The sequence below is a fragment of the Choloepus didactylus genome, chromosome 23, assembly GCF_015220235.1.
Source record: "Choloepus didactylus isolate mChoDid1 chromosome 23, mChoDid1.pri, whole genome shotgun sequence".
In the NCBI taxonomy this organism is placed as follows: Eukaryota; Metazoa; Chordata; class Mammalia; order Pilosa; family Megalonychidae; genus Choloepus; species Choloepus didactylus.
The window spans coordinates 13634569-13706657 of record NC_051329.1 but is presented as its reverse complement, the minus strand read 5'-3'; the positions used below and the strand labels follow the sequence as shown (position 1 = coordinate 13706657).

The following is a 72089-nucleotide window of genomic DNA, read 5'->3' as shown; positions in this document are numbered from 1 at the left end:
GCCTGGGTTTCCCATTCTGTGCAGCCACCCCAACAGCTCTGGGTCACTTACGCTTGGATTAGGGAAGAGAAATAAATTTATGCCTTGGTTAAGCCCCACTTGTTTTGGATTTTGCTGTAGCCACTGAACCTTTATCCCAACTAATAAGCTAACCCTACCACCGTCACTCCCGTTGCTTTTTATGGCTTTATTATCTGAGTTGGATGTAACAAGAAGCTGGTGGAATGGTATTGTGGGCTGATAAGTCTTTGGAAGTTACCCACAAAGCAAGGAAATAAACACCCCAGATTCTCCCCAAGCCATCGGCTTTCACGGAGTAGCCATAGTCACATTCACAAACCCCGGAAGTGAGCAGCTACCTTTGGAACACACCGTTTTGTCCAAACACACCATTTTGTCCAGGGCTCATTCCTCTGGCCAGGTCTACGTTATAGGCAAAATAAACAGTGTTGATGGTTTCCATTGCAACTTCATGCTTTGCAGGAAGGAAATTGGAACTTGAACAAGGGACAGGCTTTCCCTGAAGGGAAAAGAGTGGGCTGTTTTGGACCCTTCTTGGAGTGGATTAGGTTGGCTCCTTCTCAACCGGGATTAATGAGTGTCACGCTTCAGAAAGAACAGGCTGGGGATTTGCTTCGCTAACTCTCTGGCTGCTTTTGCTTGGCTGTTCCGGGGATCTCCTTCTCCATGGACACTGGTGAAGCAGGGCAGTAAGTGGGGTTAGGGGGGAAGGCTGTAGTAACACATACGCTTCTCCATCTCAGGGGTTGCTCTGCCTAACATTCCACCAGCAAAAGGAGAACAACTCTGGCGTAAGCATTACTGCTTCCTCCCAGTCCTCATTTATGGGGAGAGAACAGCTGGCGCTATAAAAATAATTGCAGCTACAATTTACATTGACTGAGTTTCAACGTCTAAATTCTGCCCAGTGCTTGTTGCAGAAAGCCAAGAATAGGTCACCCCTGTTTCCCTAGCAGAGTTTGGGAATGGAAATTCCCTTGAAAGAAGGAGATTGTGGGTAGCTCATTAGCATCTTACTGTGAATTGCACTATCAAGTCACGCCTTCCTAGGTAGGTGAACTCACTCTTCTTGCTCCAGTCCCAGGGATTTGGGGACCTCTTGGTTATCACATTGAAAGACCAAGCTGATTTGGACTCGTGAAGGTGCCTAGCCCTCCTGTGTGGCCCACAAAAGGGGTTCAGTAAAGTTTGTTGAGTGAAAAATAGCTCAGTCGGGGTCCCAGAAGGAAAAGATGGTGTCACAAAATTTGAGGGGAATTTAGTAAGAAGACTATTAATAAAGATGTGAGTAAGATGTAGGGAAACTACAAGGATTAGGGAGTGTCTTGTGAATAGTGATAGCAAAGGTGGGGTTCCTGAGTATAGGGGGGTGAGGGGAGGTAGCAGTTATTGGGAACCTTGGAGTGGAAGCTTATGTGGGAAGAGCTGCCTTCAGGAGAGCTGTGACCTTTGACTGAGGGACTCACCCAGTCCAAGCCAAAGGCTCTGGAATAAATACCCCAACCTAATTCTACTTCTACCTTTCCACCTCCTGCTGGCGCTTCCCATTGGCAGAACCCAAACAGAAGCCAAAGAGCAGGGAACCCATAGGTGCCGTCTACACGGGCCAGCCATCTGGGCACAGAATTGACTGGAGAAGGGCAGGAGTAGACCGAGAGGGGGCAAATGGTAGAGAACTCATCCAAGTCAATTTTACTAGAACTTCCAGAAATAGCTGTCATTCAGCAGAACCCCTCCTACCACCATGTTGTCTTCAGGGATGAAAACTAACCAGAGCAATAACAGGTAATGATTATTGTGCTGGATGCTTTACACATTTTATCTCAGTTAAGGTTCAGAACAAGCCTATCAGGTGAGTACTCTTTTTACTCCCATTTTACCAAAAAGGAAGCAAGGCAGAGAGAGATGAAATAAGTTGTCCCAGGTCACACAGTTGGCGAGTGTTGTAGGTTGCACTCCCTAGGACGCAGACTTGGAAATGGTGTTTGGCATGCAGGAAGTTTATGAGGCTGTGCTCTTGGGATCAACCCCTGTAGACAGGAGAAGGATGAAAGAGTGGACAGAGGGAGAGTCTGTGTTGGGATGGAGGCCCAGATGCCTCAGTCCACTGCATGGAAGGTTCTGCAGCTAGAATGATCCTTCAACATTGACTCATGTTGGGTCAAAATGGCAGGGCCTTTATACCCTTGCCCCCATTGGCCGCCCACAGAAGGGTGTTGGACCAGGCAGCAATCTGCAGCTGCTGTGATGCCTGATGGGGCTGACAGCTGAGGGTGCTCTGCAGACAGCACTCCCAGCCACTGTGTACATCCTAGCAGGGGACAGAGCCAAGGGCTCGACCACACAGTGACAGTGCACCTGGACCGCTTTCCTTAAGAGAGGATGTAGCACAGTTACACTAAGCATAACGCATCAACTGCAGGCAGACCCTGACTCTTCCTGTAAAACCCATTCCTCAACTCTGCAAACATGGATAGTTTATTCCCATTTATGGGCTGGCAGTAAGACTGTGGTGTGCATTTGCTCCTTTTTTCATCCTCTCAACTTTCTTGGAAAGCTACTGAAAGTGTTGAGTCTTGGAATATTCCAGAAAAACCTTTCCTGATCCATCTCTAGTTGTGGTGGCTGAAGTTCTATGTACCCCAGGAAAACATGTTCTTTAATTTAATCCATTCCTGTGGCTGTAGAACCCATTGTAAGCAGGACCCTTTGATGAGGTTAAGGTGTGGCCCAACTCAGGATGGGTCTTAATCCCATTACTGGAGTCCTTTATAAGAGAATGAAATTCAGACAGAGAGAAAGCTCCAGAAGCAAGAGGCTAAGATCATGAAACCCAGAAGAGCAGGGAGAGACCAGCAGATGCTGCTGTATGGCCGGGGAGCCAAGGATAACTGGCAGCCAGCACCAGAACACCAGTCTTCAGGAAGAAAGCATGGCTTTGATGATGTGTTGATTTGGACTTTTTCCCAGCCTCATTGCTTAACCTGACCCATTTTGTGGTTTTTGTTTGAGCAACCCAGGAAACTAAAACATGAGTTATCCGCCATCTCTCTCCATCTGTTAGACCTGTATAGCAGTGTCTCTTCTAAAGCAGTGGCACCTTCTGAAGTCAGGTGAAAATCAGTATAGACAAAATGACTTGTGAAAGTTCCCTGGAAGTGCCATTGACAAGAATGTGCAGCCACAGGAATGTGCATCCATTATCAGTGGGGGAGGGGGCTGTAAATTGATATAACCCACTTTGGGAAACAGTGGGGCCTTACCTAGGCAGGCTGATGAAGCAGTGCCCTATCACCCCGTGATTCCATGCAGAGGACCTTCCTGCATGTGTGTTACGGGAGACCCTGTCAGCAGTTCTCATAGTAGCATTTTCCTAATAGCAACATCCTGGAATCAGCCCAAAGACCCATCAGCAGCAGAATGGATAGATAAAGTGTGGTACATCCACACACAGAAACACCAATCAGCAGTGAAAAATGAATGAGTTATAGCCACATGCTTCCCAATGGAGGACTCTCAAAGATATAATGTCAAGCCGAAATGAAAGTCACAGAGTAATGCATGCAGTACATTTCCACATATACAAAGAGCAAAGAGGCAAAATAAAACAACACATTGTTTAGACACATAGAGGTATGTGGTAAAAAAATAAAGAAAAGCAAGAGAATGATTGCCACAGAGGTCAGGGTGGGGGTTACTTCTTGGTGGAGGTGAGTGGGAGGAGGGGTGCCGTGTCAGAGGGGCCAAGGGGACCCTGAGACACTGCCGATGCTGTTTTGCGAGTGTTCATTTTATCAGTGCTCTTTAGATTGCTCAGGCATATGTGGTATGCTCTTTAGAATGGATGGCATATTTCAAAATAAGATGAAAACAAAAATCTGAAGCTCAGAGAGGTAAAGTCATTTACCTTAAGTCACACAGCAGGCTCCTGATTGCAGAGGTTCAACATCGAACTGCTATACTGAGCCTCATCCATCTCTGGAGTAGTGGAAATGCAAGTGGGCAAAATCGTTGCTAAACAAAGGGGCCTGGAAGCAGCTGATTTAGTATTTTTCATGTAACAAATATTTATTGAGTGTCTATGTGACAGGTACTGTCCAAGGTGCTGGGGACACAGAGATGAACATGATGACAAGGACTCTGCCCCCGTGAACTCGGCATTCTAGGTGGGACGGGCACTGTTTTAGATTTCTAGGCTGTTCAAGTAAAAACCATGGAATGGGTCGACTTAAATAATAAGGTTTTATTAGCTTATGGTTTTGAGGCTAAAAGAAAGTCCAAATCAAGATGTCATAGGGTGATGCTTTGTCCCTGAAGATTGTGGCATTCTGGGGCTGGCTGCTGGTGATCCTTGGTCCTTAGTTTGTCGTGTGGAAAGCTTGGCACATGGTGGTGTCTCCTGGTCTCTTCCTTTTCTTCTGAGTTCCACTTATGTTCAGCTTCTGGCTGCTCTAAATGTGGCTTTCTCTCTGTGTCTGAATTTCATTCTCTTATAAAGGACTTGAGTAATAAGATTAAGACCCATCTTGATTGGGTTGGGCCACACCTTAACTGAAGTAACCTCATCAAAAGGTCCTACTAACAATGGGTTCTACACCCACAGGAATAGATTAACTTTAAGAACATGTTTTTTTTTGGGATATATACAGTTCCAAACTACCATAGGGACTAAACAAATTTGATAAGTATGATGAGTAAGATTTTTTTTTTAAGATGAATAATAACACGATCACTAGGTTGCCTAGCTTTTAAGTATCTGAGACTCTGACTTTGTGGTTTAAATTCCAGAGGGTTCCAATCCTTTTGTGAGTTCAGTATTCCATTTGTTAATCTCATTTGGTATAAGTGATGTACCTAGCTGCTCTGGATGCTGTTCATCTGTTTATGAGCCTTCTAGAAATTTTTAAATGTCAACATAGTACCCACTTCAAAGTCATTTTGAATTAATTTTGTAATAAAAAAGTATTGCAATGTCCTCCACAAAATGTCTTCCTAAACACACACACAGACACACACAATTCTAGTGTTTTCTGAGTGCATTTCATCAGATCTCAGGTACTGACAAAATGGCACTTGTGCTTTTTCTTGCACAATTTTTCCCTCTCTTGCCCATGCTATTTTATTGCTTATGGCTTTATCAGTCTCAGTAGAGGCAGGTGACTTGAAGGAAGGAATCCCACAGGAACCTGGCAACAGTCTTCACTGCTGACTGGGTCAGGCCAAGGTGACCTACTGATATGCCTCCCAGACATCAAATCGAGGAGCCACAGGACACGACTGGTGAATTCTTAGCATGGCTTAGTTGGGCCCCAAAGGCTGCAGAAAGGGCCTCAGTTCCCAAGAAGGCATCTCTCCCAACATCCCTCCCTAAAAGACAAAGAGGCAGATGACAAAAAATCTACTAGACATGACACTAACCACACATCACTTATAGGAAACTGAGTCTCAGAGAGGTGATGTGACTTGTACAGTGCCACATAGAGGCACCTAACATTTGCACCCAGGTCCACTGGCCTGTGGAACCAGAGCTCATGGATAGGTGACTCCAGCAAGATGGACAAGGGTCCAGAAAAGACTACAAGAGCTTCAGGGAGATATAGAAAGAAACCATGCACTTTCCTGCTCCTTCCTCCCAGCTCTGAACCTGTCCCTGTGGGGCCCGAAAATTGGGTCAGACAAATCAAACATATCAAGCCTGACCTTTGTTTGACTGTCTTATCTAATGTGCCTTCTCCTCCCCTGGACAGCTGGGCCCTATCAGATAGGTGGGAAAGGGGCCAGTTAGTACATGCCACACTGTGAGCTTTTCCCTCCTGGCTCTTGAATCTATAGGAGCTCAGGGGAGATCAGGACATGGACGGACTTAAATAGAAAGAGAAGGGGGGCTGTGTTGCTGGCAGCCTGCTTCAGACACCCTTACCACCATGAAAGCCAAATGGATGGGCATTGGTCTTGGATCTTTGCTTTAGACCCTCTGCTGGGCTATGGTTGATGTTTCCTCTCCATCCTTAGCATTGATTCTGCAAATCAGAAAGAAGGATACAAAATATTTACTCCCATTTACTCTACTCTAAGATTGCTCAGAGGCCCTTCAACCCCACCCCACTGACAAGTCTAAAGTTTTTTTTTTTTTCTACAAACAGTCATAGAAACAAGCTGTTGTGGCTACCTTGGCTGTCCAAGATACCCCACACTGGAAGGATTCTGAGAGTTTTGCTTTCTTTAGAGTGAAAAGGACTTGTTGTGTTCACTCTCCAATATAGCATTCTCCAAGCTGAAGGTGCAAAATTTACACCTTTAAGGCCTGAGAATCCCTGCTTGAGCCAAAGTATAGCAACCCTAGGGGTAATATTTCAGAAGCTGTCAGCAGATGGGCAAAGACATTTTGCATGTAATGTTGTGAGTGCTTGGAAGAGGGGCTTGATCCTATGTGGGGGGATATTCTCCCCCTCTCTCCTCATACTTTTTGCTTAGGCAAGCACTAAGGCATTGTACTGTGTTCATTAGTGTATTTTTCTGCCATTATTTCTTTGAATATTCCTTCTGCTACTTTTCCTTTTTCTTCTCCTCTGGAACTCCCTTAATTCATATGTTGGTACACTTGATGGTGACCCACAGATCTCTTAGATTCTGTTCACTTTTTAAAATTCATTTTTCTTTCTGCTCCTCAGCCTGAATCATTTCAAGTGTCTTGTCTTTCTTCTGCCAGCTGTCATCTGCTGTTGAAATCCTCTGACGTATTTTTAATTATTAAAATTTTATGGTTATTATAGTCTCAAATCCAGGATTTTGGTTTGGTTTCTTTTAAAAATTCTGTCTCCTTATTGCTTCTTCATTATTTTCCTGATATCTTTTAGGTTTTTTTTTTTCTTTCATGTTTTCCTTTATCTCTTTGAGCATATTGAAGATCACTTCTGTCTTTTTAAAGTCTTTGTCTGGTATGTCCAACATCTGGTGTTCTTTGCTGATGATTTCTGAAGTTTTATCTTGTTCCTTTGGATGGGCATCATTCCCTATTTTTTTTGTTTGTTTGTTTGTTTGACTTGTAGTCATTTGCTACACACAATACATTTTAATGTTTTAACTCTGGGATTTAGTCCCTGAGCTGTCTGTTCCTTAAGTTTGTATCCAGTTAGTGATATGACAGAGATTTCCTTGAGTGTCAGGAGCTAACAAACCAATGCAAGAAACCTTTTACAGTTTTTTAAAATTGGCTCTGTGGTGAGTGGTGCTCTCCTTCAGAGTTTAGCCCTCCTATCAAGAAGATCAGCCTGAGGCAAAATTGTAGGGTTTTCTCTGTCTTTTCTGAGTCTATGTCTTGCCCTGAGCTTGAGCTCCTGGCCTTAGGAATTTATAGGAATTCAGATGCCCCCTCTTCTTCCTATGAAATAGACTTCTCCTCCCAGGTGCTCTACTATTGCAACCCTTTAACTGTTGGGGAAATGATCTCTATTTTGATTTTTATTCTGCTTTTTGCATTTAATGATGCCACACATACACTTTCCTATATTAACACATGCTTTTCTGCAATGCCATTTTTATTAGCTGCATCACTAATAAAAAGAATATGTATCTTTAATCAGTTCTTTCTTGTTTGTAATTTAGATTTTGTCCAACTTCCATAAATAATGTTGTAATAACTTCTGTTCACATCTCCACTATTCTCCAGTTTTCCATTTTTGTATCCTATTCCCAACTTGATTGGGATCCCCTATAGATCATAACAGTCCTAGCTCAGTGCTTGATGCAGAGTAGAAGCTCAATAAATGTTAGCTGATGCTTATTCATTCTCTTCTGAAAAGCCTTAAATCTTTTTGAGAAAGTACACTTCTACCTCCATCTCCCAGCTTACTCTTCTTCTCACCTCTCTCTCTTTCTTGGCTTCTTTTACCTTCTGTGCTTCTTCTCTTCCCACCTTCTGCTTACTCCTCTTCTGACTTAAGTCTGATTGAGAAAGCAAGTGCCATTCCTAGGCTGGAGGTCAGAGGGAGGAGAACAGGGTGTGAGGAGTGCCCAAGGCTCCCCTGGAGAAAACTGGAACCACAGCAGGCCTGTCTGGTGGGAGTGGGAGCCACAGAGAAGATGCACTTTTGCCTCGAGCCACTGGTTGAGGCAAGGAGTGGGGCAAAGAGACACTTGGGCTTCTCCCTTCCTACTGCCCACCAATGACTACCAGTGACTAAGCCCTATGTGGAAGACTGGTTGTATTCACGGCCTCAGTTCTTCACCCCTCCCCATGTGCAGCCCTTGGACATGTTTCTTTGCAGTGCCCTCTGGCTCTGACCTTGGACTTGGCCATGTGACTTGCCTTGGCCAACGCATGTGAGCAAACATGATGTAACAGAGGTTTGAAAAGTGCATTGGGGTCTGCTTCTCTTGCACCCTTGACGCTATCAGAAACACCGTGAAATCTGAATATCTTCTTGGGTTGGAACATTCAGGTTGGCCACATTCTGTTGAATGGCTCCCTGTAAGTCCAGAGGATGGATGTAGCAGCGTTTAGTTTTGCAATTCTCCATTGAAGATCATATATATTTTTCTAATTTTTCACCAATTCAAAAATGTTGAAATAAGTATACTTGTACCTTTGTACCCACACGTGAGAGTTTCTCCAGAATAAGGTTCTTAGCAGTGTAGTTTCTGGGACAAAAGGCTCACATGGCTCAAATATCCATGGGGAAAATTACTTTCTACAAGGATGGTGCAGACTTCCATTTTTAGGGAGGCATTAGCCTTCATCCAGAAACCCTAGGATTTTCAGAGATTGGACAAGGGCAGTGCAGGAGGACTGACTCCAAAGATGTCGGGAAAGGGGGTTCAGGGGCCCAGAGGCTAGGGCAGTGGCCCCAGTCTGGCTGGCTCTCATCCCTGGGGCTGTTTCTCCTTCCTCAATGCAGAAAGCGGCACAGAGCCTGGGGAGAGAGGTTGAAAGTATAGAGATAAATGCTAATCTCTAGTGTAAACATTTCTCAGGGCCGGACACTCTCTGAATGTACCACAGTCCCCCACTAGGGAGGGGATGAGATAGCTCGGGAGCCTCAGGCTGGTGCGGGGCAGAGGAGAGGGAGATTGGCTAGAGACTGGAAGAGACGGGGACAGGAAACCCATCATTCATGTGCTTGACAACCCTGGGAGCAACCCGACTGGAGACAGAGGGAGCCTCAGATGGGACAACGGGTAGGAGAAGAGCTGGACTGGTTATGTTGAGGAAACAGGGGCAGCACGAACCCTTCTTCAGACGGCACTGGGAGGCCCAGTCTAGGTTCTGTTCAAGGGTGACCTGCAACCTGTGAACTGATTGGTAGCTTGAGCCAGGAAAGTTGAGTGTGACCTTGGCAAGTCTCTTTCCCTCTCTGGGTCTTGGTTTTCCCCATCTGTTAAATGGGGGTAGTAGTCACCGCTTTACCTATGAAAATGCAAATGATGCTCTTAAATTCTATGCATCTCAATGGAATCAGACAAAACAATAAAGAACAAGACACCCCCCCCCCCCCCGTTGAAAGGCAGAAGAATTTATCAAGGACAGATAGAGAGGGTAGAAGAGGACAAAGGAAGTATAGGCAAAATAGCATAGTATCCAGATTATGGCTGGAGTCATGCAGGTCTGGGTTCAAATCTCAGCTCCTTTGCTTGCTAGCTCGGTGACCTTGGGCAAGACACTTAACCTCTCTGAACCTCAATTTCCTCCACTGTTATTGGGCATAAAGATAGTAGCTACCTTATAGAGTTGTGAGAATAAAATGAGATCATGCATAAACAGTGCTGAGCACAGTGCCTGACCTGTAGTAAATGCTCAGTAAATAGTAGGTATGATGTCTGGGTATGGTGGGAGTGCCTGTGATCCATGGAGGATAGCATTTTCCAAAGATGGCTGCAAGACTGTCTCCTGTCCCTCACACTCTTCTCTGATGTTACCTTGCAATCTCCCCATCGAGAGGTGGAGACTGATTCCCTTCCCCCTAAATCTGGGCTGGAGTTAGTGACTCATTTGTCACCAATGAAATGCAGCAGATGTGATGCCACATGATTTCTGAGACTGAGTTGGGTAAGGCCATGCAGCTTCCATGTGATTTTCTTGGAATGCTTCTCTGGATGCTGTCTCTTGAGACACTCCCTTTTGGAACACTTGAGAAGCTTGGAGAAGCCCAAGCTACCTGGGGAAGCTGCCTGTAGATGCTCTGGTTGGCAGTCCCAGCTGAGCATGGCGTTCAGGTATCCCACGTCTCTAGACATGTGACAGGGAGCCTCTAGATGATTCCAACCCCAGCAGGTCAGGCCACCCCTAGTCATTCATATCTGCCAAACTGAGACACCCCCATTGTGCCTTGTCTCAGTTCCTGATCCATAGAGTCTGTGAGCCTCATAAAGTGATTGTTGTTTTACACCACTAATTTTGGGATGGTCTGTTATGCAGCAGTGGATGATTAGAACATGGGCTGATGAGGTTCAGTTTCTTTGTAGCACAAACTAGTCCAAGCTTTTTTTTTTTTTTAACCCCTTTTGTTGACTTTTTGAATTTCAGAAGCATAAATAGCCTCCATGACTACCCTAATGTGTGTGTGTGTGTGGGGGGGGGGGTGTCAGGGCCCATAGCCCACAGGTTATTTTCTAAGAGTCCTGCTAAGAGTCTGAGAACTTGAGAATAACCCTGGCAGGAAAATGTTGCTTCCTCCTACCATCCCAGCCATTTTAGACCAGGGTCTTTATCTATATTCATGGTATAGCGAGGATAATGAAGATAAGAAACATTGCAGATAATACACATTAAAAAGCAGAGTGGATAAGACCATCCTAGAATAATAGATCCCAAAGGGCAAGAGGGTACTGTCTCAGAAGGAAGTGGTATTTAATAGTTATAAAATCAGGCTTCTGTAACTGACAAGTGATAATGATAATGCCAATAGTTACTGTATCCATTAAACTTTTCTATTGCAAGAGACAGAAAACCTAAGACTGGCTTAAGCCACAAAGGCAATGAATGGGTAATATAGCTGAGAAATCCAGTAGTAACTGGCTTCAGGTATGGCTTGATCCAGGGACTGGGTCTCTTTCTTGCTTTCCCTCAGGACAGGTTCTCTTTTTCTCTCACCCTGTGTTCAATCTCCCTTGGCCTTGGCTTTCTCAAAGTAGTGGTTTCTGGAAGCTCTAGGCTCCCATCATCTCCTCCAGCAGAGTAAGAGAGCCTGATTCTCCATCAGAGACCCAGTGAAAGTTACAATGCTTCTATCTCATTGGCTCTGATAGGGTCACATGGCATTTCTGAATCAATCCCTATGGCAGGAAGGGGCTGTGATTGGTCAATCTGAGTCACGTGCCTATTTCGGTAGCTGGGGTTAGAGTCAGCATCACTAAACCACATGGACCACAAGCTGGGCTGGTTCCCCAGAAGCAAATCACAGCGCAGTGTTGTTAGGAAAAGGGAGTACTGGCAAAAACCCACCCAGGTAGACAATGGTGACCATTTACTGAGTGCCTCGATTGTGCCATGCATTTTATCTATGTTGTTACCATGTACTCCTGTAGGTAGTTATTCTCTCCTTTTTGCAGATAAAGAAACTGAGGCTCCAAGAGGTCAAGGCACTTGCCCAAGGTCCCACAGTTGGTACATGAAGGAACTGGGATCTCGATATTGGTCACTGGCCTGCACAACTGATGCCTTGCTCCTCTATATCAGGAGGGCCTCCACCCCTTTTTTACCAGAAAAAAGAAAGCACAAAAATACTAATGCTTGCAGTGAATGGCATCCTCACACATTCTCACACATTGCAATGAGTGACTTCTCCCCGAGGGGCCTGCAGGGGTTACACTCAAGTCCTGCTGTGCAGTGTCCTTACTGCCCTTTGCAGCAAACATTCTAGAACACAGGAAAGTGGAAATGAGGTCATCATAAGGCCAGCCTGAATTTTTTCCAATTTTGTCTTTAATTTTTATAATGAAAAATTTCAGACTTACGCAAAATAAACAGGATAATTCACTAACTCCCCTATTCTCATCTACAACTACCCCCATCATATTACCCACGTGGAATCATCTCTTCCTTCCCACTCTCCCCACCCCTGCTTCATGATGATGTTAATGATGGTTTTTACAGGGTTTTCTTTATTTAAAAAAAAAATCTACTAGAATTCAGTTTCCAAAAGCACAGGAGTTGCCTTTTATGGCAATGTTAAGTTCTAAAATCAGTGAGAAAGGGAAAACCCCACACCTACTCCAAATATTCCTCCGAGCACCAGTGACCCTGGAATATTGCAGCCGTTTGGTGTACCTTCCTTTGAAACCAGATGAAGCGGCTGGCTGGCATTTGGGGGCATGTGGCATGAAACACTATCATCTTAAACCCTTGCGTCACACAGTAGCCACGGATGCCTGGCTGGGGAGGGTGGGCGATCTCACTCGGCCTCCTTTGTGCACTTGGATGAGGTGCTCATTAAGTTAGAATGGTGGGCCGATCCCCCAGCCACCCTGTTCAAACACTTCCTCTCTCTTGCTCTTTTCCTAGTACTAATCATTGTGTGATACCATTTCACCGTCTCGCAAATTACAGTCTTTGAATCCCTCCCCATGCCAATGGCCTTGGACCAAACCTGCATCAGGCAGTGGGCTCCCTGCGTGTGTTTCAGCTGAGAACACTGCAGAGACGAGGCCAGAAGGAACAGGTGGCAGCCACCCCCACACCCCGTCCTGCAGCACCCCGGGCTCTCGCTGGCCAGTGCCAGCCCTTGGTGCCCACGTGGATGGTGAGCCTGGGAGGACAGGGGCGGGCTCACCTCCCACAGCTCGCCTCCTGGGGCCATCCGACTTGCTGGGCCCTTAACCAGCAAAACCACAGCAGCAATAAAATTAATTTCCTTCCTAATATATACAAGACTTTCTCCAGGAGAATTATGGGCCGATTTGATCAAAGTGTGTAAGTGGTGTGCTTATGCTATCAGTTTCAACCCCTTAATGCCCTCCTGTCAAAACAAAATCCTCAAGAAAGGCTTTGAGGAGAATCACATGAGCATAATGGCTTTCCAAAAAGAGCTCTAAGTACTTGGTAACATATACAGAGCCAACTATTAGATCGGCTGGTGTAATTGTCCTTATATTTTAATGTAAACACGCTTATATTAGCCGGGCCCTTCATCCCCCCGGCAGACGCGAAGGTGCGGGGCGAGGGGAGGGAGGAAAGATGGCTTTAGTGGGAACATCGACCAGGGCAGGAGGCTGTCAAGGCAGAGGCGGGGAGCACGAGAGAGGAGGTCAGGGGGCGTGGGAGGGGAGGGGGATTCCGAGGAGGCAGAGGCCGACTGAGGAGGCCTATCTGGCTTTTATTAATAATGCTAATGCCTGGCTCCTGGGTGGCACTTTGAACTTTTGTTTTCCCCAGAGAGTTTTTCCCTTCTGGGTTTTGCTTTGCCCTCAAGGCAACCTCTGTGAGGTGGGGTGGGAAGGGGAGGACCCATTTCAAGTATGGGGAAACTGAGGTTCAGAGAAGGGATGTAAAACACTCAAGAGGGCTAAAAGAGTGTTTAATGAAGGGAGCATTTACAAAGATGTGTGTATGTATTAAACTTTTCTATTGCAAGAGTCAGAAAACCTAAGACTGGTTTAAGCCCCAAAGGCAATGAATGAATAATATAGCTGAGAAATCCAGTGCTAAGTGGCTTCAGGAATGGCTTGATCCAGGGACTGTGTCTCTTTCTTGATTGCCCCCAGGATGGGTTCTCTTTTTCTCTCACCCTATGTTCAATCTCCTTTGGCCTTGGCTTTCTCAAAGTCGTGGTTGAAGGGAACCAACAGAGGATGGGAAAGAGCCCGAGACTAGCTAGGAGGGAAAAATCATGGCCGCCTTTTGACCTAAAAGGGGGCAGGGTGACATGGAGGTTTCTGAAACCTGGAGAGAGCTAGAGCTTAAGAAAGGGCTGCCTGGAAAAAGCTGCAGCCTTTGATGGTTGCACATCTACCAGATGTAGTGGTGGTTAAACATCTACCAGCAAGGAGGAGCCCAGGGGAATAAACCCCAGCCTATCTCCAACCTCTCTCCCCTCTGAACTTTTATGGGCCTCCCATTGGCCAACCCTAACTGGAAGCCAGAGTTCAAAGAGTCCAGAAGTCAACGTCCCCAGGCACTGATAGGGTAAAGGGAAGTAGAGGGCCCCCCCCAGGAGAATTCCAGCTCAAGGATCAAAGTGACAGTCTCCCGCAAAGCACCCCCAGGCCTTCTGCAAGCCAGCCTCATTCTTCCCTAATCCAAGGGACAGCAACCCAGTGTAGGAAGTCACACGTGCTTCTCTAAGGCAAAACTCAGAAGGCTGGGGGAAAGGCTCGCTTTCGGTTGCATGACACCCAGTGGCCTGGATGGCGGAATTTGGACACTTCTGGAAGTTTCGAACTTTGGCTTTATTTTGTGAATCAGCGGGTGTTGAGCACTGCGGTTCTGCTGTGGGGAGAGGGCATACTTCTGCAGCGTGGATAGAGATAAGAGGTTGGGAGCCTAAGGCCTGGGTAATAATAGAATGGCAGCCGTTGATTCACTGGGGCTCTTCACCGTCAGCTGATAGCATGGTGTCCGGCCTCTCCCCTGGGCTCTGACAGAACCACAGCGCTCACCCACGGGGATTCCTGCTGGGAAGGGAAGGAATCTCCGTAGCCCTTCCCCAAGCTAGTTCCCAGTGGCTACCATTTCTGTGGGTTTCCCACGTGCCGGGCAGGCCACGTGGTCTCCTTCACCAGCTCATTGAATCCTTAGAGCTGTGCAACCGCCCCAGGGGATACATAAAAGCATCTACGTTTCACGGCAGAGAGGCGGGGCGGGGCTCAGCAGAATGGGGAGGCAGCGTGGGACGGTGGTTAGGGTACCGAGTGGATCCAGACTGCGTGGGTTCGAATCCCAGCCCTGCGAGCTCAGACAAGTCACATCATCACTCTGTGCCTTGGTTGCCCCATCCGTAAACAGGGAGTAATAATAGTGTCTACCTCATAGGGTTGTTGCAAAGAACAAGGTAAAGGGCTTCGAGTAAATTCTCTCCTTAAAGGAATCATATTGCTCAAGGTCATGTAGCCAGAAATTGGCAAGGCTAGTCTTCAAACCCACACCGCAAAGGGAAGTGTTGGAGCCAGTTTGCACCAGCTGGCAAGAGCCAATTGTTAAATTTTCAGCAGTTTGGCAAGTTCTTAGATTATATAAATTGGCAAATTATATTAAAATCAAAGGTAATAAATACTCAAAACTTACCACTTCCTAATTGTTTTGTACATTTGACTGTTATCTAGGCTCTTGAAGTCATTTATACCTACTGTACCTGCCTGGCAGAATCACCATACATCTCCCAGCTCTGCATTCACGGACCTCAGCCACAGAGGGGATATTTACACCACGGAAATTGGCAAATACTCTAAATCAGGTGTGTTTTTGTTATTGTTGTTTTCTAAGAGAGGTGGTGGTTAAACATCTACCAGAACATCACTGCTTGAGACCCAAGCCTTCCGTTGGGTCTGTCTTATCCTCGCTTGCACATGGGAAGATTGGTGAGCAGCAAATACTTATTTTTTGTTCTTTCCCCAGCACGGGGCCAGTCTGGTTTGGAGGGCAGGGGGCATCTGGCTGTGATGTCATCTCATGCCAGGCAAACGGATGTGGGAATTGGTGAGGGAAGCTTGCAAAGGGTGGGATCCCTGCTTCCTGTGACTCCTGGCAATTAAGACCAGATTTTAAAAAACGTTTCCCCGGAGGGCAAGAGTCACGGGTGGGGCTGGGAGGCCGCCCGTTGCTGGGCACCGCCACTGGCCTTCACTCAGCATCCTGCCCCACATTTCGGGCAAATTCCTCGCCTGATGATAAGCATGGCTCCATCTCAGAATTTTCCCATCGCGCTGACAGTTTTAAACCAATAGATTTATGAACTTTTAAGTAATAGAAATATTTAAGGCAGACCTATTTGTCTTATCTGCAGAGACTGGAAAACTCCTCTTCAGAGGGGGGGAAAAGTAAACTCATAAAAGGGAATGATGCTGAACGCCGCCTGCAACGGGGGAGGGGGCGGGGGCAGGGGCAGGGGCAGAGTCCTGGGCTTTCAGATGCTCTTTGTTCACGACCTCCCTATCCATGCTAGGTGTTACCAGAAATTCTCCCAGTAATTCCTTTTCTTCTCAAGTTACCTGGAGTCAGTTTCTCTTGTGTGCCTCTGATTACCCGGATGATGGAGGTAACGATTATAAGGATGGGCGCCATAAATGAGCATCCACTATGGGCCAAGCAATGTGCTAAGGGCTTTACATGCAGGGATGACACCAGGAGAGAGGCCTGTGGGGTGGAGTGGGGGTAGATCCAGGTTTGTGGGCATCCTCCCCTTTAAGAAAATAAAAAGACAGACCCCCCATTTTTGCAAAACCATGTGACCCTGTGAAAGCATTGCTAGGGCCTCTCCCAGAGAGAGGGTGAGCCAAGTGACTTGTTCAAGGTCACATGGCAACTAAATGACAGAGGCAGGATTTGAAGTCAGGTCTGACTCCAGGTGCTGTTCCCACACAACCTTGCTTGTGACCACGGCTCCTTTGGGCTTCTTAGAGCCACCAAAATCTGGTGTTTCCCCACTGCTGTCCGTGCTGTTCCTCTTGCCTGCCTCGACGTGCCGTCCAGTCCCAACTCCTTCCCCTCCTGAATCCTGCCTTTCTTCTCCCCCACCATTCCAGCCCTCCCCAACGCCGCCCCTTCCCTGAATTCCCTTGGCCCACACAGCTTAGCTTAAAGCATCCTGTGGATTTGTGAGTGTGGCCTTCATCTCCCCAGAAGTACTTTGTAAGTTCATGCCAGGTAAGGACAGAGCCCTGTATCTTTCCTGCATCCCTCAGAGCACATCACTCTCTTTGTTTCACCGCTTTATTTTTTCAATATTTTTTTTAGCATCTACTAGGTGTCAGACCACTGTGCTGGGTGCTGGGGTTTCAGACATTACTGAGACAGTTGCTGTCTTCATAGAGATGACAGATATTCCATATGGCCAAAACAGGTTTTGATGGGGGCAATAATGAGGGTTAAGGATCATAGAAGTGGATCATGGATGGCTTCCTGGAGGAGGTGACATCCATGTTGGGGCCTGGAGGAAGCATAGGGATTAGCCAGTGGAAGGGGAAGTCACTGCAGATAAAGAGAACAGCTGGGCAAAGGCCTAGAGGTGAGAGAGTGTGATGAGGGAGGGCAATTAGAGGAAGCTCTCCATGGCTGGAGAGAAGCAGTCGGGAGCCTCTCCTGGCCTCAATTGAGGCCAGGAGGATAAACCAGGGGGCTGGGACAAGACCACCTTTGTAAGTTTCTCTGCAGAGTTTGCCCTTGGTCCTCAGGGCCCTGCAGGGCAGTACTGTGATCAGACCAGTTACTCTCCGGTTGCCTTGAGGAGGGTGGGCTGGAGTTGGGGAGGAAGAGAAGCCAATTAGGAGGCTGCTGCAGCAACTCATGAGAGAGACGACAAGGACTTGGACTAAGGAGAGAAAAAGTGGATGGACTGTGCCTCCATTGGCCCCTCATTCACTCCCCTCTGCCACACAGGCCTTCTCACCCTTATTCCAGCACAGAAAGCTCATTTGTACCTCAGGGCCTTTGCATCTGCTGTTTCCACTGCCTGGAACAGTTCTTCCCCCAGATATAACCATGGCTCACTCCTTCACTTCCTCCAGGACTCTCCTCAAAGAGGCTTCCCTGGCCACCCCTCCCCTTCTAATGTAGCGCACCCCCCACCCCTCATACCTGGCCCTGCTTTATTCTTTGACTTATAGTTACCACCACCTGACACACTGGCTTGTTTATTACCCCTTTCCCCACCAGAATGTGAGGGACATTTGCTGTCTCACCCATCGCTGGATGCTGGCCCCTGGCACACAGTAGGCATGCAGTAAGTACATAGGAGATGAACGATTTGGTAGGCAGGGAGCGTGGCGGGGGCTGGTGGATATGGGGCGAGGGGATGGTGGAGGGGTGTTCTGATTCCTGGCTGTGCCCTTGGGGGAGGGTGGTGCACATCTCAGAGTAAAGACAAGGTGGGAGAATGACAGGCTCTGTGTGGGATGTTTCCAGTTTAAGGTATTTGCAGCGTGTTCCGGTGGAGATGTTGACCAGGTTTAAGGCTGAAGGTTTGAGGTCGGAGCTGAAGGTATAGGTGTGAGATTTGTCCAGAAATTGGCAGGGTCTCAGCCAGAGCCCTGGAAAGAAGCAGATGCACAGTCAAAGTGGGCAACCCCGAGACTGGTTTACAAAGCATGGCTGGGCCAAGGGAAACTCCCAAAGGGCTGGAGAAGCAGCCTGGGGCTGGGAATGGTGAGGAGGCCTTCCCACCCTCTGGCCTGAAGGAGCAGGAGGAAGGGGGTAGTTACCTGGGTTTGGCCAGAGCTTTAGGAAGAGGCGCTGCCCCACAGGGAGGGAGCTGGGGACTAGCAGCCGACCTCCCTCTCCTCCCGCCCTTCCTGCCCTGCTGGGCCCTCCCATACCTCCCAGCCAATGCCACGGGGGATGGGGAGGAGACCCAGCGTGTCCCATGAGAAGGAAAGCAGGGTCGGGAAAGAAGCCCGAGGAGTGTCAGCAGCTGAGGAATGGCAGAGAAAGGAACCCACACAGAATGGAGAATAGAATGGCCAGAAGTTCCCAGGAAATCCAGAAGATTCCAGAGGAGGAGGAGGGAACCCACAGAAGCCCTGGAAGCCCCCAACGAAAACCTGGAAACAGAGCTGGGCTCTGGAGTCTGTGACCTGGCTGGTTCTTAAGAGTGGCCAGAATAAGGACAAGGAAGGTAGAATAGTGTCCACCATGTCCTGAGGGCTGCAGGGACCTATGCCCAAAAAGTTGTCCTCAAGCTCATGGGATCAAGAGGTCAGGAGGTCAGGACCCATAGGCTCAGCAACAGAGATGGACTGTGACCAATGAATGGGCAGGGTGAAGGAGAAAAGAGAGAAAAGGAGAGAGAGACAGAGAAAAGGAAGGGAGAGAGGGAGGAAGGAAGGAAGGACAGATGGACGGAGGGACAGATGGATGGTAGGTCGGATGGCAGGAGCCATGTTCTACAGGAACTGCTCTCTGATCCTAAGAATCCTGTGAGGGTGAATTTATTCATTCCCATGTTACAGATGAGGAAACTGAGGCACAGAGAGGATAAAAGTTGACTCTCAGAGGTCACAACCTCTGGTTGATGGTGGAGCTGGGACGTGAGCCCAGCCTTGGTGATTCTGCAGCTTGTTTCTGCAGTGAGTTATTGTTCTGGTTTGCTAATGCTACTGTTACACAAAATACCAGAAACGGATTGGCTTTTATAAAGGGGATTTATTTGGTCACAAATTTACAGTTCTGAGGCCTTGAAAGTGTCCAAACTAAGTCATCAACAAGAGGATACCTTCACTGACAAAAGGCCGATAGTGTCCAGAACACCTCTGTCAGCTGGGAAGGCACGTGGCTGGCGTCTGCTGATCCTTTGCTCCCGCCTTCCTCCAAAATGGCTCTGGGCTTTTGTCTTAGCTCCTCTCTCTCAGCTCCTGTGCATCCTTGCTTCTTTCTCCCAGGGTGTATCTTCCTAAGCATCTGGGGGCCCTCTGTTAGCTTCTCCAGGGCAAACCCTGGGCTTCATCTCTTAACTTAGCACCTTCAAACATCCTTCTGTCTGCATCTCCAAACATCTCCAAGCATCAGCAGCTGTGTCGGCTTTTGAACTCTCTTAAGTACTCCAGTGAACTAATCAAGACCCACCCAGAATGGGTGGGTCCACATCTCCAAGGAAATAATTTAATCAAAGGTCTCACCCACAGTTGGGTGAGTCACATCTCCATGGAAACACTCTATCAAAAAGTTACACCCAACAATATTGGGTTAAAAGATCATGGCTCTTCTGGGGCCCATAACAGTTTCAAACCAGCACAGTTGTCCTGAGTTAAAGATAGACTGTCCAGGAGAGTGGCCAGCCCCCAGTCTGGAGGGCAGTGACAAGGTTCAAGAAGCAGGTTCCAGGCAGCCTGGGTTGGGAGCTCAGCTCCCTCACTTAGGAAGTGTATGGCCGCTGGTCAGTTATTCACCTTTTCTGTGCCTCTGTTTCTTCACAGGGACAATGGGAACAATAACTACCTCTGTTGGGGTTGGTGAGAGGTTTATATGATCCTATATGTGTCAAGTGCTTAGAAAACTGGCTGTCACGGTAAGTGCTGGGTGAGTGTCAGTAATTAATATTTACCAGATCTGTGCAGATCAGCACATTTAACTCCATGTGCTTCACTTTGAGCCAACATTCCTCTCCCTCCCCACCAAAAATACAAAAAAATCTTTTACCTTCTCATTGAAAGAACTGACCGCACCACGGCTTGTGATGGTTTTCTAAAACATAACTTACAGTTCCTAGGAGACGCGGCTTCAGGTCAGTAATCAATACCTACTGTGAGAGTGTGAGGAAGCAGCTACTACCAGACACCCCAATGCTGCTTATATTTATTTAAAATGTGTTCTCTATTACCACAATTCTACAAACATTAAAAACGCTGTCGGCACTTCAACAAGGCTTCCAACACCAAGGCTGCTGAGTGATATACTGGCTTCCTGCCTCTTTGTGGCTGCTCTGTTTGGTTCTTTGTTCCCTGCCTTGGAGACACCTAGCGACTTAGGGATGAGGCATTAGAGACTGGGTCACAGAGTTGGCGATCTCAAAGTTAGAAGGCACCTCTGGGGATGAGGCGAGTGGCATGATGTAACAAAAGGAGACGGAAAATAGAGCCAGATGACGGTCTTGTTCACATTTGTGTCTTTAGCATTCATTCATTCTTCTAGTCATTCATTTATGTATTCATTCATTCAGTTATTTATTTGTTAACACTGTGACAGAGAGATCCTAGGGTGGCCCTATGATTCCTGAGCCCTGGTGTTCATACTCTGTATAATCTCCTCCCCTTGATGAAGGTGGAAACTGTGTCTTGCTTCTAGCCAATAGAATATGGAAAAAGTGAAGAGTTTTTAGTAATCAAAAGGGATATTGTTGTGGGCGGGCCTGAGTTAATCAGGTGAACATGTATTGGGTCCTGCCTGAGGTCAGAGACTGTCTCTCTCCCACTGGCCTTGAAAAAAGAGGCTGCCTGGAGTTATACAGCCACAAGGAAGTGAATTCTTCCAACAGATGACCTGAATAAACATGGGAGTGGATTCTTCCCCATTCAGGTCACCAGATGAGAATGCAGCCCAGCTGTCACCTTGATGCAGCCTTGTGAGACCACAAGCAGAGGATGCAGCTGGGAAGGGCCCAGATTTCTGATCCAAGGAAACTGTGAAATAATAAGATGTTAATAATATAATAATAATAAGAAGAAGATGCCCAGTTGTGGTAATTTGTTACTCAGCAATAGAAAATGAATACAGACACCTACTATGTGCCAGATGCTCCCCTGTTCTCAGTAGATTAGCAGGCTAGTACCATGGCAGGCGCATAGTAGGTGTTCAATAAATGTTGTATTGACTGTAGGCCTGGGTTGTTGGCTAATCTCCAATGTGACCTTGTGCAAGTCAGGGGACTTCTCTGATCCCCAGTTTTTTTTTTCAGATGAAAAGCAGGGACAACAAAATCTGCCTTATGTGATCATTATGGGCATACTCTGAAAATCTTAATTACTGGGCAGATATAATTTTTATAGTATTTTAATTGCTTGATTATTTTTCTCTGTCCTTGTACACTGCACTCACTAAATTTATTATTATGTTTATTATATTTGTTATATATTTTGATTATATCTATTACTATAAATTATAGTAAATACAGCACATTAAATAGTATCACCTCTTATTTACAAATGAAGCCTAGCAGAGACTACATGTTGCCTACCCCTAATCTCTCTTCCCTTCTTCTTCCTTTGTAATAAAGACTCTAATTTTCAGTAGGGCACATGGCCACCCAGAATAAAGACTACATCTCCCAGTCTCCCTTGCAGAGAGTTTGGCCTTATGACTAGATAAAATACAGAACAGCAAATTAAATGTGAATGTTAAATAAATAATAAAATTTAAAAAATATGTATTTCCCAAATACTTCTGCTAAAAAGTTTTTCATTATTTATCTGAGATTCAAATTTAACTGGACACCCTATATTTTTATTTGCTAAATCGGGCAACCCTATTAAGGGAGAAGAGCCTTCTTCCCCACTTCTGTTGTCTCTGCATGCAGCATGATGGCTGGAGCTCCAGCAGCCATACTGGGCTGTGAGGATGAGACTACACTGTAGGTACAGTGGAACACTGAGTTGGGAAAGCCAGGGTTTTTTAGGAAGCTGTGAGGTAGAGCATGCGGGCCACCCCTGCACCACCTATCTCTGGACTTATTTTACATAAGGCAGAAATAAACCTATATTGTTTAGGCCACTGTTATTTGTCTCATGTAGCAGAACTTCATTATTACATGGATTCTCTGACAGTTATTAGGGCCTAACTGGGCATTGTTCCCATTTATTGGGTAATAATAATGGTTTCCATCTGCTGAATGTCTATATGTACCAAACACTGTCCTAGACCCTTTAAAAATATTGTCTCTAAACATTATAATAATTCCAGGAGGATGTTGTTATTATCCTTGTTTTGCTGCTGAATAAACAGAGGCACAGAGAGGTTAAGTAACTTGTCCAAAGTTACACAGCCAGCAAGAAGCAGAGATGAGATTTGAATCCCTGGTTGGACTGACTTCAAAAGTCCTTTCTCCCAAAAGCTTTAAAAATTAGATAACTTTTTTCCAAACTATTTTTGCTACCCTCATCTGAATCTTCATTCTCTTTAATCCAGGATACCATTGAGACAGAAGATGTATTTCCTCAGCCTGAGTCCTCTAACCATTGAGTTTAATTACAAACTTTTAAAAGTCAAAAAACAAGCTCTAAAAACTGGCATCATGTCCATTTCCAAATAGGGCTATGATGACAGTAAGCTTTGCAGTCAGAAAAGACGAATAGTCCATCAACCTTATTATGCCTTGTTTTACAGATGGGGAACCTGAGGTGGAAGGAGAGCAAGGAATCTGCCTAAGGTAAGATAATAAAGAAGGGGCAGAGAGGGACCCAAACCCAGACCCCCCACCCCACCCAGGGCCTCTTACCTCACAGAGCAGCCGCTGAGGGGGAGAACTAAGACAAGTGGCATCTGTCACTGGAGAGGGGCCTAGAGCCAAAAAGAAAAGAGGATGATACTCACACTCAAGTGTTACCTGTGGCATCAGCCCCTCCAGCCTAGTAGCACTGAAGCTGACACACATGCCAAGCAGGAAAGGGACCCCCCAAGAGGACACGGGGCCCTATAGATGTTGGGTGATTTTTCCAAGCCCTTGTGCTTGGAAATGAGACAAACACCCCTACTTCAGAGTCCCTGAAGGTGAGGCACTTTGTCTTCTTTTCAGGTGTATCCCCAGCATCTAGATAGTCCCAGCACATAGTAGGTGCTCAGAAAAATAATTTGTTGAATGACTAAATAATGAAATATCCAAAATCTATTCTAGGATCCTTAATCAAGCATCTTAAACTTCCTGTAACACATCATAAAACTGCAGTAGAGAGAGAAAACTATCAATAACAATAATTACAAAAAAAATAGTAGTAATAATAATAATAGCAACCACTTATCTTACACCCACTATACGTAAGGCACAACACTCAGCACTTTACACGTCTTATTTAAACTCATGACATGTCTCTGACGTAGCTTCTATGCCAGCCCTGTTCTACTGGTGAGGAAAGGGAGGCCTAGAGAGGGGTAACCCTTGTCCAAATTCCCATAGTAGGAGGTGCCAGGTTTTGAACTCAGGCTGCCTCCAGTGCCACACTTAATGTTGCCATGCTCAGCTGCCTCTCACATCTCACTTGGAATGGCTCCTTTTTGGTAACTAATGTCTGTGTCTTTGTCTCGGAGACATCTCTGAGCACCGAGCCTCTGCTGGGTGCCAGGGATATGTCCTGCCCGAGAAGGGCTCCATGCCCCAAAGAACTGAAGATGATGAAAACGGCGATGGAGGGGTGGGTACGCAGCGTGTTGAGGTTTGAATTGCCCGCTACCAGGATCTTCATCCCTTTCCTTCCAAGAGGGGGTCGATCTGTTTGGGATGATGCGGCATCTCAGGCAGCTTGGCATCCCTATCATGAGATCAGGGGTCATGCCTTTGTGCCCTTGTGCCCCCCACATCGCCCGGCCATACACGGTAGGTACACTGTATGCATTTGTTGACGGACCCCTGATTGATCTGATTCTGTAAAGTGCCTTGCTCAGCCACACGAGCCCAGCGATGCTTAATAAAGGCTTTTTGAAGATGATAAGAAACAGAGCTGTCTTGTTAAGATTCCGGGGGCCTCAGATTCTTCTGTAGTGGCAATATCTTTCTTTCTTTTTCTTTTTTCTTTTTTAAGTGCTGGCAGATAAAGCCTGCTGACTGTCTGGTGGATGACACTCGAGAAAGAGCTTTTGGGGCCTTTTGATTTTTAAAGGAATACATTAAAGCAGCTCGCCTCATGAAAATCTTCTAGCCGGGAATCAATGGAGGAATGACAGATTTGCTTCCATTCTTGAAGAGAATTCACCATTTTTGGTGAGTCTGGGTGAGACGGACTTTATAAGAGTGGCAACAGCTCCGGGTATGGTACTTTGGAGGCTGGGGTCTGAGCCAGGTCTGCCACTACCAACTCTAGGTGTTGAATATACCCTTTCCCAGGCCTCAGTTTCCACAGCTGCAGAGCCAAGGGGTGAAAATGAATGAGCTCCAGAGACCTTTGCACCCCTGACTTTCCATGTTTTGGGGGTGCCCTTACACTGAGCTCAGGATTCTCATGGCCCAAGCATGAGATGGGAGGAGGGAAAAGAGGGAGAGAGGGAGGGGGTGCTGTTCCCACGGAGATGGGGGTGTGCCTGTGTGCCGAGGGGACCGCAGGCAGAGAAGGTCAGAAAGAGGCGCATTCCCTGTCCTTAACACTTATCCCGGCAGCTGCAGCTCCTAACTGAGGATGCTTTCCAGAGAGAACCTCTGCCTGGCTGGCCCTCCTCCCAGGGCCCCACATGGCATCTGGTGAACCTGCCCCTTCCAGATGAGGGAGGGAGAGAGAAGGGAGAGGAGGTGCATGGCAGAGGTTTTTAATCTTTTCTATTGATGAGTTTCTTGAGAATCTGAAAAAGGGTATGACCCCATTCCTCAGGAAACACACAGATATGTACAAAAGTTAGTATCCAATTTTAGTGGGGTTGGGGGCCCCGTTGGTCCCAGATTAGGAACTACTAAAGTACTGGATATACAATTGCCCACTTTATATTAAAAGAGGGAAAAGGGGAGGAAAAAAGGGGGGGGGGAGAGGAGGAGGAGGAGGAAAAGCAGCATTAATTAAAAAAAAAAAAGTGCTAATCCTGGCAGGAACAAGCAGCCTTAGGGTTTTGGGTTCCAGAATCTTAGAGACAGAATTTGCATCCCAGCTCTGCTCCTGTTCAGCAGGGTAACCTTAGTCAAGGGATTTGAACTTTCTCAGTTTCAGTTTCCTCATTTTCAAAATGGGGGTAATTACATAGTTTGGGGTCCCACACTGAAATATGGCGCTCTTTCCATGGAAGCTACTCTGTCCAGTGCCCCTTTCCCTGGAGCTAGCTTAGGGTTAGACCAGGTTCTGAACTGTGATTAGTATCTTGCTACTCAAGTGTGGCTTCCTGACCAAGCGGCATCCGCATCTCCTTAGAAATCCATGGAAATGAAAAATTTCAGCCCCACCCCGACCTAGGGAACCTGTATCTGCATTTGAACCTGATCCCCAGGTGGCACGTGCACGCATTTAAATTTGAGTTCCAAGAGCGCTAGAGAAGTATTTGATGTTATTGCCCAAACCCACAGATTAGCATAACCAAAACAAAACTAAAGTTAGGGCAGGAACGGAGCCGGGATGCCCCCTTTCTCCTCCTGCGTGTGCCCTCTCAGGACTGAGGTTTCAGCACTCCACTCTTCCCAGACGGCCTCCTTCAAGATGCCTCTGCTGCACCCCACCCCCAACCCCCAGCAGCCAGGTTAAAGTTGTCACCAGGTACCTCTAAAGCCAGCAATCACTCGGCACGCCTGTAATAGGAAGAGGCTGCCGGTGAGATCCCAGGACAGCACGCTGAGAAAAGACCAGACCTCAGCATGGGGTGCGGTGGGCCATTTGCCATGAAATCCCTCAGCCTGGGCCATAAAATGTGACTTGAATGCAGGAAAAGTCAATAGCGGCAGCAGCAATTATCACTTGCTAAATCTTACCATGTGTGGGATACCAAGAAGGTACACTGGCTAATTTAATCCATGCAACAACCCTGGGGGTCAAGAATTAGCATCTCCATTTAGTGACTAAGGAAAACCGGGCACAGAGAGGTTAAGTAACTTGCCCGAGGTCACACAGCTGCTAGGTGGAAGAATCAGGAGGGCCCAAGTCTTAACCACAGACCAGATAGCCCTCCGATCAGAAGTCATCAGTGGGGGCTATGGGCAGACCTGGCCCACAGATGTGTTTTATTTGGCCTGCAATATTTCAGCTGGTATCTAAAATTTTCACCTAAAAATCTGGGTTTTCTGGCTTCTCTAGGGAAGTCAGACATTGTGGCCTTCCAGGACATAACTGGTAGGAGTGAACAACAGGATAAGGCCAGTTTAAGAAAGCTCCAGCACTCACTGTTTATGATATTTACTGAGTGCTCACTATGCAACAAGCATAATACTCCAAGAGAAAAAGAACAGGTGGATCATGCCATCAGGTGCTTACTGAATTCAGGACTCTATTAGTTGGTATCCCCTGGTGGGTGCTCACCCAGTCTCAGCTGGAATTCCTCCATGGCACCCCTAGGAGTCTTTGAAATTCTTCTTTCTTTAGAATCCACCTCCCTTTCCATTTCCACCTGTGAACTGGGCCACCCAGGACCACAGTGTCTTCTGAGTGGCAGCCACTGGCCTTCTCCCTGAGCTGCCCATGCCAGGGCCAGGAAGCAGTGGAGAAGTTTCCTCCCAGGGCCTGCAGGCCTAGTGTCCAGGGCCCCTGAGCAGGGGCAGGATGGAGGGGCTCTGTGTGGGTCTGCAGTCACTCCCCGTCTAGCCCTCACCTAGCTGGCCCAAGGTGTCCTGTCACCCCAGTCAATGAACCGGGACTGGGCTGTGTCCCCACTCAGCACCATAGCTGGCAGGAGAGACTCCCGAGGGGAGCTGGGAGCACAGCTACTCCTGGTCTCCCCCTTTCTTCAAGCCTCTGCCTTTTGCCTTTCTTTTTCTTGCTTCTCTCTTCTTAAGATCCTTTTTCCCCCTCTCTCTTTTCTTCTCTTACCTCTCTGGGTGTCCCTCTCTGCACAATCGCCCAGTACTGCTTCTTCTCTCATCCATGGATCCTGCCCCATCTACATCCAGATATCCATGTTTTAACCTTTCAATCATGTTTTAACCGAAATCCTTCTTTTTCTCATCTTTGCCTTACTTTTCTCCCCACTACATGGTCTGCTTAGCTCTTCCCCCCACACCTCTCTCCCCAGCCCCTCCTAGCTAGCTGACTGGTAGCATCTGCTCAGCAATTTCTCTTGAAGAGCTACACACACACACACACACTTTTAATGCACATACAGACATTTTATAATGTAGTTTTGATTTAAAAAAACAAAAGCAAAACTTCTCTGAGGGGTCCTCCTTGGCCCTCTGTCCTTCTCACTCACACCCCTCCGTGGGTGATCTCATTCCCCCCCACCCGTCTTGGAATCCTGCCAAGATGCTGGTGACCCTCATCTCAGTATCTGCAGCCCCTTCCTGTCCCCAGGGTTGCAGACTTCGATAGACAATTGCCAGTTGGGTGTCCCCACCTTGGCCCACCCTGCCCCCAAATGGACTCACTGTCTTTCTCCCAAACCTGGTCCCACCCTCCTCTTACCTCCATCTTAGTGAAGGACACCAGTATCCACCCAGATGTTTGCACCAGAAATCCAGGGTCATTCCACAACTCCTCCTGGCTCCCCCACGTCCAGTCAGGTTCTGCCGTTGCTCCTTCTGGACATATCTCGAGTAAATCTCACCTCCTTCGATAACCCAATGAATCGCTGTTGACGGAGTGAACTCTAACCCGACCAGTGAAGGCTTTCAGCATCTTTTTTGGGTACCACTTAAATGGGCTCCTACCATGTCTCCCAGCCTCCCCTCTTGCTTTTCCAATCCATCCTCCAAGCTGTGGCCACAGCCATCTTTTAAAAGCGCAAATCTGACAGTGCCCCTTCTGCTTAGCCACCTCCAACGCAACCCATGGCCTCCAGGCTAAAGCCCAAGCTGTAGCACTTGACGGTCATGGCCTCGGCTCTCTGGCCTCTGCTACTTCCCTAGCTCCATGTTCCCTCCTCCCAACCCTGGAACTCTGAGCTCCAGCAGCTCTGAATCACATGCAGTTTTCTAAATAATACATGAGGCGGGCTCGGGCCGCCTGGCGCGCTGTCTGCGCACCTTCGACCTGGTGGCCCTGGGCGTGGGCAGCACCCTGGGCGCGGGCGTGTACGTCCTGGCCGGCGAGGTGGCCAGCGGCAGAGCCGGGCCGGCCGCCGTCGTCTGCTTCCTCATCGCCAGCCTGTGCGCCGTGCTGGCCGGGCTCTGCTTCGCTGAGTTCGGGGCGTGCGTGCCCTGCTCGCGCTCCGCCTACCTCTACAGCTATGTCACGGTGGGCGAGGTGTGGGCCTTCATCACTGGCTGGACCCTCATTCTCTCCTACAACATAGGTTCTGCTGCTGTCGCCAGGGCCTGGAGCTCTGTCATTGACAACCTGATTGGAAACCACGTCTGTCGGGTGCTGGAGGGCAGTTTCCCAGTGTACCGGCCAGACCAGGATGTAAGCAAGAACGAAACACTTGAGATGAAGTCTGCATCGGAGGCCAACCTGTTGGAATCTGTACCTGAAGCCCAAGCCTCTAAGATTCTAAAATGTCTGTTTAACCCCACCACCACCACCCCTGCTCTGAAATCTGGCAGAATCGTCAATGTTTGTGCCGTACTGCTTGCCGTGCTGCTGACTGTCCTATGCCTGATACTGGCCCAGTGGCCCGAGTGTCTGTTCTCTGGGGACCCAGTTTATACAACAGTGACGGCTCTGCTGCTGGTGCTTATTGCCCTGATCACGTCCATCATCTGGAGGCAGCCCCAGAACCCCACCCCTCTTCACTTCAAGGTCCCTGCTGTGCCTGTCCTCCCACTGGTGAGCATCTTCATAAATGTTTACTTGACGATGGAAATGACCGTTAAGACCTGGATCCAGTTTGGAGTCTGGATGGTGATAGGGTTTGCTATCTGTTTTGGATATGGGATCTGACACAGCCTGGAGAAGAAGAGTGATCAACAGCCACCAGCTTCAAGCTCCCAGACTCTTGAAAACGTCCAGAGTGCTCAAGTGTCCTAAACACAGAGCGGCTGCTGTGGGAAATCCCTCCACTACACCGGAGGGTTTTTCTGGCGCAAGGGGAAGTTTGGTGGAAGGCAGATGCATATGAGCCCTGTATGGACTGCCAGTGAGCAACATGGAATTGAAGTTGTATAGTTGTTAACATAAACTTTTAAAAGTATAACAAACATACAGAACAGTGCATACTTTATAAGTGTATATAGTAAGGTGGATTTTCACAAGTAAATACAGCAATGTAACAGCACTTGGAGTAACCGCACACACGAAGAACCCCTCGGGGCTTGCTTCCAGTTACTGTCTTCGGAGGTAACTGCTACCCTGACTTCTAAACTGTTGAGAGTTGGATGGTGTGTTTTGAGTTCCATGTAAATGGGATTATAACATTGTATACTCTTTTTCAGTGTAATGGGATTCATCAGTGTTTCAAGTAATTGAAGTTCTAGGTCTGTTTTTTGGCTACTAAGAGTAATGCTTCCCCTTAGTATAGAACTGCCATATGATCTGACAATCCTGCTACCATATACCCAGAACTGAAAGCAGGGCCACGAACAGACAGTTTCATACTGATGGTCATTGTGGCATTATTCACAGTTGCCAAAAGAGAGAAGTAACCCAAGTATCAATCAACTTATGAATGGATAAACAAAATGTGGTGTATATATACGGTGGAATATTCAGCTGTAAGAGCATGTGACAACATGGATGAACCTGAAGGACTTTATGTTGAGTGGAATAAGCAAGACACAAAAGGACAAATATGGACAAATATAATAGGAACTAAATATAATGAACAAACTCATGGAGTTAATATCTAGAATGTAGAATATCTGGTATAGTTAATACTAAAATATAGAATGAGGATAGAGAATAGGGAACTGATGCTTAATTTGTGCAGAAGTTTTTTAAAAGGTTGATTATAAATGTCTGGAAATGGGCAGAGGTGATGGTAGCACATTATCATGTGTGTAAATAGCAGCTCTGACTTGTGGTGACTGTGGTTGAAAAGGGAAGTTTAGGGTTGTGCATGTCACCAGAAGGAAAGCCAGAGGATGAAACATGGGCTGTATAACACAATGAACCCTGTTATGGATGATGAAGGTGGTATAATAGTACAAATATGAGAATGTTCTTCCACAGATCAGAGCACATCTATGTCACAGCTACAAGGTGTTAATAACAGGGTGATATATGGGGGAAAATGCACCTAATGCAAACTATGGGCTATAGTTAAAAGTAATATCTTAGTGTTTTTCCATCATTTGTAACAAAGGTACCGGCTGAAGCTAAGTGTCAGTAATTGTGAGGTGTAAGGGGCACGGGTGTGTCAATTACATGGTGTAAGGGGCATGGGGTTTTCTTTTTGGAGCTATGAAAATGTGCTAAAATTGATTGAGGTGATGAAAAAACAGCTCTGACTACTGAGAGCCATTGTACACTTTTGATGGGTGATACAGTGTGTGAAAAAAACTTAAAAAACTTAAAATTGAAGAAAAAAAATAGTGCTTCCAGCAAGGAAGTTGAGTAAATGAACAGGATGCTGAAGAACAGTAGGGGGGAAAGCTGGAAAGGCAGCTGGGGCTAGAGGGTTGTTTACCAACGATACCAACGTGACCGAGCAAATGAGGAAACTAAGGCTCAGGAAGTTTAAGTGATTTGCCTCTTAAGTAACTCTGAAGTACAGAAAATACTAATTATTCTACTTACACATATAACAGTTATAAGGAGATAATAAAACCTGCAAAACCACTTCATATTGTACAATGATAAGTGAAGGTAAGGTATTGTTACTAGCATTAGTTTGGCTTTCCCTGGCTGGTTCGAGGTTGGAACCAGGGGCAAAACTTAGGAAATCTGTCAGTTACTGACCAAGGCCTATAGGGGCCAGTTAGAGGGGTTAGGTTTGCTTTCCTGGACTGGCTGCTGCAGGTTGTAGGGTCAGCAATCTATTTTTATATATGGTCTGGCCATTGTCCATCTGTATAGTCAGTCTCAGTCCTCTTCTTTGGTCATTCTCTCACTTAATGGGAGCTTGGCCAATTCAGAGAAAGCTGGAGAGGCAGATCTTCAGGGCTCAGAGATTGTTCTGTCATCTTTAGTCAGCCATATTGATCTTGATCTTTTTGTTATATCATCATGGTGATCATTTGATGAGAGAAGCTGCGTAGAAGTATTTTAAGACAACAGAATGCAATGGAAACAGCAACATGACACCTAAGACAAAACAGGGACAAGCAAGAGTCCCTGTGGGATGGTTTGGAACCAGGAAGTCTAACTTCCCAAACCAGACCAAGAGATCAAAGTCGATGAGCCATGACGATCAACCTCAGAGTGCCAAATAGCTTTTTTCTTCAAGTGATGTAATAGCCTCTTCCACTTTCTTGATTCCTTGACCTAAGTACAATGAAAAGTCTAGCCTATCCAATAAGAAAACAGGTTAAAATAAAATGATTTTAAAAAGATTTGAAAACAATCGTAAGAAGAAAACTATAGAGTGACCTTAATTCCATCAGGCAAATTAGAATTTAAGAGGATTAATTAGAGATAGAGGGACACCTCATAATTATAAAAGTGTAAATTCAAGAATTGGTCCTAAATTTTTATGCACATATTAACAGAACTTCAAAATACTTAAAGCAAAAGTGAACAAACCAAAAGGAGAAACAGACAAATCTGTGATGACACTTGTGTATTTCAATATTCTTTCCCCAGCAGTGGTAGAACAAGTAGAATATTTAAGGATATAATCAATGAACAAAGTCGGATTTACATTTATGGAATACACCTCAAATTGCAAAATACACATTCTTTTCAAATACAGTATTTTTAAAAAATTTTCTGATAAAGTTAAAAAAATACAGAACATTTATACGTGTTTGTGCACATGCTAGGTCATAAAAACTTGACTCAATAATTTTAAAAGATCAAAATCATACAAAGTATGTTCTATGGCTAAAGGAATTTTTAAAAAAATAAAAAAATTTGAAATATCCCCCCAAAAAAAAACAAAAACAAAAACATGAGTCTCAACTCCATCCATGCTTTCATTTATGCTGTCCCACCTGCCTGGAATGCCTTTCCCTTTTCTCTTAGGTTAATTCCATTCAAACCTTAAGAGTGTTCTTAAGCATCTCTGCTGGAATATGTGTATAATTTATCTGCTTTTGCAATACAAATCGGAGCTGATCTCTTCTCCTTTCCTCCTGTTGTACAGCCTTAGTACCTATACACATTAAGGCTGGTGTTAGGCAAATATACATCATTTAGAGAACCATTTTGCTATCCTTCTTCTGTTAGGTTATTTTCAGTTTTTCTCTATTATAAATGGTGCCGAATATTTCTGGGTGTTAAGCTGTATTTTTCCTTTCTTGGGCTAGATTCTCAAAAGTAGAATGATGGTGGACAAACTTGTCTTAGTCCCTAAATATTTTGCCAACTCACTTTTCCAAACAGGCAGTCCTATCTGCACTATAAGTGAGGATATGGTCTGTTCTAGAATTCGGCCTCCCACTTGGGTCTCCCCGGGGGTGGAGAGAGAAGAGTGAAATGTGATTTTGGCAGCAGAGCCAAGTTGCAATTCAGAAATAACAAATCCATTGAAGAAAGAATTGAATCCCCATTTAGAGTGAGTTGAGATGGTTTACATGTAGGAACCTAAGGGACATTGAGAAGCAAACTGAGAAGGAAGATGTCTACAGTCCTAATTGAGCGACCTCTTGAATGCATACTCGGGAAATAAGATCGATTTTATTACATTAAGTGGATGCATCTTAAGGGACATTTTAGGTGAGAGCAGAAGAACCGATTTGGTAAGTTTCAAATTTCTTTCAGATTCACGTTTAGGGTTTTCAGGCAACCCCCAGCCACATAGCATTTGAATTCACTCACGGGGAGCAAAATCCAACTGGAAGTAAAAAGAGACTTTAAAAAGCTTATTTTTAAAATCCTCATAAGGTGTTTTGGACATCAAATAGCTCTTAAAAACCACGACAGTACTTTCATGATTTAAGTGTAAATGATTCTGAAACATATGGATTACATTTTCCTCAAATTCCTCCTGGTTTTAAAAGTGAAAGGCAGAGGAGGTTGAGAAACTGTAGACTGCCTGGGCTGGTTTAGACATTCAACTCCTGGGCAGTAATAGAAGAAAAACTTTTCATGCAAGTTAGGATCTCATGGTTTTATTGAGCGATTCCTGCAATCCATTCATAAAGTGGGCGGGAGCTCCACCAAGGGGGTGGAGAGGGGATGCTCAGAGAGGGCGGATGTGGAAGCAAGTGCGGAGATGCTCTGATTGGCTGACATGAAGTTTCCATTTTACATGGGTGGGGGCCTTACAAAGTGGGGAGCAGAGATACTTTGATTAGGATGGAGGGCTTGTCCAATCTGAGAGCCATCTCCACTGGACCGAAACTAGTTTTATCCGCAGGTGTTGCTTACCAGCAACCCTGTAGGCTGCAGGTCTGTTTTCTAAGAAAACCCATGCAGGTCAATTTTGTTTCTGTCCTCTGGAAAGGGGTCTCCTCCCGGCAATGACCAATGCAGGCGGCCATTTTATTTTACTAAAGAGCATCCCCTCTTTTGGTCACGTTTCCAATGATCTCACTGATCATTCATCTAATTGGAAACATGACCAAAACCCTCCAGTCACCACCAGTGATTTCCTGTCAGGTGCTGTTCGTAGGCTCAGTCGGTTGCTTTGTTCTGTTTTCAACTTTGTATTTTTTTTTGCAAAAAAAAGTTTCCTTTCTTGATTGCACTGAGGATCGTTTGGTGGTTGGGAAATTACGTTTAAGATCCTTGGAGTGGGTTATGTTTACGGCCCTCTCTCTGAGTCAGTGTCTATTATTTTTCTTTTTAGTCTTGGTCCACTAGAAATGGTCTCATTTTTATCCCATTTTCCTTTTGATGAGCTCTAAGAGCAGCCATCCGTCTTCAGGGTGACAAGGAATTTGAACAGAATCATGAAACATGGTGTGTACAAGAAATGAAAAACATACACTGATAATCACAATTAAAAGTGTAAATCCAAAGTGTACTCATTTGTCCCCCTATTCTATTAAACCAAAAAAACCTAGGTCAGGAAATAGGGTGTCACCTTTGAAATGTTTGAACCTGTCTGATATCATGAAACACCTTAATTTGGTCCTTTAAAATATTCAGGTTATTTATCATGGTGCCAGACTTATTAACATAAAAGTAACATTGTTCGTGGGCAGTCAGGGTATCTAGGGCCCGCCTGCTTTGCAAGAACACTGGTGCTCAACTGTCAACCTCAGCCTGGAGGCCCGAAGAGTATTGAGGGTAGATCTTGTATTTTGTCAATTTGGGGCCTGATGTACATAGAATCCTAAGTTAGCTTTCTGGCTGGCATCAGGGTAGACAATATATGCAACATTACAGGATCCAGTGCAATTTACAAGTAGTTAATAAAAGCCATGCAGTTATCTGCAGTTTAGAAAGGGTGTACAATACAGCTCAGACAATAAACAGGAGCAGAATCTGATCACCCACGGGAGTCCGTGGTAGTGTCTATTGAAACACAAAATGCCTCTACAGTTACCCTCCTTTTGGTCAAAGATACCTCAAAAAGATTAATCTTAATCATAAGGTAAGGCTGGTTTCATTAGATTTTGGCCTTATTATTTACATAGATGCAGCAAGAATGGCAATTTACTATACAGGCCTTTTTAAGTTTGCTTTGATGGTAGATTTCATAAGGAACCTCTGATTGGACTGATTTTTCCAAGATGGTTGTTTTAGTTTCCTAGGCTGCTCCAGCAAATACCATGAAATGGGTTGGCTTAAACAATGGGAATTTATTAGCTTACAGTTTTGAAGCCAGGAAAATATCCAAATAAGGCATCATCAAGGCGATGCTTTCTTCCCAAAGACCAGCTGCCAGCGATCCTTGGCTCCTCTGCCACATAACAATGCACAGGGCAGCATCTGCAGGTCTCTCCCTTCTCATCTGATGATTTCAGCTTCTTGCTTCTATGGCTTTCACTCTGTTTGTCTGAATTTCATTCTTATAAAGGACTCCAGTAATAGGATTAAGACCCATTCTGATTGAGGTGGGTCACACCTTAACTGAAGTAGCTTCATCAAAAGGTCCTGCTTACAATGGGTTCACACCCACAGGAATGGATTAGATTTAGGAACATGTTTTTCTAGGGTACGCACATATTCAAACCACCACAGGGGTTTTGTAAGCATCGGATCCATAAAGTCAACCTTAGTTTCTAAAAGTCTCTGGTCACATCTGATTCAATGAGCATCATTCTCAAACAGGACATTCCAGTCAAAACCTTGGTTCTATAACCAGTGTATCCAATTATGTCTGTTGACAAGGAGGACAGATTCTAATTGAACTTATTTTAAAAGTAAGAATATTCAATTGCCATAAAATAAGAATATTTAATAAGAGTTTCTAAATTCTGGAGGATCCAGGCAGGGAGAAAAAGATGAATGTTTTATAAATTATAGATAGCTTAAAGGAAAAGGATAAGGGATTCCTTGTATCTAGAAAATAGAGCATTAAAACATCGCAATAATCCAAAGAGAAATGTAATCATTCTTGATCAGTTCATTCGGTCCTAGGTAATTAGTTCTCAGTCTGCTCATTGTGCTGATTATCTTATGGCCCATTAGCGTCTTCACTGGAATTCTGGACTCTTGACTCAGTCCGGTGGTGGGGTCTCAAGTTATTTGAGCAACATCCTTAGAACTCTGTGTCCAAAGGTACCTGGCACAGTCCTTTCCATGAGTCTCTGATTTGGCTCTTTTTGTTGAAGATGAAGCGCTCTGGCCTGTAGCTGATTGAAAGTGTTTTCAGGGAAGCATCAGAATAAAAATTGTCTGTAGATGACAAAAGAAAACGGCTTGGTTAACTTATTACTGCTTTACAAAAGTGAAAGTCCCGGTGAAAGTTCATTACAAAAATAATGCCATGAAGAAGGAAATGTGGTTGTTTCTGTGACACATGTAACATTTTAAGAGAGTAATTGAAATTATGAGCAGTAACTATACTGTTGCCTCATATCAGGCAGATCAGTAGTGGGACAATCTCATGGACAGTGAGGATATCAACAAATCTGTAGGAACTTTATGCAGTTTCTGAAATGCTTATATTAATAGCATTTTACGTAAACAAATTCAATCAACAGAAGGTTAGAAAATCCTATTTAATTTGACAACGCTTCTCATGCAACTCATGACATATCAGATAAACCTAATTATTTCTAGCACCTCTCTTTTTACAAGGTGAAAGAATAAATCCTTTGTGATTTTCCAGGGGTCCTCTGGAAAATCCCAAAGACAGTTTGAGATTGATAAGACATCATTTACAGTTTCATTTGCGGAAGGCAAAAATGTCAAAAAGTTGTCAAGTTTGAGTAGTGTTAAATAGGATCATGGATCACTGTGAAACAATAGCTTGTTCCCTATTTAACCACAGAGATAATAAAGAATTTAAAAGTAAGTAGAAGTTAACATGACTATTAAAAATGCTTAGTTCTTTCAAAGATGAGAAGACCTGTTCTTCTATAATAAAGATCCAATAAAGGGTGATAAATCAATATGAAGCACAGATTATTCTGATAAGATACAGAATCTTTCCCTTCTAGGCAGATTACTCAAATGGCTGAGAAAAAACTTTTACAACCTCTTATTAAAAGCCTACCAATAATCCAAGAAAACTTTTTCATTTTAACAGAGAAAACCAGATTCTAGTTTTGCATGAAGATACTGTTGATGAGAAAACACTTAAAAATCTATCGAATCTTAGCCAACATTGACCATGACCAATAACAATTGATTTTCCACACACCTTCTACAACTTTCTGTATCCATTCAGGTTTTGTCCTACACATTCCTGTTTCTTATTCTGCAACAGCCAATCATTTTACTTTAGGAAAAACAACTCTTTTTTCCTTCAAAAAAACACAGCCTGCATACCTGACATAGTTAAGTTACCAGAAAAAGATCTTGGAAATGGTCTTCAATCCAACAACCTACAAAACACAATTATTCTTAAAATAAAGTTTGTCAAAATAGTTACTCAATTTGGTTAAAAACAAATTCACATTTTTCATCATTTTAAAGATCTAGTAGATATACTGCTAGCTTATTATATCAGTGAACCTGTATAAATTTAGGAAGAACATGCCCAAGTAGAATAAAATCGTAGGCTTGTACTGGACTTAACATTGATAACTCAGAAGGCGTAGCTGTTTTTATTTAACTAACAATATTAAACTAGTCCTGTTTGTCAAAGGTTTATCTGAATTATGTGAACTTGAGTATTTTAAAAACTTTTATGTTTAATTCTACGAATCCTCTTTTTTCCATTTGGAAATATTAGAAGTTTGGTTTCCTTAATTTCTAGGACTTTAAGAGTATTAAATTATCTATCTATTTATCTGTCTGTCTGTCTATCTATCTGTCTATGTATCTATCCATCCATCTATCTTTATCAGTGCTTATTTATCTTTAAGCCAATTTGAGTAGAGCTCTTTTAAGGAGTTTTATAAGTTAATTTGGTAGTACCATCCAGAGGTGGGAAAATATCAAACATCAAACATACTGACTCAGAGAGCTTATAGCTTCAATTTAAAATTTTTCAGCCATGAATCAGACATAAAAACACAGAAACACGGAAAACATAGAAATACAAAATTCACTAGTTTATTTAAGCTGTTTTAGCATCTGGCAATTTCTTACTAGACTCTGACTACCAGTTAAAATAGGCATCCTTTTGGGCATGTTTAATCTGGGAGCCTTTTTCTCGAGTGTGCCTCAGAGATGAGTAAGTTTGTCTAATTGGAACATTCCCCATAATGGCCATTGGAACTCCAGCTGTCTTTGGTGAGATTTTGCTATTTTGTTAGACAGGCACAGCTTCCGGCCCCATAAGTTTTGAATATATAGTATGCCAGGGTCATCAGAGGGTGGAGAATCAGAGTTTTCAGAGTTTGAAGATCCCATTTTTATCATTTCACTTCTCACCTTGTGCACAGGACAAACAAACCAGCAGTTGCAAAGATGAAACTAGGGACTGCACCGAAAGGCTAGGGACTCAGGTTCAAAATTCAAGCCTTCTTGTCAACAAGATTGACCCACTAACTTTTGGACAAAAAGGTAGTGAGATCCGAAGGCTTGAACACAAAGAGAGTGGAGCTTGGATCCGAGAGGGACTCACCACATCCCTTGGAGGTGGTGAGGAAAGCAGAGAACTCAGAGGGTTTGATGGTGCCTTAATCTGTCTTTCTCATTGTCTCCAGAGCCTTCAACAGTCGCCTTCGGATCCCATCCTTGTCGCCAAAACTGATGAAAGATAAACTTTTCATGTGTTTTAGGATCTCAGGGCTTTATTGAGCGATTCCTGCATAGGGCAGCATCCCATTCATAAAGTGGGCAGGAGCTCAGCGAGGGGGTGGAGGGGGATGCTCAGAGAGGGCTTGTCCAATCTGAGAGCCATCTCCACTGGGTTGGAACTAGTTTTATCCCCAGGTGTTGCTTATCAGCAACCCTGTAGGCTATGAGTCCATTTCCTCAGAAAACCCCTGCAGATCAATTGTTTTTGTCTTCTGGACAAGCCCCTATTGGAAAGGGGTCTTCTCCCAGCCATGCCCAATGCAGGCTGCCATTTTATTTTACATAACAGCAAATACCCTGAACCCTGGGGCTGGGATGCAACTGGCTGGATTCCTGGAGAGGGTAGTGTTAGGAGACCCTCAAAGATCTGTTTTGTTTAAATCCTAAGGTTATCTTTGAGTTTGAGGTTCCTGTTTGGCCATAAAAAGGACTAAAGGTGCCAGTTTCCCAGCTTTGATTAGTGAATCAAAACTTCTTAAATTGCTAGTCAGAAATAGATATCTTAAGGCAATACCCCAAGACCTCTGAATCAAAAACTTTGCACTGGGGCCCCTGGAATCTGTATTTTTAACATGTTTACCAGCCACCAGGTTGGTTTAACCACTGGTCTAGAGCATGGTTCCTTCCATCTTGTCTTTATTGACATTTTGGGCTGGATAATTCTTTGTCATAGGGTCTGTCCTGTGCATTGCTGATGTTTAGCAGCATCCCTGGCTAGATACAAGTAGCACAGAACCCCAAGTCGTGGCAACCAAAAATGTCATCCAGCATTGTCAAATATCCTCTGGGGACACAATTGCCTGTGGTTGAGAACCTCTGGTCTAGATGACCTTAACTTGGCCAGCCACCCAGAGAAAGTACAGTTATCTGCTGTCGTGTGTGTTTGTGTGTGTGTGTGTGTGTGTTCCTGCTGCATGTGAGTGGTAGGGAGATGTCTACATAAAAACAGACTGGGAAGTTAGGAAGGCAGGGGTAATACCAAGTGTTTTCGTACCTTCCATTTCGCCTCATATTCCTTACATTGTCACTCTTCGTGTGTACATGTAGATTGATTCTTGTCTCCCATTCTTCACGCTCTCTTTATTTCGCAATTATACTTCCCACCCCCACCATGGCTTCATGGCAGTGGGGTGACCTTCCCAACCCCTTGACTTTACACTTGGCCTGAAGTCGACTTGCTTTGACCAGTGAGATGCTAGAGGGTGTGGGGCAAGCAGAGGCTTTGGAAGGGTCTGCTTGGCCGGGTTTGTTTGCTCGTGCTCCACCCTGCCCCGTGCATCCCACAAGTGCTCGCTGCCCTCACAGCCCAGGCCAAGAGCCTGTGTAGAGCAGACCTGAGCCCAGTGGCAAGTCTGGGGCCCAGGGCCAAGCCTGATTCAGCTGAGCTCAGCCTGCTTTGCTGAACCACTGCAGACCTGCAGACCCACCAGAGTGAAAATGAATGCTCGTTGGGGTAAGCCTTTGAGATTTTGAGGTTGCTTGTTACACAGAAAAACAAACAAACAAACCCACAAAAGACCAACAAAACAAAAAGCCCAACTGATTGATACAACATGTGAGAGCACCTGAGAAATTCCACCAAGAGAGAGTTTGTCGCTGCAACTAAGAACTCAAGAGCCAGAAAGATCCAAGCTCAACTCAAGTCCCAGGTGTACCAGTTTGTAGCAAGCTACTTAACCATCCTGGGTTCTCATCCATTAAATGAGCCTTCAACATAATGTGAGCCTCAGTTTCCTTTTCTGTTAAATGTGTTTATATAATAGAACTTAACGGATTTGGGAGCATTAAATGGGATGATGTGTGTAAATTGTTTAGCTTCGGTGCTTGGCACAAGGTAAGCGCATGATAAATGTGAGCTAATATACTGTTATGTTAAAAATTAAAGGATGGGGAATGTATGGTGACCAACCTGCCTCCTTTCTTCCTCCCTGCCTTCATCCCATCCTCCCCTGTTCCCTTCTTTCCTTCCACAGGTATCTACTGATCGCCTGCTACAAGTCAAACCCTGTGCTTGGGTGAAGGGGACCAGGTGCATGAAAAACAGGTACCTCTGGGCTGAGGGCATGAGATCCTACAAAGAGTTAATCCCCCCAAGGAACCAGGAGCCAAATAAATTCTGCCCCGCCAAACACACCCCAATCATCATTAGTCACGGCTTGTTGGCCGGGAAGCTCCTCCCTGGTGCTTATCTCCCTGGCTTCTGTCCTGGGCCAGCCGGCCATATTTCACGATCTGAAAACAGGTGACCCCAGGGTCAGGGGAATAAAAGCCCCATTCAACAGGTCTGCAAGGGACTGGGCCCAGGAAGGAGGGAGAGGGTCGGTCCACAGGCTCTCGAGGCCTAGGGTATGAGTCAGGCTCCCCGCTGCCCTGAGTCGGGCCTGAGGGAGGATCAGGGCCACGGTTAGCACGAGGCTTTGCCCTCCATAAAGCAGTCAGGAAGGAGCAGGCCTCTGGGGTTCTATTTGTACAGCGTCTCCCCTGAGGCTCGCCGCAGTCCTGTCGACCTGGATAGAGAGCTGGGGTTCCAGGAGCCCATACCTAGTTATTAGGGGGATGGTGCTGGTGCTGGAGGTGCTGTGGTGAAAGAAGAGGCCAGCATGGCTCCTGCCATCATGGGGCTTTCATTCCAGAGGGGTCAGGGCCAACTTGTCCAGTGGGCACAGAGGCACAGGGCCTGACCTCCTCCCTCCCCCAAAGCAAGCTGCAGCGAGGTGGGAGAAAGCCGCCAGGCAAGCCCAGGAACTGTCCACGCAGCTGTGGGGCAACTCAGAGGAGGTGGTGCTGTTAAGGTTTCCCTTTTGCAGTTGTGGAAACTGAGGCACAGATAGGTCAAGTATCTTGCCAGGAGAATTGGAGCGGGAACCCGATTTTCTCCACTTCCCACAGCCTGGACTTTGGGAAACACAGTAGCATCGTGGTTGGGGGCATAGACTCTCTGGGCCCAAACCCCAATTCCACCAGGAACAGGTGTGTGTCAAGAAGATGTTACTTAGCCCCTCTGTGCCTTGGTTTCCTCCTCTGCTTATTGTGGGGATTAAATGAATTAATATTTGAAAGGGGCTTAGAACAGTTCTTGACAGATAAAAGAATTCTCAGTAAGAGCCTTTTATTCTTTTGTTCCAGTGAGTCTCAAAGTCTCAAAGTGGGGTCTCCAGGCCAGGAGCATCAGCTTACCTGTAAAACTACTTGAAATTCACATTCTCGAACTTCTCTCTGGACCTACTGAATTGGACATCCTGAGAGTGGGGTTTAGCAATCTGGGTTGTCACACAACCCCCGCCCCCCCCCCCAGGTGATTCTGATGCACGCTTGAGTTCTGCCATCATTTGGTGAGTGAGTTCAGTAACTTCTGCCCCTAAAGTATGATTTAAAGGTACCAAAAAACTTTTGCCTGCATCTCTCTTTCCTGTTGGCATGAGAGCCTCACATCTGTGTGTTAAAATTTGGCTCCTTGTTCAAACACTGAGGTTCCTGTAAGATGTGAACAGGAAAACCATCTGTGGCTCACACCTTAGTAAGAATCAGTCAATGGGTTGTTTAGTTGATAACAGGTTATGTTTGAGAAGAAAATGGAAGAAGTTCAGAATTTAGGCACTGTTGAAAGAAGGAGCTGAGGATGGGAGAAAAGAAGATAGAGCAACGTCAAGGACAGATCTCACCCAGGCCATCATTTGTTATTGGGTTAATGAGACCATTCAGACCAGTCTGGATCTAGTGAGGGAAACAACAACAACAACCAAACAAAAGAAACACCCCAGGATTCTCAAGTGGAGGGAATTTAATACAGGGCATTTGTTGCACAGTTGATAGAAGAGCTGAGAAGCCAAAAAGCAGATGAGGAGGCTACTCAGAGACTAGTAGCATCCAGAAGCTGCAACTACCCTTAGAGCTGGAGGAATAGAGGGTGGAGATGGTGTTACCAGAAGCCGGAACCATCCAGAAGGAGCTGGAACCATCCAGAAGGGATTGGAACCATCCAGAAGGAGCTGGAACCATCCAGAAGGAGCTGGAACCATGGTGAGCTGCTTGATAGGAGCTGGGATCATGGAGGGGAAGGTTATCTGTTAGGAGCTGGAGCCACAGAGAAGACCTGATCACTGACGGAGATGCCATAGGAAGCAGAGATGAGGCAAATATTTTAGCTTCTCCTCCTTTCCCACCCTCTAATCTCCCACAAGGCCTCCCAGTGGCTAAACCTACCCAGAGGGCAAAGAAGCCTGGAAAATATAGTTCCCTGAGACCCAGCGTCTCCTGTGTTCAGAACACCTGGGTCCACTGCAGTAGAACAATCAGAAGACTCCTTCAAAAGCAATCACTACAGCTAGGGCGTGGGTTTGCTTGAAAGAAAAGTTAGGAAGAGTGGATGCCAGATTTGGGAGAATCAACTCCATTTTGGTATTGTGAGATGTCATTTCTCAAGTGTGGGACTGAGCAGATCATAGGACTCTCAAAACGCAGTACAGGGATATTTTTTAAAGAAAACTTTAAAAAGCAAATGGGCCCTTTATCAAAGACAATCCTTGGCAGAACCCAAATATCTAAACCAGATCAAGGTCGGGCGGCTTTGGGAATAGGCAGGTAGACTTGGAGCTGGCTCACTGTGTGCTCCTCCCAGTCCCAGAGAACCTGAGAACCCCGAAAGACACTTTGAAGACCCCAAATTCTGCTAAACCCGTCATCTTAAGATGCAGACATGGAGGAGGCCCAGAGACTCGCCCCACAGAGCTCTGAGGATCTTCTTGCCCCCAAGTGTCAGAAAAGCTCACATTTTTTTCCTATATGCTATCTGCCCCCAAGAGTAATGATTTTAAAATCCTTTTAGGAAGACTGTTGAATCACATCCTGGTTGAGACACTCTAAACAAGGGCCATTTGCCCAGTAGTGCAGAGAGGTGAGGATGGATGTCTACAAGTTGGCACTTAGGTTCACCCTTCAAGGACACTGTTCCCATCATCCTGCTGGCTCCCTGGCCCCTTAACCATGGTCCCTAGGACAGGAACCAAACCTGACATTTATTCTCTCTCCCCCACCTCTCCCTCCCTCGGTGCTAGCCACAGTGGTAAGCAAGAGAAGAGTAATCAACAGGACAGTAAACCAGGAATTTCATGGCATTGCATTCTAGGTTTGAGAGGATGCCCCTCTTTGAGCCATCGGAGAAACAGGATTCTGGAAAGGAAGTCAACTGTGTGTACTTCAGGCACTGGAAAGGAAGGGATGGTTGAAAAGGGCAGCCCTGCCCTCTTGGGATGAGAGCCTCCCAGTGAGGCCCCGTAGAGCCTCCCACGCTCAGGCCAGCCTGGTTTTTCTCAAAGGGCAGGTCTCTGATCTCTGAAGACTAATGAAGCCGGTTGGGGATTGGGAAGATGTGTCTAGCTTCAGGCAGATTTTTCCACGTGGAGGAAAGAGGTGGTTCGGGGGTGCCCCTAAAGGTTTGCCTACTAGCTTCTCTTCAACTATGCACGTCTTTATAATATGAACTCATCAGTAACTTAGGACACATACTTGTCAATACTTGGTTTGCTATTGTTTTAATAATACAGGCATAATGTGGAACTGGCACTACATACAAGGGAAAAAATTCTATGCGTGTGGAGCATATGCCTGTGTGCATGTGCATGTTTGAGCTGAGGGGGCCTGCCCTTTTTTGTGGTCATTGTTCACGATCGGTAGTTGTGTACAGCTGCCGTAAATTATTTTAATTGTCCTGAAACTTGCTGACTCGAGTCTGGCCTTGCATGCTAAGCAGTACTTCTAGGAGATGTTTAGCTTGGTTTTTGTCAGCTGGATGAAACACTTATCCATTCTTTCAAACAGATCCTTCTCGAGCACCTATTAGGCATGGGCATTTGCCCTGAGTCCTGGGGACCTAGCTGTGAGCGAAGCCCTGGTCGTCTGCCTGGAGCAGCTGAGCCAAGTGCACCTCCTTATGTCCAGTTTGCAGCAACAAAGCCCACTTAGAGGTGCGGAGAGATCTTTATTACAAAAGTGGTTATATAACTCTGAGTCTGCCACTCTGGAGTCACTAACAATTTTTATAATTCTGTTTTTGATAATACAAGTCACTTGATAGTGCAAATAGTTAATTGCAGCCAAAATGGACTGAATTCCCTTTTCATAGTTCAGTGGCCCCTGTAAGCTCCATCCTCATCCTCTGGTTTTCTTACTGGTGGGAGATCTGGCTCTCTGAAGTGCAGGACATCGGGGCTTTGCCCCTCACACACCCCCACACACACCTGCCCGTTTTCTGTGCTCTCCCCCTTGGGCTTCCCATGCTCCCATAGCCAGTCCTTGGATCTCTTTGTAAGAGGGCTTCCCTCACCTGTTGACTTTGCCTGAATTCCCAGGGAGCGGAAATTCTGCAGGGGATTAGGGGAGAGTGGTCCGAAGGGGAGCCTGAGTATCTGCATTTCTAAGCAGCTCCCTGGCGATACCAAGGCTGCCAGCCCCAGGACCATATTTTGAGTTGCAGGAGTATAAGCAAAGTGTAGCTTGGGGCTGATAGCTACAAGATGCTCCATAATTATAGCTGCTTTTATTGTTATTGCTATCTTATAACATTTTTTAGCATAATTACCCCCAGGTGACAGTAATGAGGCATGTCCTTGGCAAGTATGTGAAATAGGAACCATAGGGTGAGAATCAGGAAGCCAGGAATGGGTGACACCGGCCCCTCCCCCAGCTGATGATGACAATAGCCAATATATATGGAACAGGCCTGCTGCTTTCTTCTGTCTCATTCAGTCCTCGTATTAACCCTGGGAGGTGGGCAGTGTCATTCATCTTGTTTTATATTTTACATCTGGGGAAACAGAGGCTCACAGAAGCAAACCCATCTAGAAATTAGCAGAGTTGGGGCTGTGAACTCAGGCATTGTGACGGCAAAGTGCAGACCCTTAGCTGTGTCCCCATGCTGCCAGAAAAGGGTCATGACAAATAGCAGCCACTAAAACCTCCTGGGCTAAGAGCATAGTGGGGCAAGCTCTGTGCATTCCCTGTGTCTCGGCCAGTGCCTGGTGCAGCGACAGGGCTCAGTAAATATGGTAAATACATACATACATTCATATTTATTGTAAATAAGTAAATGGGTAATGATGAGTGGGTAGAGGGATACATGCACTCAATCTGCCCCCCACCCCCCAAATTTCTGCCCGTGCTCTGCAGTGAGTCCTCCTGCTGCTGGCTTGCTGGGCTCTTCTGCTCACAACTTGTTCTGCAGGAAAAGAAATGCTGTTCATCCTTCCGTCTGTCTCTAGTAAATCCATGTCCCCTGTCACGAAGCTTGGATTTTACGGTTGCTACCCTTGAGAGGAGTGCTGACTGCAGAACAGTATCCCAGGGCTCAGGCAGGAAAGTGTCATGCAGGGTAGGGATGATCAGAGCCCCCTCTGAGCTGTCATGACCCCCAGTTCATTTCTGAACTTCACTTTGCTTGCCCATCTGTAGAGTGGGCAGTCGGCATCCTTTCTGTCTGCTTGGCCTCTGAATCTCCTCCCAGTGTTCACGGAGCCCCCCACTTGATGACTCTCAGGGGGCAGAGAACACGTCCCTCTACAGAGGCGGAATGCCAGATTCTTGCTTTTCCAGCATCGCTTGCCAGCAGGGTGTGCACAGGTGACCCGGGGATGTCCAATCCCATGCACCCAGGATAAACGTTGAATGGGCGCAAAAGGTGCAAGTTAAGGAACCATGGTGTTCCGTTCACTCTCCCCTTCTGCTTCTGGGCTCTACCAGTTGCTGCAGGGTGGAATTCCCAAGGCAAAAGGGCAGCCGCCCAACTGCAGCTCCAGTGCTTAGTGCCAGGGACAGCACTGTCCCCAGCAGGTCAGTCTGTGGTTTGACTTAGAGCCTCGCCCATTTGGTTAGCCACCAAGCTGATTCTCTAGCCATGCCAACAATTTGGGGCTCATCGAATAAACCCTCTTCCTGGTTAAATCATCCAGGGTTGACTTCCATGGCTTGTAACCAGGGGCTTTGCTTGACAGAGTCAGGATCCTGATCCACACAAATAAGGCTTGCAAGTAATAAAACCTGGAAATATATACATATATTTCCTTGTGCTGCTCACATCCCCCTTCAAGGAAGGACTTCCAGCTGCAGGGAATGCCCTCCGCAGCTGGCTCCAGCCGCCAGCTCCTTCAAGGTCTGTCTCAGCAGTGAAGGGCTGCTTTGCCCAAGGCCGTGCCTCCCGCAGTGGCCCACGTCCTGTGACTGAGCAAGGAGGAGGACAGGTGCCCAAGCATTTTGCTCCAACATGGGGCACTGTGACTGGCAATGCTTGCTGCAGAGATTTCCCTGGGTTGGCCAAGGCTCTCTCAGGCCAGAGCCCTGTTCAACTTCTTCCTCTGTCCTGTTGATCCCAAATAAATATCTTGCACCCCAAATTCTGTCTCAGCATCCAATATGAAGACATGTGTTACAGCTTTCCCTTAAGCCTTACTTGTTTCCCTGTTCCCAAGTTAGTGTTGTCAAGACACTTTCGGAGAAGAGCCCTGTGTTCAAATCCTTTCCAAGAGAAACTTTAGGTAGAAAACATGCTCCTGGGGCAAAAGAGCTGCTCTGTTGTGTTGGCTGATCTCCCCATACCACCCAGAACACTGCTTAGCCGTGGGAGGCCCTTACTCGGTGGCTGTGGAATGCGTGAATGCATTTTGTATCTCTTCACCTTTGCTTCTTTGCCCCCAAAATAGGGATTACAGGATGTACATCCCAGGGTTGGCCTGAAAATTCAATCAAAGTCATGAAAAGTGTGATCTTGGGCAAGCTCCTTAAATTCTCTCATTATTCTTATCTGTAAAATGGTAATAACAGTATCTGGGTCTCCGGATGGTGAAAATCGAATAATGCCAGAAGTTTAGCAAAGTACATGCTGCAAACTTAAAAAGAGTCGGCCCTTCCCTCTCTCCCTCTCTCCCCGGCCACCAGCTTCACTATCCCGAGCTGCTCCCTGGGCCTGGGGCAGTTCTTCGGTCTTCAGCGGGCACAAGATAAATGTACAGTCGAGTCTGAATCTTATCAACAAAGAAATCGCCTCTTCCATCCCTCCCTCAGGGGGACCTGGGACCAATTGTGCAGGTGCATCCTGAACACTTTCCCTTAAGAACTGTCAAGGTATGCCCCAGTGACCCCAATATCTGGCAGTGTTCCTTGGGGCCAGGATTGGGGCTCTTGCTGTTGGTCTCCGCCAGCCCCGACAGGTCAATTTGGATTGGGCTGGGGGGGGGGGTACTAGATAGAATCCCAGGGGTCACGAGACCCTCCCCAACCCTCTCTGTAAGCAGAGACGGGGCCTGGTGGGAAGGCAGCCCTCCCCTTTGTGGTGAATCCCAAATGCTACCGGGGAGAACATGATGTGGCTGTACTCAGCCCTGTAAATCCCGGCCTGGGGAGCCAGGCTTTTTACAATGAGATTAAGTGAAAGGTGGGACGTAACCAGGCTGGCTCCACACGTTCCCGCTGGGAGAGCTGAGCTAGAAAGCCGTCTTGCTCAGGGCTTGCTCAGCCATCCCTTATTTATGGTAACATGCATTACAGGAAATTTTTATATAAGGCATTAAAGTGGAGGCAATTTAGGACATTTGATCATCTTACCTCTCCAACTTCTTCCCCGCCTTCATGTAAACCCCCCCCCCCCAATTGTCCTCCATTCTTCAGTCATTGAATTTCAACTGGATGCGAAGGCTGATAATAGCTAAATTACATTGCAAACAGGTGTGGGCTCTTCTGCTCTGGACAGCTGCCAGGGTTATGTGATTCCTCAGCCGGGGGCGTGCAGTCCGCCAGGCTTGGGGGCTAGGGGAGGGAGGGTAAGGGTACTTGTCTCTTCTGCCTCACTCCATCTCCATCCTCTGTCTCCACACCGGGCCCCTCTGGAGGTATATAAAGATACAGCACAAGATGGGCAGCACCCCCTCTGCTTGCTTTGTTCTGCACTCTAACCTGGTATCTATTTCACCGATCCTGTTAGGGAGGCGTCAATCACCTGGGGCAGCCGGGCACTCTGCTGATGCCAGCAGTGAAAAGAACACAGACAAACGGCAAGTACCACAGCCCCGGCCACTGCTCCCATCTGCTGGGTGCGTACAAAGCTCTCCCTTTGTTCACGTGCACCATCTCTGTAGTCGACAGTTAAAGCTGCCCCGGAGCCTGTCTGATTGCATTCTGCCTCTGTTATTTAGTAGCTCTGGACCTTGGGCAAACAGCTTGAGCACTCTGTGCTCTGGTTTCCTTGTCTGGAAAATGGGGAAGATAAGATGACCCACTTCACCGGGTTTGGGTATTTAGAGTGTTACCTGTTGGTTTTAGTATTACGTCTCTTTATTCTCACGACAACCCTACAGAATAATATTGCAATGAACCCCATTTTACAGGTAAGGAAACTGAGAGAGGTGGGGTCACTTTCTCAAGGTCACAGATCAGAGAGTGGATTTCCATTCATTGATCGATCTTGGACAGAGCAAGGGTGTTTATTCCTATATTCAACAAATACCCCCTGAGTGCCGATTACATGCCAGGCACCGTGCAAGGATTGGCACAGAATGAAGCAAGGAAAGTGGACTTGGGGCAGGGCTGAGATAAAATGAGAGCAAGAGGAATTAGGAACTGGAGGAGACTGTGCGATGGAGCTCCCGAGTCTGCAGAGAAATTGCTTACCATGACTTGCAGACCCCTCACTGCACCCACAAGTTGATCTCCCATCACATTCCCCCCTCACCCGCTCTCCTCCAGCCACAGCTGCCTCCTTGCTTGCTTGCTGGACCTAGAAAATAAGCAAGCTCCCACCTCAGGCTTTTGCACTTGCATCTGGCACTCCCCTTCTTCAGATCATTCTCCACCCGCCCCCTCCTGCCACCCCCTTGGTTTCTTCTCAAATGTGACTTTATCAGAGAGATCTTCTTGAGCAACATATATAAAATAGCAACTCCGCCCACCATTACTCTCAAACTTGTTTTCCCTCCTCTTCTCTGTAGCACCAGTCACCATCTGTCATATTTCTGTGTTTTGTTTTGGGGTATTTTATTTTCTGCCTCCCACCACTCTTTATGAGGACAGGGACTCTGTGTCTTTTGTTCCTTGCCACACCCCAATGCCTAGAAGAATGCCTGGCACCTAGAGTACTCAATAGATATTTATTGAGAGGGTGAGGGAACATGAAGAAATTCATGATCTGAAATGTAGATTTCTTAGACAATCAAAGTTTGGGCTCAGAAGGAGAGTGAACAGGCTGGTTGGTTACATTAGTTTGATACCTTCTAAAGCATTGTCTGTCTAGAAAAACAAAGCTCTGCATGTGTTGGAAATGTGGACAGTGGGATTATCTATCAGGTAGGAATCCTTTTGGCTGCAACTAATGGCTTAAACTAAAGGGATATTTATTGTTAACTAAGATAAGACCAGGGTAAGCAGGTTGGTACAGAAGCTTAACAATAGCCTTAAAGTCCCTAATCTCAGCTGTTCTTAGCACGTTAGCTTTTATTTTCATGTTTTTCCTCTCACAATCTCAAGGTGGCTGCCACAGCTCTAGACATCACATCAACATCCCAAGCAGCAAGGATGGAGCAGGAACAAATTCCACCTGGGGCAAGCAACTTCACTCAAGTACAGCCAGAATTGGAGGAGAGAGAATTTTACTACCAGAAATTTCTGAGAACACAATGGTAAATGCCCTTGAAGTATTGCATTTTGTGGTAAAAAATGTTTTGTGGTAGTCAGCATGGAAAACCAGAATTCCACGTTTGCTTATATGCGTGTACTGAAACATTTTCTCCCTTTCCCAAATCCTTCAGCAAAACTGAACCTCTAGGAAAATGTATTCTATTTACTACATGGCTTTAATTAAATGTCTTCTGTCACATCCCAGGGACCACAGGGGTGAGGAAATTCACATTGGGAATTAGAGACTTTCAAAGACTATACTATCTTCTTTGCAAAACAGGGATAATAAAGCATATGTCACTGAGTTTGGTGAGGACAGATTAAAAGAGTCAATGTGTATTAAGTGCCAAGTAAAGATACTGGGGAGCAAAAAGTGGATGATATCTTTATTAGAAACTTGATTGGGTTGGAACCTCCTACAGAACAGAACATATGTTCTCACCCCTATTATGCTTCCTTTTATAAAGTTAAGAGCCATGCTTAGCACAGAGGAGACATTTAATTAATACCTGATTCAATTTATTTAGCAAATTTGTCAACTGCCCACTATGTGCCAAGAATCTAGAAACTTAAAAGGAGAAAAATCTCTGAAGTTGAGGAAATCATGGTCTAGGTCAGTGGTTCTCAAATGTGGTCCCCGAACAAGCAGCAACAACATCACCTGGGAACTTGTTTGAAACGTAGATTCTCATCTCCACCCCAGAAGCTTTGAATCAGAAATCTTTGGGGGTCCAGCCAAGAATCTGTGTCCTAGCAAGCCCTCCACAGCTCAAGTTTTAGAACCATTGGCCCAATGAGGCAAATAAAGGGAGAATTATAATTCTCTGTGATGAGTGTCATGGTCCAGGTAAATCCGGGGGCGGCGGGAACACAGGGAGGGGTAGGTAACTCAGTCTGGGGGTTTCAGAGAGGAGTTGAGACCTGAGCTGAATGATGAAGGATAAGTAACTAGAAGGTTCCTTTCCTGGGACCAGGAGGATGAATTTAATGGCCTCTCGAGGGACTATTAACTTCAAGAGAACCAGAGTAATAAACTGTGTTTGTTGGGGAACCATCAACATCTGCTCGACCCTAGATTGCATCATCGTGAGGGTGTGTCATGGTCTCCCCCACTGGAGAGCCACACACAAGTGGCTTCTCCTTGGAGAAGCAGTGTCTCAGCGCTGCATGGAGTATTTGGAGACGTGGGCTTCGTTGGGAGACCCTTTCAGTGAATTGGAGTGGGTCATGGCTTCTTAGACCAACCTTCTTAGAGGGTGGAAGTTTGGGGGGCACCTGCAGGATAGTGTCTCAGGTGTGAGAATGTTGAAGGTGTAAGTGAAGAATAGCTTTGCCTGTGAGTGTGGAGAGAGAAAAATAAGAGTTCAGGTCAGAGAAAATAAAATTAAGGCTACTAGTTTGATATACTGGTCAGCACACTTTCCATGGGTAAAGCAGGCTGGTAAAGTGTAGATTCTTATTTGCAAGTCTTTGACACCATCTCAAGTGTCCCTGGAGCTGCATAGCTCTCTCTAGTGTCCAGTGAACTACAAACCCAGTAGGGTAAATGAAGTACCATGTGCTATCAAATCTAAGATGGAATGCACCCTTATTTTATTAACCTAAGAAAAAGGAAGTAAAACCTCTGCCAATTAAACTACGATGCACCATTGCTTGTTAGATACATCCTGATTTCAAAGATAAAAAGATGTGAAAAGTGTACATCTTCGGACAGATAAACTGCAGGAATGGGACTTGTTAGAAGCCAGAGCAGAGAACCACACCTCTCTGGATTCAAGGATTTTTATTCCATCTTAGAATCACAGATTTTTAAAAGATAGTAGACCTAGTTTCTCAGTCTGGTGCTATTGACATTCTGGGCTGGATAATTCTTTGTTGTGTGTGTGTGTGTGTGTGTGTGTGCGTGTGGTGGGGGCATCCTGTGTATTTTGCATTTAGCAGTGTGCCTGGCCTCTACCCTCTAGAAGCCAGTAGCACACATACCACTCCCAGTCATAACACCCAAAAATGTCTCAAAAAATTGCCAAATGTCTCCCTGCAGGGCAAAATCACTCCTACTGAGAAGTACTTGATTAGAGACCTCCTAGGCCAACTTTCCCTACCCCCAGCTCCTTTGCTGGTGATTTTATAAATGGGGAAACCGAGGGATAGTAAATTTCCCTGAAAGACTTCTATGGGCCCAACCAGACGCCAAGGAGTTGTTATCCCTGGAAGTTTTCCTTGCATGCCTGCATTCATTCATTCATTCACTCATTCACTTAAGAAATATTTTTATGGAGTGCCAACTGTGTGTTGGCCCCCATGCTAGGTTCTTGGGAAATGATGTCTTCTTAGTCTAGGTTCCCCCAGAAATAGACCCTGAGACAAGATTGAAGTACAAGTGTATGGGAAGTGACCAAAGCACAGGTAGGGTGGTAGGGAAGTAAGACAAGGAAGGAAAGGCAGACAACCAGCTCCCACCGTGGCTGAGCAGAGCTTTATCCCCCTGCGGAAGTCTGGGAACCCACGGAGGACATGATCCTCAGCGTTTGCCCACCCAAGGGGCGAGAGAGCTGGGTATTTGTCCACCAGCTCCCCACCATTGTTGGTTGAGGATGTTCCTGGTTAATTATCGTGTGCCTCTGTCCTTCCATGGGGGCAGGTAGATAGGCGTTGGAGCTGGAGAAAGCCCTCAGACAAAGAAACGCAGGGGTGGCGGTGACGAGCAGGGCCAGGCTGAGTGGAGGGGAGAGCAATGTGGAAAGGAATGTTCTCATGGTGCTGTCCATCCAGTAATGGGGTGACTTAGCTTACTGGGACCACTGTAACAAATGACCACAAACCAGGTGGCTTTAAAACAACAGAAGTTTATTGTCTCATCCTTCTGGAGGCCGGAAGTCCAAAATCAAGGTATCATCGGGGTCAGGCCCCGTCGGAAGGCGCTAGGGGCAAATCCTCCTTGCATCTTCCTCGCAGTCCTTGGCATTCCGTGGCTGGCAGCTGCAGCACTTCAATCCCTGCCACTGCCTTTGCGTGGCCGTCTTCCTTCTCCTGTATCTGTGTCCAAACTTCCATCCTCTTGGAGGGGGAACAGTCTTCTTGGAGTAGGGCCCACGCTGGACCAGGTTGGCCTCATCCTAACTAATCACATCTTTAAAGACCCTAAACCCACTTAAGGACAGTCACGGAACCAGGGGCCAGGACTTGAGTAGCTTTTTGGGGGGACACAATTCAGCCTGTAACAGAGATTGACCTTAATCAAGTAACCCCTCCATTAGATGCAAAGCCGCACAAACGGCAAGTGCTGTGAAGGGCAGGTGTGTGGGGCTATATGTGTAAGTAACTGGGGACGCGTTAGTCTGTCACCAGAGAAGGTTGCCCCATGGGGGTGACGTTAGAGTTGGAATTAACAAGCCAAGAGGAGGTGGCAGAGGGACCGCATGTGCAAAGTCCTTGTGGCAGCAGCAGCAGGCTATGAACAGAGGCTGGGAGGGGAGAGAGGAGGTCAGGGGCTGCACAGCAGCGGGGGGAGTGGTTCCAGTTGTGGTTATGCCTGCAGAGGACTGGAGAGGCCAAACCTTGCAGGTTACATTAAGGGCTCTTGTTACAACCCATTTCACAGAGAAGAAAATGGAGTCTCAGAGTCACACACCTAGGAATTATCAGGGCCCCGACAAACCTAGCCCCAAATTCCACTCTCTGAAGCCTTAGGCTACGCTGTCTCTCTAGTTTGGATTAGGAGGGTGGCAAAGGAGATGGACAAAGGGGGTTGCTGGGGTAACTTTCATTGCAAGTTCATTCATATTTTTTAATTCATTCATTCATTCATCCATATTAGTTCATTTGTTCATTAGTTCATTTGTTCATTGAGACTAGTTTATTCATTCATTTGCTCATATTAGTTCATTCATTCATTCAAGCCATATTTGTTTAATGCCTACCATGTGCTAGACATTGTTCCTAAAGCTTGTTCACATTGCGAAGCTTCTTACTCAAACTCTCCGACAACTCTTTGAGGTAAAGGGTGTGGTTACCCCATTTTGTAGATGAGAAAACTGAGGCTCGGAGAGATGAAATCACCCAACTCCAAACATTAACTAGCAAGAGGGTAAATTTGGGATTTGGACTCCGGTTGGTCTGATTCCAAAACTCATGTTTCTTCTTTGCCTAGCTCCGTACAGCCCCCTAGACCCTGTCCAGCCTGGGAAGTAACAGACTGCAGGCCGAGGCAGGGACCTGGGAGGTCTAGGAAGTGCTGATCACTGCCCCAGAGCCACTGACAAGTATAGTATATAGTTTTAATTTAGGCTGTGAGGGATGAAATCTGAGAACTCAGTGTGGGCGGTCAGGGCTTCCCCTCGGGGTGGTTCCTTTGGTTCTCGGCAGCCTTCCTGATGCACTATCCTCCGTGTCCAAGGGACAAGTACCTGGCCCAATGCTAGAATGTTCCAGAATCAGGACTCCATGGGCAGGATTTGGGTATTAAGGGTAGATGGATATGGACAGCACACAACCAAGAAGGAAGGCCAGGAAAGGGAAAACTTGGCCATAGCCTATTCCTTCTGCTTCCTTCATTAGATATATTAATCTGGCACTGTATATGAGTTTTCCAGGTGCATATGTTATTGGTTCCCTGGAGCTAGGGCACAACTCAGTTCTTAGGAACTGGCCTTGTGTGTCTGGAGACCATCTGGGGTCTAGTGAAAGGGGCTCTGAGCTGGAGAAAATCCAGTTCCGGCCCCTGAATTTTTTCTGGGGGCTTTTGCCTAGACATTCCCCCTTGGTCTTTCCAAGGCTTTCTGTGTGTTTATTTGGAAAGCACATTGCCTCACCATGTGGGGCACACAATCACTGCTGAGTTTCAAGGAAACCGTGATCCCAGTTCCATACTGGGGCTCCATACCTCCTGGTCCCTCTCTTCCATCTGCCTCCAATTATCCCCTTGGATTTGGGGGTGCAGGGAAGTGTGGAAAAGAAGAGGGTCTGAGAGAGAGAGGCAGGAGGAGGGGAAGGGGCCCCAGAGGCCCGGGAAGGAATGGGCTCTAGTTCTGACGGTGAGATAGAGACTCCTCAGCTGAGGACCACATCTGTGTTTCTTGGGGACATGGGTTAGATCGGGCCTCTGCCCAGTTCCTATCTGGGTTTTATTTTCAGACCTCAACCTGACAGCTTGGAGACGCTCAGGGGAGTCAGAAGGAGCACGAGACAGAGGCAGAAAGGAAGGGTGAGTCAAACACTGATGAAAAACACATAGAATTCTTAGTAAAAACAGCAACAGTTTAATAAAATATGTAAATGAACTTGAAAGTCAGGGAAATATCCAGGTGCAGGGCCACCTTATATTATTTGTGGGGCCCAGTGAAAGATGAAAATGCGGGGCTCCCTGTTCAAAAAGCAGAGAAAAAAGTGTCTTAAAGGTGCTAAATTATAGTTTTTTTTTTCTTTCTTCCCTGGTTTTGTTCTTAACTTGTCATGGTGTTTTTTATTTGCTATTTAATGCCATTCTAAGTAATGAAAAATTAAAATTTGAAACCACTACCATAAATTTTACCATTCATCTTTGTATGGTACAATGCTAATTTTAAATACAAATATAGGTGCATTTAACTTGTATGTGGAATCACCATAATTGCACTAGGGAAAAATCAAATGCAAATCTACCCTATAAAAGACATGTACATGAACCTCGGTGGATGGGCACAGGAAATAAAGTTCCAAATGAAGATGAGTTCACACACGTGAGCACACATGTGCATGCATACTTGCACACATGCACACAATGACAAACTACACTGGAAATGAGCCACTTAGAAATTGAGTCAGCAGGCAAAATAAATGGAAAGACTAACATGCCAATAATTTGATATCATAAGACAACATGAAAGATGTAAAAGATGTGTTTAAATTATTGATGAATAAAAGAAGGAATATAAACCACATTAAAAGGATACAATAAAAAAACAAATAGATTGCATAAAGAATAAAGTAGAACCTAGAGGCATGCAAAATATCCTACTTAATTAAAAAAATCAGTTGCTGGGTAATATGCAGATTAGACACAGCTAAAGAGAAAACCAGTAAACTGGAAAATACAACTGTGGGAATAACCTGAAATATAGCACAGAGAGACAAAAAGATGGAAAGTATGAAAGAGAATTTAAAAATAATGGAGAATGGAATGGGAAAACTTAGATGACAAAGAATTTCTAGAAAGAGAAATCAAAGAGAAAGTATTCAAAGATATGAGTGTTGAAATTTTCTAGAACTGAGGATAGATATGAGTCAACACAATCAGGATTTTATCATATTATTTATAATAATAATTACATGCTTAGGCACATAATGAAAACTGCAGAGACAAAGAGAACATCTTAAAAGTAATCAACAAACAAAAACAACCTACAAAGGGTAGTCCCTCTTTTTTACCAAGCCTTGAGGTGTAAATATATATTGAAGTGCAAATTGAATAATAAAATTTACACTGAAAGCAGACTTCCCAACAGGAACAGAAAAAACCAGAGGATAATAGAAAAAATAATTGCCATATTAAACTTATAAATCCAGTTGAGCTATATCAATTCTGAAGGCAAGATAAATATATTTTCAAACATAACTGATGAATGTTATCACTCATAACCACCCACTAAAAGAATTACAAAAGAATCTCCTTCAAACAGAGGAAGGAGTGATACGCACAAAGGAAGATGAGCAAAGTCTGATAAATATATGTGTAATTATTTAGAAAATACAAATTATTTTAGAAAATGTAGAAAAGAAATAATTAACGACTGTGCCAACAGAAAGAAGAACAGCTGATGGGGGTTATTTTAAATGTAGGTAATATAATAGACAACACTAAAATAGAGGATTGGAATGGGAAAACAGGATCAGAATGTCTTCAGGTTCTTATAGGATTTGGGAGGAAAGTAGAATTATTGATACCTTTAGACTTCAGTCAAATGTGGGTGTGAACATTTTAAGGGTTAGCTACTAAGAGGGTAAAACAATGCACAACTCCCAAATAATGGAGGGGTGGTGGGAAGAATAAATAAAATTTAGTTCATTCAGTAGAAGGCAAGAAAGAAGACTGAGTTTCCTAGACTTCTCAAGCAAATACTGTGAAATGGTTCAGCTTAAACAATGGGAATTTCTTCGCTCACGGTTTTGAGGCCAGGAAAATGTCCAAATCAAGGCATCATCAAAGCAGTGATTTCTGCCCAGAGATTGTGGTGTTCTGAGGCTGGCTGCTGGTGATCCTTGGCTCCTGTGTCACATGGCAAGGCATATGGCGGCATCTCCTGGACTCTTTCTTTCCTTCCGGGTTCCATTTCAGCTTTTTGCTTACCCTATGGCTTTCTCTCCTCTTTGTCTGAATTTCATTCTCTTATAAAGGACTCCAGTAATAGGATTAAGACCCATCCTGATTGGGTTGGGCCACAACTTAACCAATGTAACTTCATCAAAAGGTCCTACCTACAATGGGTTCACACCCACAGGAATGGATGAAATTTAAGAACTGGAATACATACAGTTCCAAACTACCACAAATCCAAAAAAAAAAAAGAAAAAAAGAAGCAAAGAAAAATGCATTGTAAATAAAAAGTTCAAAATAGAAATGGTAGAAATAAATCCACACTGTAAAGAGAACAAATGTAAACAAGTTCTCTGGTTAAAAAAATAGGGATTGTCAAATTAGATATTATAGCAGATTCTATTTTCCAAATATGTCCATAACAATGCTCCCCATTCCACATGCTCTTCTTATGGTTTTCCTTTATCCCTCTTCCTATTGACAGGTCCAGTCTTTGTACCCTCTTGAGTGGGCTAAAAACTAGAGCAGAGTCATGCCATGTGACTTACAATGCAAGGACATAAAAGGTGAGATCGTTTCTGCCAGTTCCCTCATGGCCAAGAGGACACTTGCTCTTAGAACCCGGCCACCATGCTGTGAGGAAGCCCAAGCAGCCACTCGGAGAGGACACACGTGGGTGCTCTGGCCGGTAACTCCAGGTGAGTTCCCAGACAATAGCCAGCACTAACTTGCCAACCTTGTAAGTGAACCATCTCGGAAGCAGCTCCTCCAGCTCCCGGTCAAGCTTCTGCAGTGGATGCTACATGGAACAGAGGTGAGCTTTCCCTATCAAGCCCTGCCCAATTTCAGATTTGAGAACATAACTAATGATTATTGCTATTTTAAGCCACTAAGTTTTGAGGTGGTTTGTCACCTGGTGGTAGTAACTGGAGTAGAGATAAAAACAAAATCCAGCTATATTCTGTTTACAAGGAATATAGAGAGATGTAATAACGTGGGCACCAGGGGAACGTTAGGTGAGAAGGTCAAAATTAGTAAGTCGGAGCCCCAGCTGACATGCAAAATATGTTCACCTTCTTAAAGAGAGATGGCAAAGAGCTGCCCAGGGCTGAGTTCCAGCCCTCAGCGCATGATTTATTATTGTTTTGACTCTTTCTGTAGCAAATGATAAATGTTAATATTTTTAATGTTCTGTGGCCAGTACCTGGATATCATGTTGGTCTCTATGTTTTTTTAATGATAATAAAAGTACTAAAACATTATAATATATAATTATGGTGCATGAGGACAATGGAATAATATATAGCCAATAATATTATGTTAATGAAAAATAGGTAAATATGGAAATTATATGTCTGATATACTATTAGGTAATAAATGTGAGTTGCAAAAGAGCAAGTTAAAATTTTAAAAATGTGTATTCGTGTCCTAGAGCTGTCATAAATTATCATAAACCGGGTGGCTCACACAACAGAAATTTATTCTCTCACAATTCTGCAAGCTAGAGGTCCATGTCAGGGTGTCGGTGGGGTTGCACACCCTCTGAAGTCTCTAGGGAGAATCTTTCCCAGCCTCTTCCAGCTTCTGGTGGCTCCAGCTGTCCTTGGTGCTCTTGGCTTGTGGACAACTCACTCCAATGTTTGCCTCTGGCATCCCCTGGCCTTCTCCCTGTGTCAGTGTTTCCAATTTCCATCTCCTTTCTCTTACAAAGACACTGGTCATTGGACTTAGGGCCCACCCTAATCCAGTAGGACCTCATCTTAATTTAATTACCTCTGCAAAAATCCTATTCCAAATAAGGTCACATTCTAATGTTCCGGGTGGACCTGAATTGGGGGGGGTGTGTGTGCACTATTCAACCCCTTACAATATGCATCAATTTACATTGGAAAAAATTCAAAGAACATGTAACAGTGGCTATCTCTAGGGGGTGGGCCAATGGCTGGTTTTTATTTTCCTCTTTTTCCTGTTTTTTTACTTCTTTACAATGAGCACAGGTCTCTGTTGCACACTACTGCCAAACTCAAGAGTCTGAGCTACCTGGCTCCAGAGGCATCCCAGAGCAGTCCTTGATGTCTGAAAGAGTCAGAGATGGGTGGACAGAAGAGGTAGCACAGTTACAATTGAATTCCAAGTGCCATCAGAGGGTAGAGAGCAAAATTGTTTTGACCGTCCCTGGGACAGATCAAAGGGGTAATTAGTGACCATGAGTTAGGTCATACTGCTACTCGAATCTTTTCCAATTATGGACAATGAAATCTCTGCTCATTTGGTGAACAAAAACAGAACAAGGGTCCCCAAATTCTTCCTTTGAAAAGACCACAGTGAAGCAATTAAGTTGGTATGAACTTTTTGGAGGTTGTGATTTGGTGTGTTATAGCAAGTGTCATAAAATTGTCATCTGCTGGACATCCATGAATTTTTCCTAAGAAAGTTATTAAGGATATGTGCTCAGTTGCAAGTGAAAGATGTTTATGGCAGCATTATTTAGAGGGGTGAGAACGGAAAATAACTAATGTCCAGTATTAGAAACTGGCTAAGAAGTTATGGGGTTGTCAGAAGATGAAGTCTAAGTGGCTATTTAAAAAAAATATATTGTAGAAGAATTAGTGACCAACACATTTTCATGGTATATTGTTAAATTGCAAATGCAAATTTTAAAATAGAATTGGATTATAGCTTTTTCTAAAAATATAACTACGTAGAAAGATTATGGAATTCTACATATCACAATGTTTAAAAGTGGCCATATTAATAGATGATTACATTTGATTTGGATTTATGCCTTTATGCTTTTCTGTATTTCTAAAGAGTCCACTGTATTTCAAAGGAATAAGCTGTGAAAATAAATGGAATTATCATAACACCGCAAATATCCTTTCCAAGTACAAAACTTTTATTTTTTGGAAAATTTTTGTCCCATCTCATGGATGGGTGGGGAGTTTTGTTAACTGCAGGTATAAACTATTTTCCCCAAAGCACAGAGCAAACCAGTAAAAGGGAAGTAGAATTAGAAAGTCCAGCCTATGTTCTTTTCATTTTTACGTATAATTTTTATTTTGAAATAATTTCACACTAACAGGATGGATGCAAAAACAATGCAAAACCCCTACAGAGAACTGTAGCATACCTCCCACCAAGTTCCTCAATCCACCAACTTTTAAAATTTTGTCACCTTTGCCATATCATTTTATCTATTTTTCCATCTATCTATTTTCTAAACATTTAAACATAGGTTGAATACAATCATTTACTTTGAACACTTCCATGTACATTTCCTAACAACAAGACATTTAACATTGTTAGAAAGCTTTCATTCTTATATTCAAATTTTTACATACCCCCTAATAATATCATTCTGGGCATTTCCTCCTCCATTATTAGATCCAGACCAGTATCATGTATTGCATTTAGTTATTATTGTCTCTTTAATCTTTCTTTAATTTTGGAGACATGCAACATGAACTTTCCCATCTCAGCTGCTCCCAAACATACAATTCAGTGGTGTTAATCTCCTTAACAATATTGTGCTATGTTCGCCACCATCATTTCTAGAACTTTCCCATCACTCCAAACTGAAACCTTGTACCCATTATTCATGAACTCCCCATTCTTTCTCAACCCCTCTCCCCCACCCCTGGCCCATGGTAACCTGTAATATGCTTTCTTAAACACTCAGCCCATGTTCTTACAATGTCATCTTAATATAACTAATACTGTGATTTGGTATATCAACCAGAATTGTCTTTTCTTCAATTAAAAATAAAATCGAGGAGTGCCAGGCTTCTGGTCGACCAAGATGGCCGCATAAGATGCTCCAGGATGCCATTCCCCCAACACACAGACTGTCTGAACACCTAGCACAAAATGGCAAAACCATCTTCCTCAGAACCCCAGAGCACAGTTAAAGGGTTGCAGAAACTGGGGAGTGCCTAATCAAGAAAATACAGCTTTAAAAACAAGTAGGTGCCCTTGTTGGCCCCCCTCCCAGCTCCTCTCCGGCATGGTGTGGAGCCAGCCTGTACTCCCATTGTGGGTCCCTGGCCCCGTTCTGGAAGGAGCAGAGTATCCCCTATGTACATACTGCAGCGCCTGTATGTCAGTGCCATCTAATGGGTGACAGCCTGAAAGTCTGAACCAGGACACTCATCTCTGGCTTGCCCTCCCAGAACTTGCCTGCAGGCAGAAGCAGCTTGCTGATGGCTGAAGTAGCTAAGAAACAAGCCCAAGTGGTCTGGGGCAAAGGATTACCTGCTCTAAGTCATACAGTAGAACACCCAGGAGTTTCTATCCCATTTTAGAAATGAAGAAACTGAAGTTCATAGAGTTGAAGCAACTTACCTAGGATCGACAAGCTAGCAGTCATGGGGACAGGATTTGAAACTAGATCCAGTTCATAACCACTATGCTGCACAACATTGTGGGTATTATTAGTGATGACTAACACTCAATTCTAGGGCATCCGCCATGACCAAGACCATGGCAGGCACTGGGCATCTATAGAAAGAACTGGGGCAGAGATTCCTATCTGTTCTCCAAAAATCCATTTCCCCCTCTCTCTCTAGTTCTTCTTCTAGACTATATTTCTGAGCTTCCCTTGCATGCAAGTGTCAAGTGACTAAGTTCTAGGCAATGGAATGTGAGTGGAAGTATGAGTGCAAATTCTTGGCCAAGGCTGGGTGTGTGCATGTGTGTGGGAATTCAGAATATTTAAATGATTTAAACAAAAATTAAAATTTCATCTTTCGCAATCTTTCAATAAATATTTGACAATGTTTTATCCAAGAATTTAAAATATCTCATTCCAGAAATACTTAAAGTCTTGTTGGCCAAGGCTTTTAAGGAGCAAGTATGGCTTCTCCACTCTCTGTAGTGGAGCTCCCAAGTCTTTGAATTGAAGAAGGCTGAAAGGGAAAGGGAAAGGAGCCTGGATCCCTGAGTCACTGTGTGGAGGAAAGCTCCCTAAGGACCAGGAACATCCTTGGAAGATTACATGAATGAGAAAGAAACTTGTGTATAAGTTTGAGCCATTCTACATTGTTGGTTCTGTCACCACCTCTAGTGTTACTCTAATATAGAGGGGGTAGAAACTGTGGTCCCTAATTTCAAGGAGTTGACAATTTCATTGGAATAACCAGGCAACAAGAATAGATGCTATTGAAGTTCTGAGAAAGTAGATATCCATGAGACATTCCGGGATCATTGTAGACTGTGCCCTGAGGGATGAGTAAGATCTGAGTTGATGGGCATCCTTGGGAAGGCAGGAGGTGCCCAGTCTTTGAGTTGCAACCCCCAGCTGTGTGTCTTCCTGTCTGTTTGACTTTGGGAAAATCACCTCCCTTTTGAGCTTCTGGGGATGATAATGGAACTTTCCTTGCAGGGTTGCTGGAAGGATTAAACAGGGTGATGTACATGAAGTATTTGGAACCATTCCAGACAGGGAGAGAATACTTAACAAATGGTCCCTGTTGTCATGGTTGATGACAGTCATATTTGCTCAGGAATGGAGAGGTGGAACTGTGGAGGAGCAGCCTCTGGGTATTGTGCTTCCTCTGTGGCATTGGGTCCCAGAGAGGTCCCCAGAGAACTGTCTCGCAGCAGCTGTGACTCCTGGCAGGGAGATGTTAAAGCTGGTGCTTTGTGCCTGGGCTAGTGTAAGAGCCTCTCACTCATTCTCTCTCCTCCCTAACCCTCTTCACAGCTCCGCCAGACTCCTTATTCTAAAATGGTGTTTATCCTTTACATGAACAATTCCAAATTTCCTCACTCAATGTTTCACGTTGTGTTCCTGATGGACATCACTAGGGCATGTGTTGAAAATGCAGATTCTCAGGCTCCAACCCAGATCTACCTAATGGAGCATTTGGGGGCCCAGGAATCTGCATTCTGGTAAGCATGCAGGTGATTGTGGTTTTGATTTCCTTGAATGTCTGAGAATCACTGCTTTAAGGCTATCTGTAGTTTTGGCCCCAAGTTACCCCTTCTGAACTTACTTCCCCATTGCCCCTCAACATCAGCCCCATCTCTGAACTACAGAGGTCACTTGCTCTCCTGTAACATATTGTATGGCTTCACAGCCGAATAATAAGAGCTCTTGATATGTGCTGGTCACTGTACTAACCTCTGCATTTGAATTTTCTCCTTACATTCTCTCTGGATGATAGGTACCATTATTGTTCCCATTTCTTTGATAAGGAAACAGAGGCTCTGAGAGCCTGAATAACATGCCCAGGCTCTCATAGCTGGGAGGTAACAGGCTTGGGATATGTCCCAGAGTTGGAGCGCTTGGGCCTTGCCTGGGGCCCCTCTCTCACACCTTCCTGCACATACAGCCCCCCAGGTTCCTCTCCTTTCCCATCTCTGCTCGGAAGCTTTGCCAGAGCATCCGAGGTGGAGGTTCTGAGGTTCCAGGGGGAGCGACTTTGCAGATAATGCTGAGATGCATAGAGGAGGCACGAATCAGGAAAGGTTGGGAAGCTGGGTGCTGGGGGTCTGCAAAGAGGAGGGGGGCATTGCCTTCCAGAAGTGAGCTTGGTGAACACAAAGGCTGGGGTGTAGATATCCTGGAAACACCGGGGAGGAACAGGGCTCGGGGAAACCCTGCCATGTTAACCTGACAAGCAGGTTCTGGAGTCAAGATGTCTGGGTTCACAGGCTGGGTTCACAGGCTGGCCCTGCCTTGGGGCTGACATTTACTGAGCCCTTATTACATGCCCGTTAACTTTGGGCAAATGATGAATGAGCTGAGCTTTGCTTGTATCATCTCCCAGATGGGAGTTTATTCATTCAGCCAGGCGTGAGTGCCCCCTCCCATGTCTAGAGCTGGAGATGACAGTGATAGCAGGTCCATCATGAAGTCAGCATGAGTGTTCGACGAGATGACGCACAGAAAGAACCTGGGACTGAGAATGCTCCCAATCAATGTTTGTTAGGATTTTTTATTTTGATATTATACTTGAATTGGAGAAAAGCTTAGCAATACATTGCAGGGTAAGATCATTGGGTTCAGATCCTCCCAGATATATGTTACCAACTATTTCAAGGCATGACCCAGTTTTTGTAAAACTTTCAGCGTAATGCAGCCACCCTCACTCAGCGTATCGGCTGTTAGGGAAGTTGCAACAGAGACTGCGAGGCCCACCAAACCCAGGAAATTTGCTGTCCGGCTCTTTACAGGAAAAGTTAGCTGACCCCTGGACTGAATTCACTGAAGATGCAGAAGAAGGGTTATTTATGTTCTCTCTTCTTATTACTGCATTTGGTTTTTAACTTTTCTCCTGTCTTCTTCAAACATCGTGGATAGCAGTGATATTTCCATGCAGGAATAATTTTAAGGTCTTTTTTTATAGGGTTGATTGTTGAATGGTGTGAATTCTATATGGATTGAGTTTCCCCCAAGTGAATATCAGAGGATTCAAGGGCTTACTATGGGGAGAAGGAGCACAGATCATAGGTTAATGCCTATAAAATGAGAAATCTCTATGCAATGGATTCTTTGCATTCTCTATATAGCTCTGATTACATGATGAAAAATCCAGTCTCATTCTTTTATTATGAGAATAATAAAAGAGCTCACTAGATATGTTTAAGTGTCGTATAAGGAGGTAGATTAAATTTTTTTTCTAGTATCTTCACTGGAAATCTTGAATAGGCCGGATGCGGATGTCCACTTCAGAAGAACAGCTAAAGTCAGGTTTTCGAGTTAGATTGCTCCAAGGTCAAATCCTGCCTCAGCTACTCACTGGCTGTGTGACCTTGGCCAAGTGATTTAACCTCTCTGGGCCCCAGTTATCTATAAAGTGGGGTTGAAAATATTTACCTTATGAGATAGTGAGAATTAAATGGGATGATGGCCCTTAGTGCCTGACTCTTGATAAGAACTCAGAGATGTTTGCTGCTATTCACTGTTATTATAAGTATTATTATTATAACAATAACTTATTATTATTTAAGGCAAAAAGCATGTATTCTGAGAAATAACATCCACCCTGTTGCTGTTGGTTGATGCAATCCCAGATATCAAACAGACACAACCGGAGCGTGCAGGGCTTCTTGTCCCTTATCAGGGAGCAGTTTGTTTCTGTGCCCTCAGGATAGGATCTGAGCTTTATTAACTTTTTGGTCCCAGGACTTGGCATGATGCTGGGCACACAGAAAACCCTCATTCAGGCTTGTTGATGTGAAGTGTCAGGAGACCAAACCGATGAGATCTTCCACCCGTCCTGAGCCCCAGTTGGGGCTCTGAGGTCAGTCAGACGAACGAAACAGGTCCAGACAGCGGCTGGAGATATCTCCCTGAGTGGGGCTGCTTCTCCCTGTGCATCCAGAAAGCCCCCGGCAAATCCTCTGGCCTCCGGAGCGCCTGTAAATGGATGCTCCCTGCTGAGCCTGAAGCTGTCCTACACCGGTTACTTCCTGCCCTAGAGACCAACACCCCAGCCCAGAGAACATCTGCCTCTCGTCCATCCCCCGAGAGCCTCCTCCTCGCCCCAGTCAGTGGATCTCCCTGTGCGTAGCCTGAAAATATCTATTCCGGGCCCACGTTGAACCATCACTCCCTCTACTCTCCTCGCTCTGTCATCCCCCTCGTCAGAGTCTGCTTTCCAGGCACTGAGCACTTTCTAGAAGGTTCTGACACCGACTTTTAATTTGGGCAGGAACTGGGGCCGGGGGGGGTGGGGGCGAAGAGGTGAAGGAAGAAAATAAATTCCCCTTCACATAACAATCAAAGGAAGACAGTCTCCAACAATGACCAGACCATCCTCGCAGTCAATGATGACAGCCATTTCCAACTTATCACACCCCGGCACTATATTAAGGCCCTGAGATTAGAGCGTGGTTCATTAGAGGAACATCTGTTGGAAATCAGCACGGAGCAGCCAGATATGATGGCTGAAAAAGCAACCCCGGGGGAGGCAGGGTGAGACCACTTCTCAGGGAGGGAAAATGTCCAAGAGACACCATTCCCGATGTTTTTAGCTCTTATGTGACTTACCTTCCCCCCTCTGCTATAAAACCAAGCATCCTAATTTAAGCAGGGTCAGCAGCAGGTATCGGGAAAGAGGATGCATTTTTGAGACCCAGAAGCGTAAATAGAAGTAGTGGTGATAGTAAGAGCTACCATTAATTAGTACTTACTATGTGCCATGGTAATACATATTATCTCATTTAATCCTCATGGTAACCCTTCGGAGTACATCCTATTATTTCCATGTTATGGTCGAGGAAACTGAGGCTCAGAGAAACTAAGGAACTTGCCCAAGGTTATGCATCTAGTGATGGATGGGTAGAGAGGGTGTTCAGCTGTCTGGCTTTGGCCCAACTAGGGGCATACCAGGATGTAGAACTTGCAGGACTAAAACTGGGACTGTCCAGGGCAAACCAGGATGGATTTGGAAATTGAATCCACGTCTGCCTGGTGTCGAAGCTTATCTTCCTAACGATTCTGCTACATTGTGTCTTTCATTATCTGCTCATTTCTTTTCACTTCACAAGTATTTAATGAGCACCTACTGTGTGCCAGGTCCCATACTGAGGACACAGCAGTGAAGGAAATAGACAAAAATCCTGCCCTCGGGAAGCTGACACTGTATCGGATCCCTTGCTGTAATCATCATGTATCCATCTAAGATTTTATTTCTCCAAAGTTGGTTGAATGTGTTTCATTGTTATTAATAAGAGCAATCAAATGATGACTCCTTATGATTTTCTGTCCTCTGTACCTCTGGAAAAGATCTAGAGCAACCCTCAAGAAAGGATGCACACATAGAATGCTCATTAACCATATCGTCCGCCTCTTAAGTCTAGGCCAAAGAGGAGTCAGGATCAAAGCGTGAGCAATCTAGAAGGTAGTTATAAATAGGGGAAACGTGGGCTTCAGCAAATTCCTGTGCACTGGAACTGGGAGATGCCCTTGCAATTCGAGAGTTTTAAGTTCAGCACAAATAGAATGTGTGCCAGGTGGTGTAAGCAGGAGTGTGGGGTTCAAATCCAAACCTGCCACTTTCTTGGTGGGTGTTCTTGTGCATGTTACTAAATTTTTGTTTTCATCAGTAATGTGGGGATGTGATAGCAGTAACTCCTCAATGGCATATGCAGGAAGTGAATCAAGGCACATAATGAGCCTTAAGTTCATAGCAAGAACTTAAAGTCAGTTGTTTCTCTTCTTTGTTATCTTATTTTTGGTGACCAGACTTTTATTCTGTATTCTTACTGTATTCCATGCATTGTTATAAAGACTTAGAAATAGTAACTCATTTAATCCTGATAACATCCCTAAATGGTAGATGCTATTATCACCCCCACTTTCATATGGGGAAACTGAGGCAAGGAAAGGTACACTAACTCTTCCCAAGTTCATAGCTGAAATTTGGACCCAGGGTGTTCTGACCCCAGAATTCTACCCTAAGAGGATAGTAGGAATGAAAATGCTAACAGTTTAAGAAGGATTTAAATGAAACTACATGTTAAAGACCCACATCCAGCTATCAAGAGAGCACCTGAAGTTCAAGGCACTGAAACGGCATCCAGGCTGCCTGAGGGCGATCGCGAGGGTGGAGGGGCGCAAGCGAGAAGCTGGAGGGTAAAACAGAAGCTGGCTATGCACCGCAGGGTCTGGCTGGGCCTTGGGAAGCCAAACCCACAGCCCAGGCTTGTTACAGGGGTGGGGGAGTCCCCCATGCTGCTCTCAGAACACCTCATTCTCACACCTGGGAGTGGTTTAGCCCCTGCTGCTGACCTCCTGGTAGGACAGACTTTCTGGAAGGCTCAGGCTGTATATTGTGGGGCACAGATCTTCCTTTATAAATAGGGTCATTTACTGTCAAAAGAGGAACACAACTGAGAGTGATTGATCCAGGACGGCAGCACAAATTGGAGCTCACGGTCACGCGGCTTATAAACAACACCTGGTGTTAAACACGCCCAGGAGTGGCTCCTTGGGCCCAGGTGGAAGGGATTTGGGGCGAAGGCGGCCAGCCAATGGGCGGGGATGGCAGAACCGAGGAGGAGGGTTAAAAGAGCCCTCTCGGGTGTCCTGCTATCTTTTCTTGGGCCTATGAGACTTCTCTTTTGGGAGCTAAGAGGAGGACGTCTTTGTCTATTCTAAGCTAAAGATCCCTTACATTTTGGGGGGCAGTTAGGTTTTCTTTATCTTGAAACGTTCTGCATTTTAGGCAAAGGATTGAGAAGTGGTGCCAACTGCTTTCTGACTTGGGGGAGACAGAAAAAGCCCCGGGGCACTTGCTGTGAGTTAGAGGTGGGAAGTAGGTTTGAAGCAGCAGGGGGCTTAGAGCCGAGAGGGAGACCACTCCCTGGTTTTCTATGTCTGAGCTTTTTGGGGGTCTGGCACCCTCTCTGCCACTCTCTGCAAGCCTTCACCCCAACCCAGGGTTGCTGGCTGAGGGCTATGTACACTAACATCCCTGGCAGAGGGGGAAGGAAGGGAAAAGAAAGGGAGCCGAGCCGTCTGTCCGGGAGCTGTCTCAGCCAATAGAAGCTCGCTCTTAATCGTCCTCTGACGCTCACAAGAGGCCAGAAGCTACATTTCTGTCTCAGAGCTTTCACACAAAGGTCTCTGATCTACTTGCAATCTCAATGCGGGGTGTGTAGGCTGTAATGGAGGGCCCGGGATGATGAGGTGCGGGCTCTTTTATCCCGGCCATCTGGGAGAAGGGACTGGCTCCGTGGCCCCGCAGGTCCACCCTGCTACCCAGTTGTTCTAGCCTAGCTTTTCTGGCACGTCAGAGAGGGTACAGGGCCCAGCTGTTCAGGGTTCAGCTGCTGGGTGCCTGGGGAACCTGCAGGGGTGTGCTTGTCTCTTTCACTCTCTGGGATGTGGAAGGAGATGGGCAGGAATGCTCACTGCAGCTCAGCTTCTGGTAACTGAGCAGATCCTGGAGTGGGTAAAAAGTTGTCTGTCTCTTCTTTCCTGGGTGGGGTTGGGGTGGGGTGGGAGAAGCAACTTTTACAGCTAAGGCAAATCAACGCTGCCCTGGGAAGCAGAGGAGGGAAGGCCCGGGGCCTAGCTTGAAACAGCTCTGAAATCCCACTGCTCTGAGGCTCAGAGCTGGTGCAGTGCGGGGGTCTAAGAGCATGAGCTCTGGACCCAGGCTGAGCCAGCCCTGCCACCTCCTGCGTCTCTAGCAAGTTACTGAGCCTCTCTGTGCCTCCACTTCCCCACTGCTGAAATGGCACCGTCCCTCAATGTGGGGTTATGTTGACTAAATGAATATGTTCAAGTGATCAAGTCTCTGTAGTGGAACAAGGCGTGGGTTAGAAAACACACATGAAGAGTTAACCTCAAACCAGAGAAAGGGGCATCTTGCCTACTACCGGTCCTATGCAGGGTTGGGGTCTCATTTTCCGAAAGGGCGTGTGGACTGTAATGGGGAGGGTCCCAAGCCATCCTTACAGCTGTGGCATTTCCCCCACCTGCTCTCGTTTGATTTCCCGCTCTCAGTGTGAAGAGAAGGGAAGGAGGGAGGCACCTGTGGCTGACTTCCTTGGGGAGCTCGACCTTCTCCCTGAGGCCCGCTGAAGGCAGCACTCTGCTCAGAACAACTTGCCCCCATGGCGACCCTCACTTTCTTTCTAAATCGGCCCTTTCCTGGGGTCCTGGGAGCAGCTCTTTCATAGTGCCTTGTCCTCCACAAGCCTCTGTGCTGGGAGCTAGAGGCCGGCACCTGGGAGAAGTCAGGCCTCTGGCCCCATGGATCTGCCTCTGGGCTGATAAACATCAAGCAGTAGACCTACCTGCTCTGGGGGGGGAGGGCTTTGTGTGCCCTCGGTAAAGAAGCTGGCCCCAGGTGGTCGTTAGTTAATCCTACTCGAGCACGGCTGGGCCTGTTTCAGCTTGTCCTCCTGCCTTTCTCGTTACCCATCCCCCAGAGCCAGCCTCTACTGACCCAGTATGTTCATAAGGCTTTCCCACACTGCTGGGGGTTCACCTGGCTCATTGATTTTTATCCGCTGCATGGCATTCCTTAGTGAGCACCTCCCCTGTCTTGCCTGTCTGCCCCAGGGGACAGACACCCAAGTTTCCTCCAACCAACCTCGCAAGGGACTTAGAGCTGTTTATGCCACAGAGCCAAATTGTGAGTGCAAGAAAAGTGGTCTGTGTGAATAAGCCCTTAGCTTGACCTGTGCAGAGCATGAGGGGCTGAGCTGGCCCTGGAAGGCCTGGCAGGGGTTGGGTTGGTAAGAGACGCGCCTCCCCAATCCGGGCTGCAGCCGAGGTGAGATGACCAAGGGGGTACACATGCATGGTGGATGTGGGGTGAGGATTTCTGCCAAAGTACTTGTGGCTGAGAGTCTGACAGCCGCTTCTGCAAAAATGAGTGGAATCTTCTTGAGGAAGCTTTAGGCTTTACTTTACAAAACAGGAAACTGAGGCAACAGGAAGTGACTTTAGTCTGGGGTTTTGCCCCTGTTTTTTCCTTTTTTTAGAGAAGGTTCATTTTGAGGGAGGAGACCTTTGGGAATAAGAAATCTAGTTGGGGTGACCTTAAAGAGATGGCTTGCAAAGTAAAACTGGCTATATTAGATCTTTTTTTTTTTTTTTTTTTTTTTTGCTTTTATAAATGGAGATGTACTAACCTACAAACTTACAGTTCTAAGTCCATGAAAATGTCCCAGTTAAGGCATCAACAGTATGATACCTTCTCTGAAGAAAGGCCGCTGGCACCCAGGGTTCCCCTGTCAGCACGGCACAGGGCTGCTCCTTAGTCTCCAGGTTCCATTGCTTTCAGCTTCCGTGTGCCCTTGCTTGCTTCTCCAGGCTTTTTTTTCTCCAAGCTCTCTGGGTGTTTTCTGTCAGTTCTCTCCAAACTTTTTATCCTCATAGAGGACTCTGGTATGAGGGTTAAGACCCATCTTGAATTTGGTGGTAACATCTCAGTGGAAACAACATAACCAGAAGGTCCCACCCACAACAGGTCTGCCCCTAGGGGAATGGATTAAAAGAACATGGCCTCCACCTTGGTGTGTGAACTCGCTGCCCTACCCCCTATCTGGGACCTGACTCCCAGGGGTGTAAATCTCCCTGGCAATGCAGGATATGACTACCAGGAATGAATCTCGACCTGGCATCATGGTATTGAGAACATCTTGACCAAAAGGGGAATGCAAAAATGAAACTAAATAAAGCTTCAGTGGCTGAGATATTTCAAATGGAGTCAAGAGGTCACTCTGGTGGACATTCTTATGCCCTATATAGATAACACTTCTAGCTATTCCATTATATTAAAACCTAAGAAGTAAATACCTAAAACTACCAAACTCCAACCCAGTAGCCTTGACTCTTGAAGATGATTGTATATCAATGTAGCTTACAAGGGGTGACAGTGTGATTGTGAAAGCCCTGTAGATCGCACTC

General features: G+C 45.6%; 2 long non-coding RNA genes across 2 annotated transcripts; both read left to right on the top strand.

Annotated features, from left to right (window-relative positions):
- Positions 1–17836: 17836 nt before the first annotated feature.
- Positions 17837–42019, top strand: LOC119519505. Its single transcript, XR_005214034.1, has 6 exons — positions 17837–17891; positions 20080–20171; positions 22982–23024; positions 24391–24569; positions 40743–40813; positions 41896–42019. It is a non-coding gene; the product is annotated as an uncharacterized LOC119519505 (long non-coding RNA).
- Positions 42020–44654: 2635 nt separating this feature from the next.
- On the top strand, positions 44655–58796 carry LOC119519170. Its single transcript, XR_005213967.1, has 4 exons — positions 44655–44732; positions 50275–50426; positions 55558–55627; positions 58200–58796. It is a non-coding gene; the product is annotated as an uncharacterized LOC119519170 (long non-coding RNA).
- Positions 58797–72089: the final 13293 nt, after the last annotated feature.